Source organism: Hordeum vulgare, chromosome 6H (assembly GCF_904849725.1).
Source record: "Hordeum vulgare subsp. vulgare chromosome 6H, MorexV3_pseudomolecules_assembly, whole genome shotgun sequence".
NCBI classification, from domain to species: Eukaryota; Viridiplantae; Streptophyta; class Magnoliopsida; order Poales; family Poaceae; genus Hordeum; species Hordeum vulgare.
Genome location: NC_058523.1, coordinates 454,161,477 through 454,233,565, shown reverse-complemented (window position 1 = coordinate 454,233,565; position 72,089 = coordinate 454,161,477). Strand labels below are relative to the sequence as shown.

Here is a 72,089-nt window from a genome sequence, read left to right as displayed (position 1 = left end):
CATATTGTTCCTCAAGGATGCCTTGCTACCCTGGTGGCGAAGCCTAACCTTAAGGATCAAATTATAGCTGGCCAGAAGCGTGACAAGGGTACATCATGGATCAAGGAGAATATTATTAGCGGAAACGCTAAGGAATTTTCCATGAATGATCAAGGTGTCGTGTTCTTCCAGAATCGTCTAGTAGTTCCTAAGAACCTACATCTAAGGCAGTTAATTCTTAAGGAGGCCCATGATTCTCCTCTCACCATTCACCCCGGTAGTACTAAGATGTATCAGGACCTACGCCAGAGGTTTTGGTGGACTAGGATGAAAAGAGAAATTGCTGAGTTCGTTGCTAACTGCGATGTTTGTCGTCGAGTTAAGGAAGAACATCAAAGGCCTGCAGGCACCCTTGAACCTTTAGCTATTCCTGAATGGAAATGGGATAAAGTTAGTATGGATTTCATTACCGGATTTCCCAAGACCAAGAAAGGAAATAATGCTATCTTTGTGGTCATTGACCGACTCTCCAAAGTAGCTCATTTTCTTCCCGTTCGTGAGAGTATAACAGCTAGCCAGCAAGCGGAGTTATATATCTCTCGAATAGTGTCTCTTCATGGTGTTCCCCTGGAGATTAACTCGGACCGTGTGAGTATCTTTACTTCTCGCTTCTGGGAAAGTTTTCAGAATGCCATGGGAATCACCTATCCTTTAGCACTGCTTTCCACCCTCAATCAAGTGGTCAAGTAGAAAGAGTGAATCAAGTCCTAGAAGATATGCTCCGAGCTTGTGTTATATCGTTCGATATGAACTGGGAGAAGTGTCTTCCATTCACCGAATTTGCTTATAACAATAGTTATCAATCAAGCCTGGGCAAAGCTCCTTTTGAAGTTCTCTATGGACGAAGATGTCGAACACCTCTTAATTGGTCAGAAACCGGAGAGAGGCAACTCTTTGGCCCGGATATGATCCAGGATGCAGAAGAGCAGGTTCACATTATTCGTGAAAAGTTGAAAACAGCCCAGTCTCGTCAAAAGAGCCAATATGATCGTCATCATAAGGTTGTGACCTTTGAAGTTGACGAGAAGGCTTACCTTCGGGTTACACCTTTGAAGGGTACCCATCGATTCGGTATCAAGGGCAAGTTGGCTCCTCGTTACATTGGTCCTTTTCGGATTCTTTCCAAACGAGGAGAAGTTGCCTACCAGTTGGAACTTCCTCCGCATCTTTCCAAGGTTCATGATGTCTTCCACGTCTCGCAACTCAGGCGTTGCTTTTCGGATCCTATCCGTGAAGTGGACCACGAAACGCTTGATCTCCAAGATAACCTTTCTTATCGAGAATACCCTGTTTGTATTCTCTACCAAGCTGAGCGTACTACTCGACATCGAAACCTCAAGTTTCTTAAAGTTCAATGGTCAAATCATTCTGAAAAGGAAGCAACTTGGGAAAGAGAGGATCGTCTCCGACTTGAGTATCCTGCGTTATTCCCGACGACTTCTAAATCTCGGGACGAGATTCTTTTGAGTGGGGGTGAGTTGTCACATCCCTGAAACATTAATCAAGTTAGCATTGAGCTCATATCTTCTTTGCATTGCATCTAGGAAATTTACAACAAGAACAAAGTAAGTGGTGAAGGAAAACTCAAAAACCCTAGCCACTTCTCAAATTCAAAGGAATTACAAACTTATTCAAATCAATGAACCCAAAATGGCCTCACGAAAAGTTTAACTTTTCTCATAATTCTTGAAAACAAATAAGCAATGAAGAAAACCATTTTCTTTATACTTTTGGCATTTTAAATAAATGCAAAAGACTACTGGTTTCAAGTTTTAAATTTGAATTCAAAAATATATAGTTTCCAAAAATGCTGAAAACTTTATGCGTGACTGGAAATATTCCAACTAACACCCCAACATTTTTCAAACTATTTATAGTTTGATGGTAAAGCCAAAATAAATGGAAAGCAATGTCAATAAATAAAACAGAAACAAAATAGAAAGAAAAGGGGAAAAACCTACCTCTCGCGTGAGGAGGCCCGGCCCACCAAGGGCAGGGTCGTCTTCTTCCTCTGCCTTCTGGCACATGGAAGATCGACCACGGCGGGCCCCTCCACCTCCTGCTTCGCCGTGGCGACCTGTGCTGCCCTCAGGACAGCGCGACAGCAAGGTTATCCTCCCAGAGCCTGTCTCTATCCGTTCCCGTGCTCCAGTTCCCCCCTCCTCTCGGGATCTCTCCTCCCTCCTCCTGCCGCCATTGCCAAGAGCTCGAGCTCGAGCCGCCGTGCCCCTAGCCACCGGACCTTCCTCCCGAGTAGTCCAGTAGCTCCGCCTCGACGAGCTGGTTCTCCCTGCAAAGGCGGAAGCCTCCCCGAGCCCTACAACGCCCCCAACGCCATCGTCTTCAACCTTCGGCCGCCTGCAAATTGACGGTGAAACGCCGGCTACAACCCCTCCCCGAGCAGTCTGAGCCTAGCTTCACCTCCACCGTGATCCTGCGATCATTTCCCCTCTTCCTCTCAGATTCGTGCCCCCTACCCACTGGACCATCGAACCCGAACTCCGGCAGCCGCCTCGGCTCATTGCCGGCTTGCTCCGGCCACCCATAGCCCTCCCTAAGGCCAGCACTGGATGAGGTCGAGCCTGGGGGTCATCCCAGTGCTCTCGGCAACCGTTTCCGAGCACCACATCACGAGATAGCGCGTCTCCGGCGAAGTTCCGCCGCGGATCTGGTCGCCGCTGGTCAGACTCCGGCAGGGAACGACGTGGCCGGCCTAACCCCAGTAGTTTAGCACTAATCACTCGCTGACAGTGGGCCCCAGGCCAAGTCAAACTCACTTAGGGGCTGGTCAGTGCGGGATTAGCTCCTGAGACGCTGACTAGTGGGTCCCCCCTGTCAGGTTTGACCTCATCAGGTCAGTTGACCTGCTGACGCCATGATGATGTAGTTATGACACAATAAGTGAATTTCTGTTTTAAAAGAATTCCAGAAAAATGCCAAAACTTATAAAAATCATAGAAATTAATCTGTAACTCCAATGAAAATAATTTATATATGGCAAAGTATCAGAAAAATTCAAGGAATCTGAATATGTCATTTTCAAACATGTTTGAAAATGTTACTGAACCCAAACATATAGATTAATGAATAAGTTAACTCTTATAAATACTTTGGGGATGGAATTTGGAAATTATTTAAATTTCACTTCAAATGATATGATCAAACACTGTCCAAATCACAAACCAGCAACCTAACATGTCATTTCCATGCATGTTAAAAGCAAGTTGATCTGAGCATCAGGTCGAATCAATTAAAATTGTATCCGAGAATACCTCGTTTGAAGTGATATTTGAATTTGATTCAAATCAACTTCAAACCTAATAAATGTTAGCTATAATAGTATACCACCTTGCATCCTCATGCCATGCTCATGCATCATATTGTTGCACATGATTGTTATTGATTGTTGTCATTCCTTTCGGTAGGCTCCGCTCCTCCGGATTCCACCGAATATCCAACTCACGGATATTGTCCCTCCTCCGAGCAACAAGGCAAGCACCCATTTTGGTCATCCCGATAAATCCCATGTTCTCGCTCCTGCACTTACTTATTTCATTAGGATCAAATGCTTCAAATGCTTTTGCCACGTTAGTTGAACCCACTTCCTTTGCATGACTTGTCCTTGTCACAGTAAATAGCTGAACCTTGCAACCTAGCATACCTGGTAGTTGCTTGAGCCATGATGTGCCTTATCCTTCCATGCATGCTATGCTTAGAGTTTGTATGGTCTGTCATCTGGGAGATGAACAGAATTGTGAGAATATGTTCAGTAAGTAAAGGTTGTATGTTGAACTTGATTTGGTAAAGGTACCGGTGAAAGGCTATGTAGGAGTACATGGCGGGTTGTTTCATTGGAACCGTCCTTAGGAACTGAGTTCCGTGTATGTAATCCAAGACGAGATACTACCACATGCTGGGCCGTGAAATATGACCCCGCTCGACTTATTAATCGCTTAGTACTCGGTCCAAGAGTTGCAAGTAGTTTCTGGTGTTTATAGTCATGCTGGAGCCCGTGCATAGTGCTGACCTGAGAGGTGGGTTGTGATGCGGTAAGGAGTGGCACGGTGTACCAAGTGGCACCTGGATGGTGGGCTTGGGAACCCTGCGCACATCGTTTGAGGCCGTGGCGGAAACCTCGGCCGGACTTCCGTGCGGGTTACCCTCAGATAGGCGATAAACCTGGACTAAGTATTAGCGTGGTTAACGGTCGTGGCCGACTCCCTCGCTGGGCTTCCGCTCGAAGGTTGCCGAGGTGCATAGCGTGCACATGGCGATAAGTGGCGAGAGCGTGTGTGATGAAGTACACCCCTGCCGGGTTATGATCTATTCGAATAGCCGCGTCCGCGGATATGGACTACTTGGAGACATATGTTGTTCATAGATAACTTCAACGGATACTCATAAAATTGTGAAGATAAGCGTGAGTGTCGTGGATGGCATTTCCGTATGGAGACGGAATGATTCCACGATAGAGTATTGTTGTGGTGTTAGTGGACTCGTGTGCGAGAAATCAAGTTGTCAAAAATTGTTTTAAAATGCAAGTTTTCTAGCCACGAGTCAAATGTTGGCTTTTCGCATGAAACCCCACAATTCCTTATTGATACATTGCATGAGTAGATAGTTATTCTAAAGTCTTGCTGAGTACCTCCGTACTCATGTCTAGGAGGGTTCTTCCTAGACATCGACGACGACGAGTAGCTGGTGTCCCAGCTACGATCTGGCCCTAGGTTGGGTCTGTAGTATAGTCAGGCCATGTGCCTTCTAGTCTCACCTGTCTGTACTAAGACAGTTTAATCACTTCCGTTGGCTTGTAACTAAATGACTGCTATGATGGGTCATGAGACCCTTACTGTGTAATATTATGTGTGTGGCTCTTCCGAGCCTCTTAAATAAAGCTTGTATGTTTATGGTTATGTTGTGATGCCATCGATGTATCTATACATATCGGTATGCCATGCGTACATGTGTCATACTTGATATGTATGGGGTTCGATTACCTAGCCGTAAACTTTAGTAGCACTCCTTACAGGGAAATGCCCCTTTGTGATCCAACGAGCCATGGTAGCTCGCTACTGCTCCGGACACATTGGTTGACCGACGTGTGTCCTTCTTAGCTGCTATGTCTGTCCCCTTTGGCGAAATGTCACGTGATGTAATGGAGTCCTTGTAGCTTTCTACGAGTCGTCTACATTCGCTGGTGACCCACACCTCCTGTGCTGTGTCATGTATGCATGTCCCTGTACGGAACTGTCACTTTGGTTTATGACTAGACATGTCGATCCGGGTTCTTTGTCATTGGATTGCTAGCGACACAATTGCATACGTGAGTCAAAAGACGCAAACGGTCCCGGCTAAGATAAGGTTGCAGCCGTGGGGTTAACCGTGCGTGAGACCGCAAAAGGATGCGATGTGTTACAGGCTGGATTCCTATGGCTTAGGATCGGGGTCCCGACAGCTTCGTTGGGCTGGCCGGGGCGGTTCTGCACCTGTGTTCCTAACAAGGAGAAACAAAACAGGGGGGTTGAAGGACTAGAGGAGAAAGGAGAGGGAGAGCGCGGGAAGGAGGAGCAGAGTAGGGTGCGGCTCTCGTCGACTTGCTATTGGGTAGAGGTGACAAGGGTCAGCGACTAGAAGTGCTCCCATGGCTGGCTCCATTGTTGCGGCGTCCGGTTCTGAATTCCTGGAAAAAAACGCATGATAGAGAGATGAGACGAGGGAGAGAGCAGGGAACGGGCGAAGGGAAGCAGGGAGCGGGGTCGATCTGGCTCTGCGGGCTGCTCGCCGACTAGCTCCGGTGGTGGTCGCCGGCAGGGAAGAGGAGCTCGCCGGCTCATGCTAAGGAGGGAAACAAAGGAGGTGGCGGGGCACGCAGGGGCTCGATCTCCTTGTGGTCGTCCATGGAACACAGGGAGATGGTTGCCTCGATCCATTAGGGATCGAGCAGGATGCCGGAGGCTGCGGGGGATTGGTCGGGCACGGAAACAAGGAGGTGGGTGGCGGCGCGAGGAGGATCGGATGGGACAGATCGCTAGGTTCTAGGTTGGATGCTATATATATATATATATATATATATATATATATATATATATATATATATAGCAAATGGTTAGCTTTAGGGACATCTCGACCCTCCGTTTAGATCGGACGGTCGGGATAATTAGGTTAGGGGTCCACTTGACAAACCGATGACATTTTGTAGTAAAATGAGGTTGATCCGGATCCAACGGTCATGATCGTCGGGTTCGGGTTCCGGGAGGTTTTCGGACTGGGCTGCGCGTAGGGTCGGTGCACCGTGCAGAGGCGCTAGGCGGAGATGAGAGGGGAAAACGGGCAACCCGGTGATATAGTTTGAAATACTGCAATGTCCGACAATTGACCCGCTATAGTGCCGGTGTATAATAAACGGCGCGGGTAACAAACTAGCTCCGATCGCGATGAAATTTGACAGACGGCCTACCTACACTAAATTAAGACTGCACGCCAAGTTCCAGCTCAATCGGAGAAACTTTTAAACACGTTATAAAAACAAGGTCTTGACGATGCTGCGGGCGAGTGCGTGTGCGGTCGGGCTCAGAACGGACAACGACGAGAACCAGCAACTAACAACGGATGCAAGTTTTGAAAACTGGCGGCAATGGAATGTCGATGCAATGCTGATGATGCGCATGATGCGATGATGATGCGACAAAAGAAAAATAGACACGACGAAAACGGAATAAAGAGGGAATATTCTGGAACGTTGGCATCGGGCTGTCACAACTCTCATACACTATAAGAGGATCTCGCCCCGTGATCCAAGAATGAAAGGGGGAGAGGATGAGAAAGCAAGAGGTAAAACTTATTCGCTTCTTTGACAAACGAGTGAAACCAACGATCTTTGAAGGTTGCAAGGAGATGAGGAATGATATGAGAAAGAATCAAGAATTCACGGAAAATTTCGGCAACACTTCGGTAAGAAAATGGGACAAAAAAATCGACAAGGTGGAAGAATTAGACAATATTCATAACAAACAACTAAATAGAACAAGGGAACACCATGATCTTGGTAGAACAACATAATAGACCCAAAAGAGCAACAACACAATGCCTCCGGAACAATAGAATAGGAACTAGCTCATACGGAAGAAGAGAATGACAACTACTAACTCCAATGAACTTGGCAAGCATCCTTGCAAGAAGAATTGTACGGAGTTGTTGGAAAAGCAACAACGAAAAGAACACGATAGTAGTGGGCTTATGGAAACCTTTCAAACTAATGAAGTGACAACCAGCCACTAACAGAAACAAGGATTGATTGGGAGAAACAAGATATGAGCAATTTCTTACACCAAGAGGATACATTGAGAATTTGGATTAATGACAAGCACCATGATAGCAAAAATCCATAGGAAAAGCTTTAGGTGAAATCCAAACCAAGATAACTCAAAGAAGAAATCATGGGTTGAAAATATCTGATGATCATAGAATTGGTGGGTTTAATTATCTCATACTTGAAAGGAAAAACTCTTCGAAACTCCTACACTAACAAGAATGCTATAATACCACCATAAATGATAAAGGAAGAACAATTGCACATATAAATGCAAGAGAAAGGATACTTGAGGTTCTCCAACAAGAATCTTGAAGAAGACTTGAGAATGAATTGAAACCTTGATGAACCACCATGAAGGACCACTGTATACAAACGAATGATGCAAAGATTGGAAGGTAGAAAGAATAAGATTATGAGCTTGCCAAGATTTAGATGAAGCCTCACACAGAGATACATAAAAGAACTTGGAACTCCGGAAAAGAAAGATAAGCACTTGAGAAAAGAATTGAAACCATGAGCCACTCCGGACGAAGAATTCAGATTACTATGAACAAGAATAAGAATTATGTTATGCTTATCCTTCATCAAATTTAATTGATGACAAGCAACGGATTTAGCATACCACTTAATCTTCTAGAAATGATTTAGGAGAGATAAGCACCACCTGAAGCATAAATGAAGGAAGCACTGGTAAGAATTCCAATTGAATGGAAAAACCAAGAATTAATGGAGATACAAGAGAATGAAGAGATCATTATCCACCTAAGAGGAAAAATTTAAACAAGACACCAGAATAATTGAGAGACGAAGGAAGAGACAACAATTGAGAAGAACTGAGGATGAAAGCTGAAAGCCGAGAACAAAGAATCTTCTGAAATGATGCCCTTCAGAGGATCGAGAATGAAACAACTCAGAAATGCACCGGATAGCAAGAAAGGGATTACTCATGATTGAAAACAATTGAAGATGATAACACAAAGCTAAAATGATGAATATCCAAGAGGATGGACCAAGATTTGAGATAAACACTCCTTTGAATTTGCAAGCTGAGAATGATGACGAGAAACAACACCAAGAATACTGAGACACTCTAGAATAATGAAGAATGAAAGGTTGAGCCAAATATGAGAATTAATTCCAATTGATCTTGGAGAAGGGATATGACTGATGAAATTCATACTTACGTGATAGCTAAAAAGAATTAATGATCTCCGGAAAGATTACAAGAGCTATATAAGATCCTCGGGAAAACCTGTGGGTTATGGGCCCACTCAAAGAAACCACCGTTGAAAAGATTGCTAGAACGAGAGATATTGCACCGGTATAAGAAAACAAGATGAGGTTAGCACCTCGAAATAACTGAAGGATTGAAAACCAGAACTTCTAAAATATTTTCAACACTCCGGATAGAAAAGAGATGAATAAACAAGATAGGCTGATAAAAATCTCCAACATAGGAAAGAATTGCAAGGATGAAAAGGATACGATGACATGGATAATTGAATTTAATTCACTGGAAAAGATGACCAAATTGAATAAAGATGAACACGAAGCTCCTCAAAATCTTCACAATGGATCATCGGATGAGACACGGAAGAAAATATAGCGGAAGCACAATGAAATGAATGCGCTTGGATGAAAATTGAATCACCGAAGAAAAGGGTGGGAGGGCGGGGAAAAACAAAGACAACTTGAGACAGATGAGACAACTCCGGAAAGAATTCAGAGAATGATCTTGCAAAATTGGAGAGAATTGACTCCACTTGGGGAGAAACACACCGGTTGAAAAAGAATTAACATGACGACTCCGGTTGACAAGAATTGACAAGAGAATTGATTAAGCAAAAGGATTAGCACTCTCATATGAATATGAGAACACTACTTTAGAAAAGATCTGAAATCACCACTTGACATCGAAGCAACACGAATTACCATAATCAACAAAACAAAGGATGCGGCTTGCAATTAACAGAACAAACTCATGAGAAAGATTTCGTCTGATATTTTCGTGGACAGGATCGCACGGGCTCGATCCTTACAGTAGCCATCAACTTGCCCGACATACGAAACGTTCCTGAGTCATAGCAAGCTACAAGGACTCTTTAAGACACAACGTGTACCATTGTAAGTCGACCGTGAACAAACGAGTCCACTAGATGTCGAACCCCAACCTAACATCATGCATTTGTTGGAAGAATGTCCTATAAGTAACTACTTGAATTCGCACCTATGAATTCCCGAAATATCTGGTCATGCAATCTGGTACACGGATACAAGGAGTAATAATCACACAACTCCTATACTAACCCGTCACCTGTATCACATCCGTCAACACACAACCAGAATCTCGGACCTTCATCTACAACAGACCCTCGTGATCACAACGATACAAAGTATGGCAGTACTCCCGAACAATCTGCACCAGTACTGGGGACATCGGGGTTATCTCTCCACTACCAGTATTGAAGCAATTACGAACATCCTTCATTCTGAGATACTAAGAAATCTAAATGATAACTATGTGCTCAAGAATCCCCTAGAGCTCAGCTCTCCTGAAACTCAAAGCAGATAGGAGGCACCAAGACAGAACTCCGTCACATCGGCATCATAAAGATTCCAAAAATATCCGCGTGAACCTAAAAAAAATTTGAGTGAGAAGAGGAGTAGAATTAAATTATTACGTGAAGATTCCTCACCAGAGCATAGAAGAGGAGAAAAAAGAATCCTACTCTCCGATATATAACTAGACTCAAATCAGTTTTTCACTAGACTCGACTCGGCCAAGTTCGATCAATCAAGGGGGCTCCTAGTTCGGTACTGCTCTGATACCAACTTGTTACGCCCAAGATGCGACCCTATCCTCAATTTGGCACGAAGGCCTCGTCAGGGATAGAAGCCCATCTCGTCGTGTCGCAAGAATGGATATCGTTAGAAGTACATGTACTGAAAAGTAGAGATATGTATTAGAATTGGCTTACACTCGCCACAAACTACATTAGAGTCACATCAGTACATTACATAATCATCGAGAGTAAGAGAAGGGTCCGACTACGGACGAAAACAAACGAGAAAAATAAGAACGACGTCCATCCTTGCTATCCCAGGCTGCCGGCTTGGAACCCATCCTAGATCGATGAAGAAGAAGAAGAAGAAGCAACTCAAATGAACAATCAAGACGCTCGCGTCAAGTAACCTTTACTTGTACCTGCAACTGGTGTTGTAGTAATCTGTGAGCCACAGGGGACTCAGCAATCTCATTTCCAAAGGTATCAAGACTAGCAAAGCTTAATGGGTGAGGTATCGTTAAGTGGTGGGGTTGCAGCAGCGGCTAAACATATATTTGGTGGCTAACTTACGAGTACAAGAAATAAGAGAGGGAAGATCTATGCATAGCGGACGTGACTACGGATGATCAAACGAATGATCATGAACACCTACCTACCTCACACATAACCCCAACGTGTCCTCGATCGGAGAAGGATCTCACGAAAGAGACAGTCACGGTTACGCACATAGTTGGCATGTTTTAATTAAGTTAACTTCAAGTTATCTAGAACCAGTGTTAAACAAAGTTTCCACGTTGCCACATAACCGCGGGCACGGCTTTCCGAAAGATTTAACCCTGCAGGGGTGCTCCAACTAGTCCATCACAAATTACCACAAGCCACATAGAAATCCTCAATCACGAAGCTCGCGATCTCGTCAGATTCCTTAGTGGAAAACCTCAACTCTGAGATTACCCAAAGCATCACCGGAATCCCGATGCACAAGATATCTCGTCAAAGGTAAAACTAATCCAGCAAGGCCGCCCGACGTGTCGACGAACCCGATAGGAGCCGCGTATCTCGTTCTCAGGACACGACGGATGGAAAAGCCTACAGGTACCATGTTGGGGTAACGTAGCATAAATTCAAAATTTTCCTACACATATTCAGATCTTCCTATGGAGAGACCAGCAAGAAGAGAGGGGTAAGAGCATCTTCATACCTTTGAAGATCGCTAAGCGGAAGCGTTGCTAGAACGCGGTTGATGGAGTCGTACTCGCAGTAATTCCGATCTAGTGCCGAACTACGGCACCTCCGCGTTCAACACACGTGCAGCCCGGTGACGTCTCCCGCACCTTGATCCAGCAAGGAGGAGGGAGAGGTTGGGGAAGAACTCCAGCAGCACGACGGCGTGGTGTCGATGGAGAGATGAGGTCTCCCGGCAGGGCTTCGCCAAGCACCGGCAGAGAGGAGGAGGAAGAAGGGCATGGCTGCGCCGAGGGAGAGGGAGAAGTTTGTCTCCCAAGGGCCAAAACACATCTATATTTATAGGAGGAGGGGGAGGGGGTGCGTCACCCCTAGGGTTCCCCCCTAGGTGGTGCAGCAGCCACCAGATGGGAAAGGGGGGCGGCGGCTACGGTGGGAGGGGGTGGCGCACCACCTGGTGGGCCTAAGGCCCACCTGCGCATAGGGTTGCCCCCTCTCCCCACCACTTGCGCATTGGGCTGGGTGTGGGAGGCGCACCAGCCCACCTAGGGGCTGGTTCCCTCCCGCACTTGGCCCATCTAGCCTTTTGGGGTCGTTGCCCCTCTTCGGTAGACCCCTGGGGCCACCTCCGGTGGTCCCGGTATGTTACCGGTGACGCGCGAAACACTTCCGGTGTCCAAAACCATCCATCCTATATATCAATCTTTACTTCCGGACCATTCCGGAGCTCCTCGTGACGTTCGGGATCTCATCCGGGACTCCGAAAAACTTTTGGTAACCTCGTATAACAATTCCCTATAACCCAAGTGTCATCGAACCTTAAGTGTGTAGACCCTACGGGTTCGGGAGACAGGCAGACATGACCGAGACACCTCTCCGGCCAATAACCATCAGCGGGGTCTGGATACATATGGTGGCTCCCACTTGCTCACGATGATCTCATCGGATGAACCACGATGTCAAGGATTCAATCAATCCCGTATACGATTCCCTTTGTCGGTATAGAACTTGCCCGAGATTCGATCGTTGGTATACCCATACCTTGTTCAATCTCGTTACCGGTAAGTCTCTTTACTCGTTCCGTAGCACGTCATCGTGTGACTAACTCCTTATTCGCATTGAGCTCATGATGATGTTCTACCGAGTGGGCCCAGAGATACCTCTCCATCACATGGAGTGACAAATCCCGATCTCGATTCGTGCCAACCCAACAAACACTTTCAGAGGTACCCGTAGTGCACCTTTATAGTCACCCAGATACGTTGTGACGTTTGATACACCCAAAGCACTCCTACGGTATCCGGGAGTTGCACAATCTCACGGTCGAAGGAAAGGACACTTGACATTTGAAAAGCTTTAGCATACAAATAATACGATCTAGTGCTATGCTTAGGATTGGGTCTTGTCCATCACATCATTCTCCCAATGATGTGATCCCGTCATCAATGACATCTAATGCCCATGATCAGGAAACCATAATCATCTATTGACCAACGAGCTAGCCAACTAGAGGCTTGCTAGGGACACATTGTGATCTATTTATTCACACATGTATTACTGTTTCCTGTTAATACAATTATAGCATGAACAATAGACGATTATCATGAACAAGGAAATATGGTAATAACCATTTTATTATTGCCTCTAGGGCATATTTCCAACAGTCTCCCACTTGCACTAGAGTCAATAATCTAGTTACATTGTGATGTATCGAACACCCATAGCATTATGGTGTTGATCATGTTTTGCTCGTGGAAGAGGTTTAGTCAACGGGTCTGCAATATTCAGATCCGTGTGTACTTTACAAATATCTATTACTCCACTCTGGACATGGTCCTGGATGGAGTTGTAGCGGCGTTTGATCTGCTTCGTTTTCCGGTGAAACCTGGGCTCCTTGGCTATGGCAATGGCCCCAGTGTTATCACAGAAGAGTGTCATTGGACCCGACGCGCTTGGAACCACTCCAAGGTCGGTGATGAGCTCCTTCATCCAAATTCCTTCATGAGCCGATTCTGAAGCAGCTATGTACTCCGCTTCACATGTAGATGCTGCCATGACTTCTTGCTTGCTGCTGCACCAGCTCACTGCCCCACCATTCAAAACATATACATATCCGGTCTGTGACTTAGAGTCATCCGGATCTGTGTCGAAGCTAGCGTCGGCGTAACCCTTTACGACGAGCTCTTCGTCACCTCCATAAACGAGAAACATTTCCTTAGTCCTTTTCAGGTACTTGAGGATATTCTTGACCGCTGTCTAGTGTTCCACACCGGGATCACTTTGGTACCTCCCTACCAAACTTATGGCAAGGTTTATATCAGGTCTGGTACACAGCATGGCATACATTAGAGAGCCTACGGCTGAAGCGTAGGGGACAGAACTCATCTTCTCTCTATCTGCTGTCGTGGTCGGCGACTGAGTCTTCCTCAATCTCATACCTTGTAAGACTGGCAAGAACCCTTTCTTTGAGTTTTCCACATTTAACTTCTTCAATATCTTGTCAAGGTATGTACTTTGCGAAAGACCTATGAGGCGTCTTGATCTATCTCTATAGATCTTGATGCCTAATATGTATGCAGCTTCTCCAAGGTCCTTCATCGGAAAACTCTTGTTCAAATAGGCCTTTATGCTCTCCAACATCTATATATTATTCCCCATCAATAATATGTCATCCACATACAGTATGAGGAAAGCTACAGAGCTCCCACTCACTTTCTTGTACAGATAGGCTTCTCCGTAAACCTGTATGAACCCAAACGCTTTAATCACCTCATTAAAGCGAATGTTCCAACTCCGAGATGCTTGCACCAGCCCATAGATGGAGTGCTCGAGCTTGCACACTTTGTTAGCACCCTTGTCGACAAAACCTTCTGTTTGCATCATATACAACTCTTCCTTAAGGTTCCCGTTTAGGAACGCTGTTTTGACATCCATTTGCCAAATTTCATAATCATAAAAGGCGACAATCGCTAACATGATTCGGACTGATTTCAGCTTCGCTACGGGAGAGAAAGTCTCTTCGTAGTCAACTCCTTGAATTTGTCGAAACGGTTACATTACCGTTTGCATTCATCTTCTTCTTGAAGATCCATTTATTTTCTATGGCCTGTCGGTCATCGGGCAAGTCCACCAAAGTCCATACTTTGTTCTCATACATGGATCCTATCTCGGATTTCATAGCTTCAAGCCATTTGTTGGAATCCGGGCCCGCCATCGCTTCTTCATAGTTCGAAGGTTCACCGTTGTCTAGCAACATGATTTCCATCACAGGGTTGCCGTGCCACTCTGGTGCGGAGCGTGCCCTTGTGGACCTTCGTGGTTCAGTAGTAACTTGATCCGAAGCTTCATGATCATCATCATTAACTTCCTCTTCAGTTGGTGTAGGCGCCACAGGAACAACTTCCCACGCTGCGCTACTATCCTGTTCGAGAGGGGGTGTAATTACCTCATCAAGTTCTACCTTCCTCCCACTTACTTCTTTCGAGAGAAACTCTTTCTCTAGAAAGGATCCGTTCTTGGCAACAAAGGTTTTATCTTCGGATCTAAGATAGAAGGTATACCCAATAGTTTCCTTAGGGTATCCTATGAATACGCATTTCTCCGCTTTGGGTTCGAGCTTTTCTGGTTGAAGTTTCTTCACGTAAGCATCGCAGCCCCAAACTTTAAGAAACGACAACTTAGGTTTCTTGCCAAACCATAGTTCATATGGTGTCGTCTCAACGGATTTAGACGGTGCCCTATTTAAAGTGAATGCTGCAGTTTCTAATGCGTATCCCCAAAATGATAGCGGTAGGTCGGTAAGAGACATCATAGATCGTACCATATCTAATAAAGTGCGATTACGACGTTCGGACACTCCGTTGCGTTGCGGTGTGCCAGGCGGCGTCAGTTGTGAAACGATTCCAGACTTCCTTAGGTGTGTGCCAAACTCGTGACTCAAATATTCTCCTCCATGATCAGATCGTAGACACTTAATTTTTCTATCACGTTGATTCTCGTCCTCACTCTGAAATTCCTTGAACTTTTCAAATGTCTCAGATTTGTGCTTCATCAAGTAGATATACCCATACCTACTCAAATCATCGGTGAGAGTGAGAACATAATGATAGCCAGCGCGAGCTTCAACGTTCATTGGACAACACACATTAGTATGTATTATTTCCAATAAGTCGGTTGCTCTCTCCATTATTCCTGAGAATGGAGTCTTCGTCGTCTTGCCCATGAGGCACGGTTCACATGTGTCAAATGATTCAAAGTCAAGAGACTCTAATAGTCCATCAGTATGGAGCTTCTTCATGCGCTTAACACCGATATGACCAAGGCGGCAGTGCCACAAGTATGTGAGACTATCATTATCAACTTTACATCTTTTGGTACTCACACTATGAATATGTGTAACATCATGATCGAGATTCATCAAGAATAAACCATTCACCAGCGGAGCATGACCATAAAACATATCACTCATATAAATAGAACAACCATTATTCTCTGACTTAAATGAGTAGCCGTCTCGCATTAAGCAAGACCCTGATACAATGTTCATGCTTAAAGCTGGTACTAAATAACAATTTTTAAGGTTTAAGACTAATCCCGATGGTAGATGTAGAGGTTGCGTGCCGACGGCGATCACATCGACCTCTGGACCATTCCCGACGCGCATCCTCACCTCGTCCTTGGCCAGTCTCTGTTTATTCCGCAGTTCCTGCTTTGAGTTGCAAATGTGAGCAACAACACCGGTATCAAATACCCAGGAGCTACTACGAGCGCTAGTAAGGTACACATCAATAACATGTATATCACATATACCTTTAACGTTGCCGGCCTTCTTGTCCGCTAAGTATTTGGGGCAGTTCCGCTTCCAGTGACCCTTTTCCTTGCAATAGAAGCACTCAGTCTCAGGCTTGGGTCCACTCTTTTTCTTCTTCCCGACATCTGGCTTACCGGGTGCGGCAACAGCTTTGCCATCTTTCTTGAAGTTCTTCTTACCCTTGCCCTTCTTGAAACTAGTGGTCTTGTTGACCATCAACACTTGATGCTCTTTCTTGATTTCTACTTCTGCAGACTTGAGCATCGAGTACAACTCGGGAATGGTCTTCTCCATCCCTTACATGTTGTAGTTAAGCACAAAGCCTTTGTAGCTTGGTGGGAGAGACTGGAGGATTCTGTCAATTATAGCATCATCCGGAAGTTCGACTCCAAGTGAAGTCAGACGACCGTGTAACCCAGACATTTTGAGTATGTGCTCACTGACAGAACTATTCTCCTCCATCTTACAGCTGAAGAACTTGTCGGAGACTTGATATCTCTCGACACGGGCATGAGCTTGAAAAACTAGCTTCAGCTCTTGGAACATCTCATATGCTCCGTGTTGCTCAAAACGCCTTTGGAGCCCCGTTTCTAAACTGTATAACATGCCATACCTAACGAGAGAGTAGTCATCACTCCGCGTTTGCCAGACGTTCAGAATGTCCTAGGCTGCTGCGGGAGCGGGAGGGTCACCTAGCAGCGCATCAAGGACATAAGCCTTTTTAGCTGCTTCAAGGATGAGCTTCAAGTTGCGAACCCAGTCCGCATAGTTGCTACCATCATCTTCCAGCTTGTTTTTCTCTAGGAATGCGTTGAAATTGAGGTTGACGTTGGCCATCTACAATATTTATAAAGACAAACCTTTTAGACTAAGTTCATGACAATTAAGTTCATTTAATCATATTAAGTATGAACTCCCACTTAAATAGACATCCCTCTAGTCATCTAAGTGATACATGATCCATGTTGACTAACCCGTGTCCGATCATCACGTGAGACGGACTAGTCACCATGGTGAGCAACTTCATGCTAATCGTATTCAACCATACGACTCATGTTCTACCTTTCGGTCTTTTGTATTCGAGGTCATGTCTGTACATGCTAAGTTTGTCGAGTCAACCTAGGTGTTTCGCGTGTGTAAATCTGGCTTATACCCGTTCTATGCGAACGTTAGAATCTATCACACCCGATCATCACGTGGTGCTTCGAGACAACGATCCTTCGCAACGGTGCACACTTAGGGGAATACGTTCTCGAAATTTTAAGAGGGATCATCTTATTATGCTACCGTCGTTCTAAGCAATAAGATGAAAACATGATAAACATCACAATGCAATCATATAGTGACATGATATGGCCATTATCATCTTTGCCCTTTCGATCTCCATCTTCAGGCATCGCATGATCATCATTGTCACCGGCGTGACACCATGATCTCCATCATCATGATCTCCATCATCGTGTCTCCGTGAAGTCGTCACGCAACTACTACTATCACTACTACTATAGCTAACCGTTAGCAATGAAGTAAAAGTAGTAAGCACATGGCGTTGCATCTCATACAATAAATTAAGACAACTCCTATGGCTCCTGCGGGTTGTCATACTCATCGACATGCAAGTCGTGAAACCTATTACAATAACATGATCATCTCATACATCATACATGCAACATCACAACATTGGACATATCACATCACATGTCAAACCCTGCAAAAACAAGTTAGACGTCCTCTAATTGTTGTTGCAAGTTTTACGTGGCTGATTTGGGTTTCTAGCAAGAACGCCTTCTTACCTACGTGACAGCCACAACGATGATATGCCAAAACTATTTACCCTTCGTAAGGACCCTTTTCATCAAATCCAATCCGACTGGAGTAGGAGAGACAGACACCCACTAGCCACCTTTATGCACGGTGTGCATGTCTGTCGGTGGAACCAGTCTCACGCAAGCGTACGTGTAATGTCGGTCCGGGCCGCTTCATCCGACAATACCGCCGGAAAAGAATAAGACTAGTAGCGGCAAGCAAATTGACAAATCATCGCCCACAACTTTTGTGTTCTACTCGTGCATAGAATCTACGCATAGAAAACCTGGCTCGGAAACCACTGTTGGGGTAACGTAGCATAAATTCAAAATTTTCCTACGCATATTCAGATCTTCCTATGGAGAGACCAGCAACGAGAGAGGGGTAAGAGCATATTCATACCTTTGAAGATGGCTAAGCGTAAGCGTTGCTAGAACGCGGTTGATGGAGTCGTACTCGCAGCGATTCCGATCTAGTGCCGAACTACGGCACCTCCGCGTTCAACACACGTGCAGCCCGGTGACGTCTGCCGCACCTTGATCCAGCAAGGAGGAGGGAGAGGTTGGGGAAGAACTTTAGCAGCACGACGGCGTGGTGTCGATGGAGAGACGAGGTCTCCCGGCAGGGCTTCGCCAAGCACCGGAAGAGAGGAGGAGGAAGAAGGGCAGGGTTGCGCCGAGGGAGAGGGAGAAGTCAGTCTCCCAAGGGCCAAAACCCCTCTCTATTTATAGGAGGAGGGGGAGGGGGTGCGCCACCCCTAGGATTCCCCCCTAGGTGGTGCGACAGTGACCAGCTGGGAAAGGGGGGCGACGGCTAGGGTGGGAGGGGGTGGCGTACCACCTGGTGGGCCTAAGGCCCACCTCCGCCTAGGGTTGCCCCCTCTCCCCACCACTTGCGCATTGGGCTGGGTGTGGGAGGCACACCAGCCAACCTAGGGGCTGGTTCCCTCCCGCACTTGGCCCATCTAGCATTTTGGGGTCGTTGCCCCCCTTCGGTGGACCCCCGGGGCCACCTCCGGTGGTCCCGGTACTTTACCGGTGACGCCCGAAACACTTCCAGTGTCCAAAAACATCCATCCTATATATCAATCTTTACCTCCGGAGCTCCTCGTGACGTCCGAGATCTCATCCAGGACTCCGAACAACTTTCGGTAACCTCGTATAACAATTCCCTATAACCCTAGCGTCATCGAACCTTAAGTGTGTAGACCCTACGGGTTCGGGAGACAGGCAACCATGACCGAGACACCTCTCCGGCCAATAACCATCAGTGGGGTCTGGATACCAATGGCGGCTCCCACTTGCTCCACGATGATCTCATCGGATGAACCACGATGTCAAGGATTCAATGAATCCCGTATACGATTCCCTTTGTCTGTCGGTATAGAACTTGCCCGAGATTCGATCGTCGGTATACCCATACCTTGTTCAATCTCGTTACCGGTAAGTCTCTTTACTCGTTCCGTAGCACGTCATCGTGTGACTAACTCCTTAGTCACATTGAGCTCATGATGATGTTCTACCGAGTGGGCCCAGAGATACCTCTCCGTCACACGGAGTGACAAATCCCGATCTCGATTCGTGCCAACCCAACAGACACTTTTAGAGGTACCCGTAGTGCACCTTTATAGTCACCCAGTTACGTTGTGACATTTGATACACCCAAAGCACTCCTACGGTATCCGGAAATTGCACAATCTCACGGTCGAAGGAAATGACACTTGACATTAGAAAAGATTTAGCATACGAACAATACGATCTAGTGCTATGCTTAGGATTGGGTCTTGTCCATCACATCATTCTCCCAATGATGTGATCCCGTCATCAATGACATCTAATGCCCATGATCAGTAAACCATGATCATCTATTGACCAACGAGCTACCAACTAGAGGCTTGCTAGGGACACATTGCGATCTATTTATTCACACATGTATTATTGTTTTTTGTTAATACAATTATAGCATGAACAATAGACGATTATCATGAACAAGGAAATATGATAATAACCATTTTATTATTGCCTTTAGGGCATATTTCCAACAGACCAAACCTCGAGTTGCCCCGTGGTGGCCCCGCAGTCTGTCCTTTTGGAACCAACACCATCAGCACTGCCCCCCTGTATTATGTAGAATTACTCCTCGGGTAGCGCTAACTCCCTATGCATTTCAGATTAACAGAATTATTATGTTGGGCAAATGTAGAACCAATGTTGGGCCTTGCCAGACCAGCTTTAATCTAAAATGAATTATCAAGGGGGTCCCCATAACAACCCCGATCGTGTTAGGAGCGCTCAATTATGGAACATAACACGGGTAACAGAAACTAAGGGGGCAAAGGTGGAACAAAACACCAGGCTAGAAAGGCCGAGCCTTCCACCTTTTACCAAGTATATAGGTGCATTAAATTAAATAGCATTAATATGGTGATAAGACAAGGACCCATGTTTTCACATGGAAGCAATGCACGTGCAACTAGCAACGCTAACACAGGGTTAAGAAAGCGGTAACATAGCCAATCAGTGGTTTGCTAGGTCGAACAGATTGAAGGTTTTCATGGCATTGTTGAGAGGCTGATATATAACTTGTGGTACGCAACGAGACATAATCGATAGAAACGGTAAAACTAGCATGGCAATGGTAGTAATGGTATCTGGGGAAATGGTCATCTTGCCTGAGATCCCGCTTGGAAGAAGAATGACTCCGTGAAGCAGACGAACCGATGTAGTCGAACGGGTCCTCACATCCGACACGCTTGCGGAACTCTATCGAGACGGAGGAAACCGGAAACACAAATCAACACACGGAATTCACCACACGATGCACAACACATATGATGCATGAGCAGCTGAATACATGCAAGACACGACATGACAATTCACATAATCAAACACTACACATTAAGTGAAGTTCAATATGCAACGAGTTGCATATTGACGAAACTCCACATTTGATTGTTTAGTTCACTCCCGATTAGATACACGACAATATTAAATGTGGTTAAACATGACAAGAGGTGAAGCGGTGATTCTACATGTCATCCTAGTCAGTTAACACGTGGAACAAAGAACGGAGCTACATTCAAGAGACATGCACAACAGGAAGCACTAAATAAATGATGCATGGATGCTCAATCCCTAACTATGCTCTTACTCCAACCTACAAGGTAACCAAGTGCCACCTCATCACAAAGTGACACTTCTGCGGAACTATTCAGAATTGGAAAACTAGTGTCTCCATTGGATCCCTTGGGTTCTCCTACCCCAAATCCATATATAACACTGCTATAAATGCGTGCGGGAAAACACCAGAAACAGCAAAGGAAAAACTACACAGGATCAAACTTCGCTAATAACACGCTGTTCTTGATATGCCAGATTTGGCATATTCCTCTTCTGGAATATCCCAGATTTGGAAATACATCACAAAACTTAACAAAACAAAAAAAACATATAAACATCAGGGGGTCCCACTGGTCATACTCACCAGGGCCCCTAATTGGTGTATGCAAGTAGGCCATACCCTCACAATACACACACACCCCAACTACTGCACCACACACGTAAAAGGAAAAATTAAAATGGAGTGCAGGGGGATTTGAACCCTGAACCTAGGGTACCCTATGCACAACTCCAAACCACTAAGCTACTGCAGCACAGCTAACCACATATGAGGACTTAACATAGATAAACTAACTCTACTTCTACTGCAACAGGGGAAAAAACGAGATAAACAAAAGGGGGCGCCGACGGGAGTTGATCCCTCGACCTCAGGGTTGCTACCGAGCGCCCTGACCACTAGGATACAAGCGAATCAGTGATGCAAAAAGGGGTTTTCGCAAGATGAACCATATCCTGAGCCGAACCTGACGAAACTGAAATGTGAAACAGAGATATCTGTGTTGCCAGGTCGGGAACGCAGCTCCTGTCCGTGGAGGGCAAGGCCTCCTGCAAGAGAGAGAAGTTAGGGGGAGAGGAGGCCGATAAGAGAGGAGGGAGAAGTGCACGAGGGGGCGGGGCACCTGCCTGGGCATGCGAGCACCACGCTCGCTCGAAGCAGCGGCGTCCTGGCTCTGCTCGTTTTCTGACGAACAAGGGCATAGGAGAGCACCACGGAGGACGACGGCGCGCCGTGGATGGGGCAGGGAGGCGAGCTCGATGCATATCCGACGGGGTCTTGGCATCGCGGATCCATTCCCGGTGGCAGCGGCGCCTCGTCGAGGTTGGCCACAACAACGATCGCAGTTAGCTTCGTTGGGCTGGCCATGGCGGTTCTGCACTTGTGTTCCTAACAAGGAGAAACGAAACAGGGGGGTTGAAGGATTAGAGGAGGAAGGAGAGGGAGAGCGCGGGAAGGAGGAGCAGAGTAGGGCGCGGCTCTGGTCGACCTGCTATTGGGCAGAGGTGACAAGGGTCAGCGACTAGAAGTGCTCCCATGGCTGGCTCCATTGCTGCGGCGTCCGGTTCTGAATTCCTGGAAAAAACGCATGAGAGAGAGATGAGACGAGGGAGGGAGCAGGGAACGGGCGAAGGGAAGCAGGGAGCGGGGTCGATCTGGCTCTCCGGGCTGCTCGCCGACTAGCTCCGGTGGTGGTCGCCGGCAGGGAAGAGGAGCTCGCCGGCTCGTGCTAAGGAGGGAAACAAAGGAGGTGGCGGGGCACGCAGGGGCTCGATCTCCTTGTGGTCGTCCATGGAACACAGGGAGATGGTTGCCTTGATCCATTAGGCCTTGTTTGGTTCCTTTAAATTTGAAGAGGTTTGGAGGGGATTGAGAGGGATTAAATCCCCTACAAGTCAAATTCCACCTAAATCCCCTCCAATCCCCTTCTGGAAGGGATTAACTGAACAAGGCCTTAGGGATCGAGCAGGAGGCCGGAGGCTGCGGGGGATTGGTCGTGCACGGAAACAAGGAGGTGGGTGGTGGCGCGAGCAGGATCAGATGGGACAGATCACTAGGTTCTAGGTTGGATGCTATATATATATATATATATATATAGCAAATGGTTAGCTTTAGGGACATCTCGACCCTCCGTTTAGATCGGACGGTCGAGATAATTAGGTTAGGGGTCCAGTTGACAAACCGATGACGTTTTGCAGTAAAACGGGGTTGATCCGGATCGAGCGGTCATGATCGTCGGGTTCGGATTCCGGGAGGTTTTCGCACTGGGCTGCGCGTAGGGTCGGTGCACTGTGCAGAGGCGCTAGGCGGAGATGAGAGGGGAAACGGGCAACCCGGTGACAGAGTTTGAAATACCGCAACGTCCGACAATTGACCGGCTATAGTGCCGCTATATAATAAACGGCACGGGTAACAAACTAGCTCCGATTGCGATGAAATTTGACAGACGGTCTACCTACACTAAATTAAGATTGCACGCCAAGTTCCAGCTCAATCGGAGAAAGTTTTAAACACGTTATAAAAACAAGGTCATGACGATGCCGCGGGCGCGTGCGTGTGCGGTCGGGCTCAGAACGGACAACAACGAGAACCAGCAACTAACAACGGATGCAAGTTTTGAAAACTGGCGGCAACAGAATGCCGATGCAATGCTGATGATGCGCATGATGCGATGATGATGCGACAAAGAAAAATAGACACACGAAGAAAACGGAATAAAGGGGGAATCTTCTGGAACGTCGGCATTGGGCTGTCAGACTCGTGCACCACCCTTGGCTATTAGGTTCACTCCCGGGTGGGTGGGCTCCTCCCGGTAAAAACCCGGAACCCATTTGTCACTCCCGGTACACTATCCGTAATGCCCGAACTCTTTCCGGAGGCCAAATGAAACAATCCTATATATCAATCTTCATTTCCGAACCATTCCGGAAACCCTCGTGACATCCTTGATCTCATCCGGGAATCCGAGCAACCTTTGGTCACCAACATCTATAACTCAACTATACCGAAACGTCACCGAACCTTAACTGTGCAGACCATGCGCGTTTGAGAACTATGCAGACATGACCTAAGACACTCCCAGTCAATATCCAATAGCGGGACCTGGATGTCCGTATTGGATCCTACATATTCTACGAAGATCTTATCGGTTGAACCTCTTTGCCAAGGATTCACATAATCTCGTATACCATTCCCTTTGTCCTTCGGTATGTTACTTGCCCGAGATTTGATCGTCGGTATCCCTATACCTATTTCAATCTCGTTACCGGCAAGTCTCTTTACTCGTTTTGTAATACAAGATATCGTGACTAACACATTAGCTATATTGCTTGCAAGGCTTATTTGTGATGTTGTATTACCGAATGGACCCCGAGATACCTCTCCATCACACGGAGTGACAAATCCCAGTCTTGATCCATGCTAACTCAACGTACACCTTCGGAGATACCTGTAGAGCACCTTTACAGTCACCCACTAACGTTGCGACGTTTGATACACACAAGGTATTCCTCCGGTGTCAGTGAGTTACATGACCTCATGGTCATAGGAATGAATAATTGACACGTAGAAAACAATAGCAATAAAATGACACGATCACATGCTATGTTTATAGTTTTGGTCTTGTCCATCACATCATTCTCCTAATGATGCGATCAAGTCATCAAGTGACAACACTTGCATATGGTCAGAAAACCTTAACCATCCTTGATCAACTGGCTAGTCAACTAACGGCTTACTAGGGACATTGTTTTGTGTATATATCCATACATGCATTTATGTTTTCATTCAATACAATTATAGCATGGATAATAAACGATTATCTTGAAATAGGAAATATAATAATAACTATTTTATCATTGCCTCTAGGGCATATTTCCAACACATATTACATCACATGCATGGATCACAACCATATATGGCAGCTCATATTGATGGAGTTGATTCTCATGAATCTTGGATATGGGGTCCCGAGCGGATAACCTAGACAAGATGGTAACAATAGACACAAGGTTTTACCCAGATTCAGCCTCTCTCAAAGAGATAATACCATTTATATTTCTTTTGTTTGTATTAAGTTGATTGTGGAATGATTGTTATTCCCACGCAAACAACAATTCGTGTTTCCCCTCAAAACCACCTCTCGACGCCCCCAAATTGAAACTAAATTCCCAAATCCCCAACTCCCCACTCCTGAATTGCGTCGTTGCCCCCTCCTCATTGCAGTCGTGCACGCCGCCAAGACCCCCCCCCCCCCACTGTGCCCCCTCGTTGATACATCGATAACTTTTGTTTGTTACATGCTATTATATTGTCAATCTTGGATACTTTGTATGCAATAATATGTTCTTATACCATTTTTGGGAATTAACTTATTAATCCAGTTTCCACTACCAGTTCCTGTTTTTTACATGCTTTTGACTTCTGCAGAACATCAATAGCAAACACCGTACAAATACGATTAAACTTTTTGATGATTTTCTCTAGAAGATTTTGGACCGACGAAGCTTCGAGAGGAGGCCAGCCGCTACATGAGGTGGCGAAAAGACCGAAGGGTGCGCCCAGACGGCTTGTGGGACCCTCGTAGGTCCCCTATAAATTTTCAAATATTTTGAAAACATTAGAGAGCCATCCGACACACTTTTCCCGTCGTAAGTCTCTGTTCTGTCATGATCCCGTTTGGAGACCTTTTTCTGTGCTCTGTCGGTGGGGGAATCGAGCATGGAGACCGTCAACATCAACGTTGGTGCCTCCATGATGATGTGTGACATGAGGGTCCATAGCTAGTACCTAGATGGCTTATTCTCTCTCTATGATCTTCAATACAATGTTTTCCATAATTCTTGCGGTGATATATCCAATGTAATCCTATTTTGCGGTGTGTTTGTTGCGAGGCGATGGATTGTGGGTTTATGATCAAATTACTCTTGTAACTAATTGAATCTCCTGTGAATTCTATCATGCGTGAATATTATAGCTTCGTATTTCTCTTCGATCTATCTGTTGGTTTGGCCAACTATATAGATTTATCTTCAGTGGGAGTGGTATGTTTAGTGGGTTCAATCTTGTAGTGCCCTATATCCCACTGACAGAAGGGGACAAGACACGAATTTGTATTGTTGCCACTAAGGATAAAAAGAGGGGGCCTAAACATATTTCATGTCTTATTTTGTCAACATCATGTCATATTGCTCTAAGCATTACTCTATTGTCATGAACTTAATACCTAGAGATGCAAGCATAGAAGCGCTCTCGAAGTGCAGTAATAATAGTAGATGCAAGATCTATCTCGTCTACTTGTTTATGGACGTGAGTCCTATATACACATAATCATTGCCGTGAATAACATGTCGTAACTATGCACTATTTTTCAACTGCCCAACAGTAATTTGTTTATCCACCGTCTGCTATGTTCAAGAGAGAAGCATGTAGTGAAAACTATGGCCCCCGGGTCTACTTAATCATTTTGGCAAAAAAACAAAAATGGCTTGTTGCAGTTTTAGTTTTATTTATTTAATTATTTTATTTGTATTATTTATCTATCATAATTAATCATTGCAGGTAACGAGTTCAAGGGGCTTGACAACCCTATTGCTCGTGTTGGGTGCAAGTGTTTGGTTTTGTGTGTGTAGGTGCTGACAACGAGAGTTTGCCTGATTCTCCTACTGGTTCGATAACCTTGGTTCTCGGAGATAGAAATACTTATCTCTACTATACTCCTTCACCCCTCCTCTTCGGGGGAAAACCCAACATGGTTTACAAGTAGCAAGAAGAATTTCTAGCGCTGTTGCCGGGGAGACATCATCGAATTCCCATCAAGTTCCTTCATACAAATTGTCATTCACTTCTTCTAATTTTTATTTGCTTTTATATTTGCTTCCTTAAAAATATCAAAAACACAAAAATATTTATATTTGCTTGTTTACTTGTTTTGCTTGTTAGTTTACTTGCTTTGTCGTTATGCGTCATTAATATACCAAAGTGTGTGACTTCTCAGATACTAATAATAATAATTTTATTTGTACCTGAATACCACCCGCCACTAGTGCAGAGTCTTATGATATAAATGTTGCATTGCTAAATCTGATTATGAAAGAACAATTTGTTGGAAGTCCTAATGAGGATGTTGCTTCACATCTTAATGCCTTCGTTGAATTATGTGATATGTAAAAGAAAAAACATGTGGATAATTATGTGGTTAAGTAGAAATTATTTCCCTTCTCACCAAGAGATAAAGCTAAAAGTTGGTTTTTATCCTTGCCTCGTAATAGTATTGGAACTTAGGATAAGTGTAAGGATGCTTTTTTTGCTAAGTATTTTCCTCATGTTATGATTGTTTCTCTTAGAAATTAAATTTTGAATTTTAAACAACATGAGCAAGAACATGTTTCGCAAGTATGGGAAAGAATGGAATTGATGATTAGAAATTGTCCCACTCACGGCTTAAGTTTATGGATGATAATACAAAATTTCTATGCATCACTAAACATCGTGTCGAGAAATCTCCTAGATTTTGTTGCAGATGGTACATTCATGGAAATTACATTGGGAGAAGCTATAAAACTTCACGATAATATTATGACAAATTACTCTCCATGGCATTTTGAGCGAGCTCCAACTGGTAAGAAGGTAAACTATGTCGAAGAAATCGCTGCCTTTAGTGATAAAAGGGATGCTATTATGAATATGTTTGCTAATAAGAATGCTCATGTTGATCCCAATGATGTGCCATTATCTACTATAATTGAGAAAAATAATCATTCTATTGGTGTGAATTTTATCTCTAGATAATTTCAACAACAATGCTTACAGAGGAAATTTCAATCCTAGACCGTATCCCGGTAATTCCTCTAATAATAATAATAACATAGTATATGCTATCATCGTGAAAATGCAATTAAATAATTTATTAGTTCTCAAAATATTTTCAACACTATGGTAGAAGAAAAACTACATAAAGTTGATGGTGGTCTATCTATACTTCAGTATGTCGATGATACAATTCTCTTCATGGATCATGACCTCGAGAAAGCGAGGAATCTGAAATTAATTTTATCAGCATTCGAGCATCTCTCAGGTCCAAAGATCAATTTTCATAAGTGAATTGTGTTGCTTCGGCCAGGCTCAAGACGAGGCTCAATTGTATGTCGAACTGCTCGGATGCGGGTTGGGCCAGTTTTTTATCACATATTTGGTGATACCGATACATTATTGGAGGCTCACAAATGTTGAATGGAAACATTTCGAGGAGAGACTACAAAAAAGACTTAGCAGTTGGAAAGTTAAACTGCTATCTCTCGACGAAAGATTGGTCCTCATAAATTCAGTACTAGGTTATATTATATGGTAGTATACATGATTTCCTTCTTCCACTTGTCGAAAGGAGTTTTACATAGATTGGGTTATTTCTGATCAGGGTTATTTTGGCAAGGAGATAGCACGAGAAAGAAGTATGACTCACTAAATGGAGTGTGGTTTGTCGTCCCAAAGACCAAGACGGGTTGGGCATTCATGACCTTGAGGTTAAGAATAGGGCCTCCTCGGTAAATGGTTGTTTAAATTACTGACGGGAGACTGTGTATGGCAAACCCTCCTCGGGAGGAAATATGTGGATTCTAAGATAGTATCCCAAGTATAGTAGAAGCCTGGGGATTCTCGCTTTTGGGCGGGACTAATGGTTACGAAGAAATATTCCTTCTGCTATGGGTCCTTCTCCATTAAGGATGGCTCGGAAATTAGATTCCGGGAGGATAAGTGGCCAGGAATTGCCACACTCAGGGAAGAATATCCGGCTCTATACAACATTGTGCATCGCAAGAGCGATACTATCGCAACGGTATTGGAATCATTTCCGCCAAATGAGACGTTCAGAAGGGATCTAATTGGATCCAGACTACAGTCATGGAACATCCTGCTCCAGCGGTCGCCCACGGTACAATTGTCACATGAGTCTGATGTATTCCGGTGGAACCTACATGGGAATGGACAATTCTGAGTAGATTCTATGTATAGAGTGTTAATCCAGCTTGATGTGCCGCTGGATAAGAACAAGAAGATAATATGTGCATGGTATCTACGTCACGGAGTCATTCTTACAAAAGATAACATTATTAAGAGGAATTGGCATGGAAGTCCGCAATGTTCTTTTGTCACCATGATGAGACAATAAAATATTTATTCTTCCAATGCAAACTGGCTCGTTCTATGTGGTCAGCAATCCAAATAGCTTATATCTTGTATCCTCCTTGTAGTGTTGCTAATATATTTGGCAACTCGTTACATGGGATTGATCACAAGTTTAGAATTCTTCTTAGGGTGGGAGCGCTTGTCGTTATTTGATCGCTTTGGCTATGTCGAAATGATAAGGTTTTTAAGGATAAAAGTACTTCTCTTATGCAGGTTATCTACAGATGTACCGGGACCTTTTGTTTATGGTCCTCTCTACAACATATGGAGAATCGAGACCTGCTTACGGAAGTGTGTACACAATTGGAGGCTACGCGAGGGATACTTTTACCTAACATGGGTGGCAGCATGATCTTAGGATTGCCTCCCTACACTTTAGGCATTATACACATTCTACGTGTTTCTTTGTATCTCGCCTTTTTTGTTTTTGTGTGAGAATACTATTTGGTTGTGTGCATCTTAGTTAGGCAGATGCTCGGTGTAATGTTTAAATCTTTTAAGTAATAAAGTGTCCCTTTTCAAAAAACATTTTCTCCTTATTTTTCCCACTGGGTTTGAAAGAGTTTTGGCAACATATCATACACCTCTCTCCTCACATTTTTCCCACAGGATTTTTTTTCAGAGGAGACTTAATAAGATGAACTCTCATGTGATCAAGCGGTGATTAGGGGGGTGTTAAAAATAAATTACCCTTACGGTTATTACAAGATAATCTCCGCTCCTTCTAAGATGTGCGGGCGCACACTTCCAGCAACCATCACGGCGGTTCCTGGAACAACATCTCTCTGAACCATCACATCCCGCGGAGGCGACTGTTCCCATTGAATATAAGTGTTGATTCATCATCAATAACAGAGAGTCAGATCATTAGTTCCTTTTCGATCTCAACACTCGGGATGTCGGCATACGCGAAGCCAAAGACGTCGCCCTCCAGCTTGGCCATCTTGACGCTGCCCATGGCCTTGGTGGTCGTGCCGACTGTGGACTGGTGGAAGGTGTCGGTGAGCATGTCGACGCCCGTGGGAAGGGTCTTGAGATTCTTGACGTTACAGTAGTCAAGCAACAATTGGAGGCGGAGCGCATTTTACGGTGGCCACGATGAACTAGTCGTACGGCAACGTATCAAACTAGTCCTAATAAGTGTGTGTTATGTGTAGTTGTTAAGTCTTAATCATATCCCGTGCACGCAACCAAACAACATGCATTAGAGCAAGTACAATAGGATGACGTAGGCGGACTATAAGGCTTAAAATAATATATTTGTTATGAGTTGAAAGAGAGAGAAGAGGAGAGAGAAGAGAAGCGGGCTATAAACTAACAGCCGGCTGTAACACGTGGTCCTAGGCACTTTGTGAGAGAGGATGGTGGGCCTTGTATCAATAAAATAGTACTTATTTACATCTACCTATTGTACCTCCCGCCTATAAGCCTGGCTATAGACGACGTGTCAACATCATATAGCCAGCAGCTGGCTGTATTATTAACCATGCTCTTAGTATGAGCATTGCTACGAGCCTACGATGCAGTAAGAAAGGATGTAGTCAACCAAGCAATATAAAGATGTTAGTTTTTAGCATGCATATACTCACACAGATTTAATTGAATCAATTATGCAAATTGTTTCTAATTGAACGGACCAATAAAGCTAGTGCAGAAGACCAAAAATGCCCGGCTTGTCACCGTGATGTCCGTGATCGTCCACGCACCAGCCACACAGAACTCGAAATCCCATGATTTTGCTCGACATGCTTTCAAATGTCGGGCACCTTCCATAGGTTATAGGGGCGACATGATTTGATTAAAGCCCTATAGGCTATAGGGTCTTGCGAAGTTGTGATCTTGTCGAGTTCTGGAAGACTCTGGTAACATGTAATGCCCCAAGTGTAAAACCTACCCTTTTTGAACCTACTTCATGTGGGACCACCTTGTCAGAGATCATGATGTTAAGTTGGTCCCATGATTGCATGTGTGTTCCTTGCTATTTCCTTCTCATGCATGCATGCATAGCATATCATATCATTTCATGTGTTAGGTGTTGGTGCATGTGGTCATGTGATTTCATGTGGTGCTTTTAATCTTGTGGTCATGTATATTGTGATTTCATGTGTTGATGCATAGGTGTTGTTGTGGTGTGAAGCAATGAGGGTGTGGTGCTTGGCATCAAATTCAAACTCCCCTTGTGTAGTTCCAAACCTTTTTAGCTATTCTTTTTCCCAAGTTCAAATCCTTGTGCTCCTATGTTGTTATAAAATTGTTGCACCTTTAGAGCATTTTAGTTGGTATGTGGGGATGAAACAGAGGGGGTTTTAGCCTTATTTGGTTTGGAGTTTTTCCTTTGTTTTCAGATTATTTTAATCTGTTTGACAATTATTTTTAGTGTTAAAATATTATTTTGGTATTTTAGAAATTTGGGCATAAATACATTGTGCCCAGGGGTATTTGTTTTTATTTTTTTCTAAGCCCTTAGTTTTTCTTGGTGTATTATTTGCTGTGGTGGCATTTATATATATGAGAGGGCCAGATTCCTTTTATTTTCGCCCTGACGTTTGAGGCCCAATTCCTCCCGGGCCCAAGTCCCTCGCGCCCGCAGCCCGCTCGTCACACGTCGTCTTCCTCCCTCGACGTCACGCTGTACGAACAGCGCTGCACCACCGATCTCCCTTCCCGTTGATCTGGTGGTTCCAAGCTCGCCTCCCGAGACGATATAAGTAGCCCCCGGTCCTCCTCTTCCTCCCTAGGGTTCCCTCTCCTTCTCCCCAGCGCCGCCACCTCCCTCCTTTCCTCTTCCCTCTCCGTGGTAAGCCTCTGTAGGAGTTAGCAGAGATAGAGAGAGCAGTCACGCCACCGTCTACCCTGCCGTTTCCGTCGAGCAGCACCGGTGGTCATGTCCAGTGGCACGGGGATGGTGCACGCGCCCCATTTTTGTCCTCGGTGAGGCCGAGGAGCGCCCTCACCTTCGACTAGGAGCCCGTCTTCGCCGCGGACCCGGAGCCCCTTTGTTCTGCTTCGGTTCTGCATCCAGGAGCGTCATCTTCGCCGACCTTCTTCCTCTCCGGTCTTCCTCCTCCTCCGATCTGTTCCTCCTTCCGTTCCAAGGTGAGCAGATCACCTCCCCTACCTTCTTCCTCCTCGGTTCCGTCTTGGATCCGCCGTGGTGGTGCGTCGTGCTTCTCTGGCAGGTAGCCGGCAGCAGGTGCACGTGGTGTTCATAGCGGTAGATCAGCAGCAGGTCGAGTAGGGTTTGTGGTGATTTCGGTGTCGCAGGTAGCATGGCTCCCTCCCCGCGTAGCTGTCGGCTAGTAGCAGCGTGCAACCACAGCAGGTTCAGGTCCGGCCGGCGAGCTGTGTTGCCGGGCGTCCCTGTCCCGAGTAGTACAGTGGGGTTTGACGTGTGTTGTGCCTTGTCGTGCTCGTGATGTAGCTAGGTGGAGAGAGCTAGCGCTGAGCAGCAGCAGGAAGTAGCGTAGAGGAGGTGTACGAGTTGCCTCAGTGACGCACCAGAGAGCCCCGGCGTCTTCTCTGTCGCCGGCGAGCAGCAGTTTTCGCGCAGGGCATAGCAAGTCAGTTGGGAGTGTAGCTTACATGTTCCAGTTTCTCCCCTCTGTCAGACGTCGTAGCTTAGCGCAGTGGCAAGTGCGTGGGATTGTCCTCGTGAGATCCAGGGTTCGAGTCCCAGCGGCGCAAGCCCCCTTTTTCTAAAAAAATTTCCCTTTGTTTGCACCGCATCACAGTAACTGCAGTTAGCAGCCATACCAGGCAATTCCCTCTGTTCTGTCTAAAAGTTCGCAAGCAGCAGGGTGGATTCGGCCTTGGGGTTTATCCAGGGGATCCTGGGTTCGAACCCCCCTTCCCCATTATTTTTTTTACATTCCTTTTGATTGCGCCTATTTTATTTCCTGTTTTAAGTGGGCTTGCTCTATAGCAAGTGAGGTGGGTATTTTGGCTTAGCAGTAGTGTTCTTGACCTTAATGCTTTAACTTGTATAGGAAAGCATGCATGTATTTTGAGAGCACTTATGTTGAGTGTGTGTAAGAAGCAAGGGGATGTGTGTCTAGATAAGAGTGTGTAGATATTTGCAAGGCATGTATGTAGGGTGGTGTGATGGTAGTAGTGGTGTGGATCTAGGTGCATGTGAGTTTGAGCTTGAGGTTGAGTGTGTGTGCAAGTGTGTGTGTAGCCCTACACACATGCTTGTGCAATTGCACAAGCCTTGAAGTTTAAGCTTTGGTGGAAGTAGATTGTGATGTGTGTGTATTAGCTTGTGGTTGCACTAGTATAGATATGATGTGAGTGTGTTCCCTTATGCTTGGAGTTGGGTTCTTGCTCCAAGTGATGCTAGTGTGTTTGGTGTGTGTGAGAGCCTCACCCATGGCAAGGCATGAAGTGCATTGATGTGCACATGAGTAAATAGTGTGTGATGGTGTTGGATTCATGATGGGAGTGTAGCTATTGTATGTTCTAACTAGATTGAGTAGGACTAGCTTTATGTTATGCTAGATATGTGTGTGTGTGTGGACCTTCCCACCTTTGCAAGTGGTGCCCTCCTCATGTCTAATATTAGAGAGAGCATGTTGTGTGTGTGTGGGGTTGGCTTGTGATAAGCATTGGTGTGTTGATGTGCATGACACAAACATGGGGTTCAAACACCCATGTCACTTTGTCATTGTGCACATGAACTCTACCTTGATAGTAGTTGTCTTAGTAGGGTGTTTTATGGATTCGCATATTCAGTTTTCTTGCAAGTTTGAGCCTTGATTCCATGGAATAGGTGGAGCCCAAGGGCATGAGATTTTGTGTGATAGTAGTAGGGGTTTTGCTCTACACCATAGTGGTGTCAATGACCTCTTGGTGTTGTGTGTGTGCAAACTATGCCTAGACAAAGTGGGCATGTGGCTGAAAAATTCCAGATTAGTGATCTCTGAAATTTCACTAAGTGTGGGATTCTGCAAACATTTTCTTCCCCTATAGATGAGGATGTGCTGGTCATTCTGTTCAAAACTAGCCTTAGTTCAGTGCTAGGATTTTGAACCTGGTGTGTTTGTGAAGCTCCCTGTCAATTTTCAAGTCATTTGGAGTCCAGTAGGTTGTGTTTTGGTTGCTGCCAAAAAGGTTCAGAACAGAGACAGAAACTCAGGTGCAGGAATTTTCACTAAGTCCCTGAGATCTCATGGTTTTGGGAAAGTTTGTGGCCTTGTATCTTCTAGAGTTTAATTCCTTTTGCTGTGATTCTTGCTGGTGCTTGTATTGTTCGTGGTTGGCAACATCCACATATATTATTTGTCATGTTTGAAGACCTGTAGCTATGTAGCATGTAGCTCCCAAATAGCTAAGATGCAGATTATGGCAGATTATGTAGTTTTGTCTTTTTGAGCAAAGTGTGTGCTTAATTGGTGTTGTGGTGTTATATCTTGCTCCAATTCATTCATGTTGGGTTGTTACATGTCTTGGCAACCTGGGAATACCAGATTTGTGCCATTTGACTGTGTGGTGTTGATTCTTTCACGTAGAGCTTCATATCTTGTTTCGTTGATTCCCGTTGATCCGTAGCTCCGTTTGCAATGTTCTTTATATGGTTTTGCACCGTTTTCACGAGCCGCATATGTTCATGCATTAGCATGCATGTCAAAATAGCTTAGTGTTCAATTCTGTCCAGAAACTTGCAGTAGTTTATTTTGCTTGTGCTAGTGATAGAATAGTGGTGCATGTTCAAATTTCATCTCATGCATCATGTGATTGTTGCATATCGTGGTGCTGCTGTTCATTGGCTGTTATTCTTATGTTGGGTAGCACCGGGATCGGAGAACGAATACGTGGAGTCAGGAGAGTACCTGCAGGACGATCCAGAACCATTCCAAGCTGAGGATATCACAGGCAAGATGATATGACCTTGATTCCATCTCTAGACTTGTTGTGTTAGTTTCGTTTCCATGTCATATTGCTCGCTGCCTACCACTGAAATTAAATTGCCTCTTCATATGCCATGAGCCCAAACACCGTACTCCTTCCTAGCAAACTTGTATGGCTAAGTAGGCTTGCTCAGCTTCTAATGTTAGCTTTGATAGTTGCAGGTGTTTGACTCATGTGATAACATGAGCTTGATATCATTATTTTAAATTCTGGTAGTTATTTAATGCACCTATATACTTGGTAAATGATGGGAGGCCTAGCCTTTTGTCGGGTGCTTTGTTCCGTTATTGCTGCCTTAGTTACCGGTTACCGGTGTTTGATTCCATAATGATCGCTCCTAACACGTTCGGGGTTGTTATGGGGACCCCCTTGATATATCGCGTAGTGCTAAGGCTTGTCCGGCAGGACCCAACATTGGTGTTAATTCTCTAATAACTTAATAATAATCTGCATAGGGAGTAGCTACCCCGAGGATATTTAATCAACAACCCGGGCCAGTGCTCCTCATGAGTGTTGGCCCCACCTGAGCGATGTCTGGGGCCCCACTGGTCACACAGAGGTTTAGCCATCCCGACGTCTAGCTCATCTGTCGTGTCCTGAGGCTGAGATACGCGGCTCTTATCAGGGTCGTCGACACGACGGGAGGTCCTGCTAGCCTTGTCTTACCTTAGCGGTATATCTTGCGTATAGGAATCCCAGTGAAGCTTTGGTTTCCCCCAGAATTGAGGTTTTCCTCTAAGGAATCCGACGAGATCACGAGTTTCGTGATAGAGGATGCCTTTGCGGCCTGTGTTCGTTTGTGATGGACTAGTTGGAGCACCCCTGTAGGGTTTAATCTTTCGGAAAGCCGTGCCCGTGGTTATGTGGCAACTTGGAATATTTTGTTAACATCCGGCATTAGAGAACTTAAACATAAATAAATAAAACTACCAACTGTGTGCGTAACCGTGACTGTCCCTTCGAAGATCCCTCTTCGACCGGGAACACGGTGGGGTTATGAATGTCGTAGGTAGGTGTTCAGGATCACTTACTGATCAAGTAAATCCGACCGCTAGTGTAGACCACCTTTACTTCCACTTTGCGTAAGTTAGCCACTCTATCAAGCATAGGTTGCTGCAGCCTGATACACTTCACCCCTACCTTACCCAATAACATGACTAGTTCTGGCACCAAGGTCTTAGATTGCTGAGTCCCCGTGGCTCACGGATTCCTCCGAAACTCCCAGCAGGTACAGGTACCCCAGAGACAGATGATCCCGACGTCACCCAGCTGGCGTGGCAGTACGACGAGGAGACAGACCGGCTCTACGTGAACTATCCAGAGGACTGAGGCGTGGTCGTGATCGTGGGCCTGCAGCAGGGTAGCATAGCATTTTCCATGTTTTGTAGTCTGTAGCGGAACTACCTTGATTGTATCTGTGTTGTACTTTGAGTTATTAATAAGAAGACAGTTGAATCCCGAATTGTCTACTTGTATTATTACTTTGTGCTATGTTACTTACTTGCGAAACGCTTAGATGCGCTTCTTTCCTATTCGGGGGCCTCGACCCCCAGATCGGAAAGGACCGCATCTTGGTCGTTACAAGTTGGTAATCAGAGCCTTACGACCATAGGAGCCTTTGTGTGATCGTATTTGGCCGAGTCGAGTCTAGAAAATGTTTTGAGTCTTAGTTATATCGGAGAGTAGGTTTCTTTTTTCTTCTCTTCTTTGCTCTGGTGAGGTTCCCGTATTAGGAAATCTTTAACTCTACTCCTTTTCTCGCTCAAAATTTTTTTAGGATCACGCGGGTATTTGTGAAATCTATATGATTTCGATGTGACAGAATCATGTCCTGGTGCCTCCTATCTGCTCTAAGTATCAGGGGAGTTGAGTTCCAGGGATTATCGCGCACATCGCCATCATTCAGATTTCTGATTATCTAAGAACGGAGGGTGTTCGTTATTGCTTCAATACGGGTAGTGGTGAGATAACCCCGATGTCCCCAGTACTGGTGTAGATTGTTCGGGGGTATTACCACACTTTGTATCGTTGTGATCACGAGGATCTGTTGTAGATGAAGGTCCGAGATGCTGGTTGTGTGTTGAAGGATGTGATACAGGTGAAGGGTTAGTTTAGGAGTTGTGTGAAATACTCCTTGCATCCGTGTGCCTGATTTCATGACCAGTTATTTCGGGAATTCATAGGTGGGATACCTAGTAGTATCTTATAGGACTATCTTCCTACAGACGCTTGATTGAGGTTGGGGAAATTGTTGGGGAACGTCGCATGGGAAACAAAAATTTTCCTACGCACACGAAGACCTATCATGGTGATGTCCATCTACGAGAGGGGATGAGTGATCTACGTACCCTTGTAGACCGTACAGCAGAAGCGTTAGAGAACGCGGTTGATGTAGTGGAACGTCCTCACGTCCCTCGATCCGCCCCGCGAACAATACCGCGATCAGTCCCACGATCTAGTACCGAACGGACGGCACCTCCGCGTTCAGCACACGCACAGCTCGACGATGATCTCGGCCTTCTTGATCCAGCAAGAGAGACGGAGAAGTAGAAGAGTTCTCCGGCAGCGTGACGGCGCTCCGGAGGTTGGTGATGACCTTGTCTCAGTAGGGCTCCGCCCGAGCTCTGCAGAAACGCGATCTAGAGGAAAAATCGTGGAGGTATGTGGTCGGGCTGCCGTGGAAAAGTCGTCTCAAATCAGCCCTCAAACCTCCGTATATATAGGTGGGAGGGAGGGGAGGAGGCAGCCTCAAAACCTAAAGGTTTGGCCGAAATTGGAGGTGGAGGAGTCCTACTCCAATCCTACTTGGAGTAGGATTCCACCTTCCCACTTGGAAACTCTTTCCACCTTGTGTTTTTTCCTTCTCAAACCTTATGGGCCTTAGTGGGAACTTATTCCATCCCACTAGGGGCTGGTTTATCTCTTCCCATAGCCCATGAGACCCCTTGGGGCGTGACACCCGTCCCGATGGTCCCCGGCACCCCTCCCGGCACTCCCGGTACACTACCGATGAGCCCGAAACTTTTCCGGTAATGCACGAAAACCTTCCGGTAACCAAATGAGGTCATCCTATATATCAATCTTCGTTTCCGGACCATTCTGGAAACCCTCGTGATGTCCGTGATCTCATCCGGGACTCCGAACAACATTCGGTAACCAACCATATAACTCAAATACGCATAAAACAACGTCGAACCTTAAGTGTGCAGACCCTGCGGGTTCGAGAACTATGTAGACATGACCCGAGAGACTCCTCGGTCAATATCCAATAGCGGGACTTGGATGCCCATATTGGATCCTACATATTCTACGAAGATCTTATCGTTTGAACCTCAGTGCCAAGGATTCATATAATCCCGTATGTCATTCCCTTTGTCCTTCGGTATGTTACTTGTCCGAGATTCGATCGTTAGTATCCGCATACCTATTTCAATCTCGTTTACCGGCAAGTCTCTTTACTCGTTCCATAATACAAGATCCCGCAACTTACATTAAGTTACATTGCTTGCAAGGCTTGTGTGTGATGTTGTATTACCGAGTGGGCCCCGAGATACCTCTCCGTCACACGGAGTGACAAATCCCAGTCTCGATCTATACTAACTCAACGAACACCTTCGGAGATACATGTAGAGCATCTTTATAGTCACCCAGTTACGTTGCGACGTTTGATACACACAAAGCATTCCTCCGGTGTCCGTGAGTTATATGATCTCATGGTCATAGGAACAAATACTTGACACGCAGAAAACAGTAGCAACAAAATGACACGATCAACATGCTACGTCTATTAGTTTGGGTCTAGTCCATCACATGATTCTCCTAATGATGTGATCCCGTTATCAAGTGACAACACTTGCCTATGGCCAGGAAACCTTGACCATCTTTGATCAACGAGCTAGTCAACTAGAGGCTTACTAGGGACAGTGTTTTGTCTATGTATCCACACAAGTATTGTGTTTCCAATCAATACAATTATAGCATGGATAATAAACGATTATCATGAACTAAGAAATATAATAATAACTAATTTATTGTTGCCTCTAGGGCATATTTTCAACAGTCTCCCACTTGCACTAGAGTCAATAATCTAGTTCACATCACCATGTGATTCCAACGAATCCAACACCCATATAGTTATGGGGTCTGATCACGTCTTGCTCGTGAGAGAGGTTTTAGTCAACGGTTCTGAAACTTTCAGATTCGTGCGTTCTTTACAAATCTTTATGTCATCTTATAGATGCTGCTTCTACGTGCTATTCGGAAATGCTCCAAATATCTACTCTACTATACGAATCCGTTTCACTACTCATAGTTATCCGGATTAGTGTCAAAGCTTGCATTGACGTAACCCTTTACGACAAACTCTTTAACCACCTCCATAATCGAGAAAATTCCTTAGTACATTAGTTACTAAGGATAAATTTCGACCGCTGCTAGTGATTCAATCATGGATCACTCTCTGTACCTCTCAACATACTTTGAGTCAAGGCACACTTCAGGTGCGGTACACAGCATGGCATACTTTAGATTCTACGGCTAAGGCATAGAAGACGACCTTCGTCTATTCCCTTTATTCTGTCGTGGTCGGGTTTTGAGTCTTACTCAAATTCACACCTCACAACGCAACCAAGAACTCCTTCTTTGCTGGTCTATTTTGAACTCTTTCAAAAACTTGTCAAGGCATGCATCTTGTTGAAACTTCTATTAAGCGCTTCCGATCTATCTCCATAGATCTTTGATGCTCAACGTTCAAGTAGCGTAATCCAGGTACTCCTTTGAAAACTTCTTTCAAACAACCTTGTATGCTTTACAGAAATTCTACATTACTTCGGATCCACAATATGTCAACCACATATACCTATCAGAAATTCTATAGTGCTCCCACTCACTTCTTTGGAAATACAAGTTTCTCATAAACCTTGTACAAACCCAAAATCTTTGATCATCTCATCAAAGTGTATATTCCAACTCCGAGATGCTTGCACCAGTCCATTGAAGGATCACTGGAGCTTGCATACTTGCTAGTATCTTTAGGATCGACAAAACCTTCTGGTTGTATCACATACAATGTTTGCTCAAGGAAACCGTCGAGAAAACAATGTTTTGACATCCTACGTGCAATATTTCATAAATAATGCATCAACAACTAACATAATTCTAACAGACTTTTAGCATCGCTACGAGTGAGAAAGTCTCATCATAGTCAACTGTTTGATCTTATCGAAAACATCTTTGCGACAAGTCGAGCTTTTCTTAATAGTGACTTATCACCATCATCGTCTGTCTTCTTTTAAAGATCCATTTTTACTCAATAGTCCTATGACCATCAAGTAGTTCTACCAAAGTCTACACTTTGTTTTCACACATGGATCCTCTCTCGGATTTCATGGCTTCCAGCCATTTGTCGGAATCTGGGCCCACCATCGCTTTCTCCATAACTCGTAGGTTCACTGTTGCTCAACAACATGACCTCCAAGACAGGGTTACCGTACCACTCTGTAGTAGTACGCGACCTTGTCAACCTACGAGACTTGTAGTAACTTGATCCGATGCTCGATGATCACCATCATCAGCTTCCACTTCAATTGGTGTAGGCGCCACAGGAACAACTTCCTGCACCCTGCTACACACTGGTTGAAGTGATGGTTCAATAACCTCATCAAGTTCTACTACCCTCCCACTCAATTATTTCGAGAGAAACTTTTCCTCGAGAAAGGATCCGTTTCTAGAAACAAACACTTTGCTTTCGGATCTGAGATAGGAGATGTACCCAACTGTTTTGGATATCCTATGAAGATGCATTTATCCGCTTTGGGTTCGAGCTTATCAGACTGAAACTTTTTCACATAAGTGTCGAAGACCCAAACTTTCAAGAAATGACAGTTTAGATTTCTCTAAACCTCAGTCTATACTGTGTCATCTCAACGGAAATACGTGGTGCCCTATTTAAAGTGAATGCGGTTGTCTCTAATGCATAACCCATAAACGATAGTGGTAATTCGATAAGAGACATCTTAGTGTGCACCGTACCAAATAGTGCGTGGCTATGATGTTCAGACACATCATCACACTATGATGTTCCAGGTGGCATGAACTGCGTAACAATTTCCACATTGTCTTAACTGCGTACCAAAACTCGTAACTCAGATATTCATTTCTATGATCATATCGTAGACAGTTTATCCTCTTGTTACGACGAACTTCAATCTGAAACAGAATTGAACTTTTCAATATTTCAGACTTGTGATTCATTAAGTAAATACTCTAGTATCTACTCAAATCATCATTGAAGTAAGAACATAATGATATCCACTGCGTGCCTCAGCACTCATTGGACTGCATACATCAAAATGTATCACTTCCAACAAGTTACTATCTTGTTTCATCTCAATGAAAACAAGGCCTTGCTCATGTGGTATGATTTGCATGTCACTAGTGATTCGAAATCAGGTGAGTACAAAGATCCATCAGCATGGAGCCTCTTCATGCAATTTATACTAACATGACTCAAGCGGCAGTGCCACAAGTAAGTGGTACTATCATCATTAACTCGTATCTTTTGGCACCAATATCATGAACATGTGTAACACTACGATCGAGATTCAATAAACCATTGAAGGTGATTATTCAAGCAAATAGAGTAACCATTATTCTCTTTAAATGAATAATCGTATTGCAATAAACACGATCCAATCATGTTCATGCTTAACGCAAGCACCAAACAACGATTATTTAGGTTTAACGCCAATCCCGATGGTAGAGGGAGCGTGCGACGTTTGATCACATCAACCTTGGAAACACTTCCAACACGTATCGTCACCTCGCCTTTAGCTAGTCTCCGTTTATGCCGTAGCTTTCATTTCGCGTTACTAATCACTTAGCAACCGAACCGGTATCCAATACCCTCATGCTACTAGGAGTACTAGTAAAGTACACATCAACATCATGTATATCAAATATACTTCTTTCGACTTTTGCCAGCCTTCTTATCTACCAAGTATCTAGAGTTGCTCCGCCTCAGTGACTGTTCCCCTCATTACAGAAGCACTTAGTCTCGGGTTTGGGTTTAATCTTGGGTCTCTTCATTAGTGCAACAACTGTTTTGCCGTTTCACGAAGTATCCCTTCTAGCCCTTGCCTTTCTTGAAACTTAGTGGTTTTACAAACCATCAACTATTGATGCTCCTTCTTGATTTCTACTTTCGCAGTGTCAAACATCGCGAATTGCTCAAGGATCATTGTATCTATCCTTGATATGTTATAGTTCATCACGAAGCTCTCACAGCTTGGTGGCAGTGACTTTGGAGAACCATCACTATCTCATCTGGAAGATTAACTCCCACTTGATTCAAGTGATTGTCATACTCAGACAATCTGAGCACACGCTCAACGATTGAGCTTTTCTCCTTTACTTTGTGGACAAAGAATCTTGTCGAAGGTCTCGTACCTCTCAGCAAGGGCATGAGCATGAAATCACAATTTCATCTCTTTAGAACATCACTTATGTTCCGCGACGTTTCAAAACGTTTTCGGTGCCTTGCTTCTAAGCCATTAAGTATTTTGCACTGAACTATCGTGTAGTCATCAGAAACGTATATGTCGGATGTTCACAGCATCCACAGATGACGCTCGAGGTGCAGCACACCGAGTGGTGCATTAAGGACATAAGCCTTCTGCGCAGCAACGAGGACAATCCTCGGTTTTACAGACTTAGTCTGCAAAGTTTGCTACTATCAATTTTCAACTAAATTTTCTCTAGGAACATATAAAAAACAGTAGAGCTATAGCGCAAGCCACATCGTAATTCGCAAAGACCATTAGACTATGTTCATGATAATTAGTTCAATTAATCATATTACTTAAGAACTCCCACTCAAAAAGTACATCTCTCTAGTCATTTGAGTGGTACATGATCCAAATCCACTATCTCAAGTCCGATCATCACGTGAGTCGAGAATAGTTTCAGTGGTAAGCATCTCTATGCTAATCATATCAACTATATGATTCATGCTCGACCTTTCGGTCTCATGTGTTCCGAGGCCATGTCTGCACATGCTAGGCTCGTCAAGCTTAACCCGAGTGTTCCACGTGCGCAACTGTTTTGCACCCGTTGTATGTGAACGTTGAGTCTATCACACCCGATCATCACGTGGTGTCTCGAAACGACGAACTGTAGCAACGGTGCACAGTCGGGGAGAACACAATTTCGTCTTGAAATTTTAGTGAGAGATCACCTCATAATGCTACCGTCGTTCTAAGCAAAATAAGGTGCATAAAAGGATTAACATCACATGCAATTCATAAGTGACATGATATGGCCATCATCACGTGCTTCTTGATCTCCATCACCAAAGCACCGGCACGATCTTCTTGTCACCGGCGCCACACCATGATCATCCATCAACGTGTTGCCATCGGGGTTGTCGTGCTACTCATGCTATTACTACCAAAGCTACATCCTAGCAAAATAGTAAACGCATCTACAAGCACAAACGTTAGTATAAAGACAACCCCATGGCTCCTGCCGGTTGCCGTACCATCGACGTGCAAGTCGATATTTCTATTACAACATGATCATCTCATACATCCAATATATCACATCACATCGTTGGCCATATCACATCACAATCATACCCTGCAAAAACAAGTTAGACGTCCTCTAATTTTGTTGTTGCATTTTTTACGTGGTGACCATGGGTATCTAGTAGGATCGCATCTTACTTACGCAAACACCACAACGGAGATATATGAGTTGCTATTTAACCTCATCCAAGGACCTCCTCGGTCAAATCCGATTCAACTAAAGTTGGAGAAACCAACACTTGCCAGTCATCTTTGAGCAACGGGGTTACTTGTAGCGATGAACCAGTCTCTCGTAAGCGTACGAGTAATGTCGGTCCAAGCCGCTTCAATCCAACAATACCGCGGAATCAAGAAAAGACTAAGGAGGGCAGCAAAACGCACATCACCGCCCACAAAAACTTTTGTGTTCTACTCGAGAAGACATCTACGCATGAACCTAGCTCATGATGCCACTGTTGGGGAACGTCGCATGGGAAACAAAAATTTTCCTACGCACACGAAGACCTATCATGGTGATGTCCATCTACGAGAGGGGATGAGTGATCTACGTACCCTTGTAGACCGTACAGCAGAAGCGTTAGAGAACGCGGTTGATGTAGTGGAACGTCCTCACGTCCCTCGATCCCCCCCGCGAACAATCCTGCGATCAGTCCCACGATCTAGTACCGAACGGACGGCACCTCCGCGTTCAGCACACGTACAGCTCGACGATGATCTCGGCCTTCTTGATCCAGCAAGAGAGACGGAGAGGTAGAAGAGTTCTCCGGCAGCGTGACGGCGCTCCGGAGGTTGGTGATGACCTTGTCTCAGCAGGGCTCCGCTCGAGCTCTGCAGAAACGCGATCTAGAGGAAAAACCGTGGAGGTATGTGGTCGGGCTGCCGTGGAAAAGTCGTCTCAAATCAGCCCTAAAACCTCCGTATATATAGGTGGGAGGGAGGGGAGGAGGCAGCCTCAAAACCTGAAGGTTTGGCCGAAATTGGAGGTGGAGGAGTCCTACTCCAATCCTACTTGGAGTAGGATTCCACCTTCCCACTTGGAAACTCTTTCCACCTTGTGTTTTTTCCTTCTCAAACCTTATGGGCCTTAGTGGGAACTTATTCCAGCCCACTAGGGGCTGTTTTATCTCTTCCCATAGCCCATGAGACCCCTTGGGGCGTGACACCCCTCCCGATGGTCCCCGGCACCCCTCCCGGCACTCCCGGTACACTACCGATGAGCCCGAAACTTTTCCGGTAATGCACGAAAACCTTCCGGTAACCAAACGAGGTCATCCTAAATATCAATCTTCGTTTCCGGACCATTCCAGAAACCCTCGTGATGTCAGTGATCTCATCCGGGACTCCGAACAACATTCGGTAACCAACCATATAACTCAAATACGCATAAAACAACGTTGAACCTTAAGTGTGCAGACCCTGCGGGTTCGAGAACTATGTAGACATGACCCGAGAGACTCCTCGGTCAATATCCAATAGCGGGACCTGGATGCCCATATTGGATCCTACATATTCTACGAAGATCTTATCGTTTGAACCTCAGTGCCAAGGATTCATATAATCCCGCATGTCATTCCCTTTGTCCTTCGGTATGTTACTTGCCCGAGATTCGATCGTTAGTATCCGCATACCTATTTCAATCTCGTTTACCGGCAAGTCTCTTTACTCGTTCCGTAATACGAGATCCCGCAACTTACATTAAGTTACATTGCTTGCAAGGCTTGTGTGTGGTGTTGTATTACCGAGTGGGCCCCGAGATACCTCTCCGTCACACGGAGTGACAAATCCCAGTCTCGATCTATACTAACTCAACGAACACCTTCGGAGATACCTGTAGAGCATCTTTATAGTCACCCAGTTACATTGCGACGTTTGATACACACAAAGCATTCCTCCGGTGTCCGTGAGTTATATGATCTCATGGTCATAGGAACAAATACTTGACACGCAGAAAACAGTAGCAACAAAATGACACGATCAACATGCTACGTCTATTAGTTTGGGTCTAGTCCATCACATGATTCTCCTAATGATGTGATCCCGTTATCAAGTGACAACACTTGCCTATGGCCAGGAAACCTTGACCATCTTTGATCAATGAGCTAGTCAACTAGAGGCTTACTAGGGACAGTGTTTTGTCTATGTATCCACACAAGTATTGTGTTTCCAATCAATACAATTATAGCATGGATAATAAACGATTATCATGAACTAAGAAATATAATAATAACTAATTTATTATTGCCTCTAGGGCATATTTCCAACAGAAATCTCGGTCATATGTTTGTCCCGAGCAATTCTAGCTCACACTTGTTGCAGTGGTCCTTATCGGAATTGTGTCATCTGTTACTTTGAGGATGCACTCTTGCTATGTTGGTCGAGCACAATGCTAAATTCTATTCAGATATTCTGTCTTTTGATTCAGCAATATCTTCAATTATTCTGTGGACTAATATGATGTCCGCCTTCAGGATGGCTCCACCGACTCGTTAGACCCCAGCGCGTGAGGATATGCCGCCTCCACCTCCTCCTCCGCCGCCGCCGCCTCCTCCTGCAGAGGCCTGGCAAGCGATGATGGCAGCTACTAATGCAAACACGCAGATGTTGTTGCAGTTGATCCAGGAGAGAGCCAATCATCAGCAGGGCAATTTCCAGCAGGGTGGCAATCACTTCGCCAGTCTGAGTCAGTTCCTGTCAAACCAACCTAAGACGTTCACTTCTTGCGACCAGCCGTTTGATGCAGAAGATTGGATCCGTGATATGAACAAGCATTTGGAGTGTAGCAATGTGCGTCCGGAGGACTATGTCAAGTTTGCTACGTTTCAGTTGAAGGGGCGGGCTTCTATTTGGTGGCAGCAGCTTAAGGACTCCAGAGGTGGCAGGGTGATGACTTGGGACGAGTTTTGTCGTGACTTCAGGTCCCACTACATCCCTTCCAGCTTTGTTGAGGAGATGCGTGAGAAGTTCAGGCGTTTGAAGCAGGGCAGCAATTCTGTGTACAAGTACAATGTTGAGTTCCACGAGCTGGCCCGTTACACGCTGCAGGATGTTCCAGATCAGAAGAGCAAGATCTATCAGTTCAGGGGTGGCTTAAAGGAGGATTTGCAGTTAGCACTTACTTTGCACGATCCTGAGGAGTTTGACAAATTCTACAACTTAGCTCTCAGAGCAGAGGCAGCCTTGCTCAGGGTGGAGAACTCCAAGAAGCGTTTCAGAGATTCCAGCTCTTCCTCGACTCAGGTGGTTCAGAAGCAACAGAGGTTTTGGGTTTCTCCTCCTCCTCCTCGGCACTCGCAGCAGCCGAAGCACTCAGGTGGACGTGGTTCTTCCCACCCACCCAACCCTGGCTACCAGCAGAGATACCAGCATCAGAAGCAAGGGCCTCCTCAGATTCAGTTCCGGCAGCCAGCAGATGTCACTTGTCACAAATGTGGGCAGAAGGGTCACTATGCCAACAAATGCACTTCTCAGCCCCGTCTGCCGCCTCCTCCTCCAGGCAAAGCTCCTAGCAACGCTCTTGTGAAGTTCAGCCCCAGATCAGCTCGAGTCAACATGGTGAATGCAGCTGAGGCTGAAAATTCATCGGATGTGATCATGAGTAATCTCCTAGTCAATGATTTTCCTGCTAAAGTCTTGTTTGATTCTGGTGCTTCGCATTCGTTCCTCTCCATTCCATTTGCATCCAAGCATAATGTTCCTGTTGAAGAGCTTCCTAGTCCATTGTCAGTAGTTTCACCAGGCAAGTTCATGCATGCTAGCACCCGTGCTCCCGATGTTTCTATCAAGATGGACAATTATGCTTTTCTGGCCTCTCCGTATGTCTTGGGCAAGTCCGACATTGATTTGATCCTTGGTATGGACTGGTTGGCCATGAACAAGGCATCAATTGATTGTGAAGCTAAAGAAGTGAAACTGACCCACTCTTCGGAGGATGTGATTATATTCGCGGCGCGCGATTACACAATCCGCTTTTTCTCCTTGAATGAAAAGGGTGAGATCACTCCCATTGAGCAAGTTCCAGTAGTCTGTGAATATCAAGACGTGTTTCCTGAAGAGCTGCCAGGCATGCCTCCGCACCGCGAAGTGGAGTTCGTCATTGAGCTTGAGCCAGGCACAGAGCCAGTGTGCAAACGGCCGTACAAGCTGGGTCCAGAAGAGTTGAAGGAACTCAAGAGGCAACTCGACGAGCAGGAGCGTCTGGGTCTGATTAGACCAAGCTCGTCTCCATGGGGATGTGGTGTTCTGTTTGTCAAGAAGAAGGATGGTTCGGACCGGCTGTGTGTCAATTACCGTCCATTGAACAAGAAGACAATCAAGAACAAATATCCACTTCCGAACATAAATGAGTTGTTCGAACAACTGAAAGGTGCTAAAGTATTCTCCAAGCTTGATCTCAGAATGGGCTATCATCAGATTCGCATTCGCGAGGAAGACATTCCAAAGACGGCATTCAGGACCAGTTTTGGCTCGTATGAGTATACGGTCATGTCTTTTGGTCTGACTAATGCTCCTCCGACTTTTCCCGATTGATGAACTATATTTTCTCGCCATTCAAGAATGAGTTTGTCTTGCTCTATCTCGATGACATTCTGGTCTTCTCTGAGGATGAGGAAGAACATGAGAAACATCTCAGGTTGGTGTTTGATAAACTGAGAGAATACAAGTTGTATGCCAAGTTTTCCAAGTGCGAGTTCTGGCTGAAAGAAGTGGTTTATCTTGGGCATATTATCTCTGCCGAGGGCATTAAGGTTGACCCGTCCAAGGTTCAAGCCATTGTTGAATGGGAACCTCCGCAGAATGTGAAGCAGCTTCGAAGCTTTCTCGGTCTTGCCGGATATTGCAGAAGATTCGTTGAGAACTTCTCCAAAATCGCCAAGCCGCTCTCTAGTCTTCTTCAAAAGGGTGTCAAGTATGTGTGGTCTCCAGAGTGTCAACTGGCTTTCAATACACTCAAAGAGAAGCTTACCTCCACTCCGGTATTGGCTCCTCGGGATGATTCCAAGCCGTACCAGGTCTTTCGCGATGCTTCTCTCAAGGGTTTCGGTGCAGTCTTGATGCAAGATAGGAAGGTGGTTGCTTATACCTCCAGGCAGCTGAAGCCTGCGGAAAAAACTATCCTGTGCACGATCTCGAGCTAGCAGCTGTTGTGCACGCCTTGATGACTTGGAGACATCTCTTGTTGGAACGTAAGATTGAAGTTTTCACCGATCACAAGAGCCTCAAGTATATCTTCACTCATCCTAACTTGAATCTTCGGCAAACACGTTGGGTGGAAATGCTCCAGGATTTTAATCCGAGTGTTGAGTACACGCCATGCAAGGCAAATGGTGTGGCAGATGCATTGAGCAGGAAGGCATATTGCAACAGTCTGATTCTGCAACCTCTCCAGCCGGGTCTTTCTGAGTCTTTCAGGAAGCTCAATCTTCAGCTGGTTCCTCAGGGTTTTCTTGCGAACCTTCAGATCTCTCCTACCTTGGAAGATCAGGTCAGAGCAGCTCAGCTACTTGATGCTATGGTGAAGAAGGTAAAGATTGGCGTGGGAAAGAGTCTTCCCAAGTATAAGTGTTTCACTGTGGATGCCAGGGACACTTTGTTTTTCGAGGACCGCCTTGTCGTCCCGAAAGGTGATCTCAGGAAGGTGATCATGGATGAAGCTCATAACTCTCTGCTTTCTATTCATCCTGGAAGTTCCAAAATGTACCATGACTTGAAGCAGACTTTTTGGTGGACCCATATGAAGCGTGAAATTGCACAATTCGTTAACGAGTGTGATGTATGTCGAAGGGTGAAAGCAGAACATCAAAGACCAGCGGGCCTCTTGCAGCCTTTGCCGATTCCCGAGTGGAAGTTCGATCACATTGAGATGGACTTCGTCACCGGGTTTCCGAAGTCCAAGAAGGGCAATGATGCTCTCTTCGTCGTCATCGACAAGTTGAGTAAAGTGGCACATTTCCTCCCAGTCAAGGAGTCCATTTCAGCAGCTCAGCTGGCAGACTTGTACACCTCGAGGACTGTCTCGTTGCACGGTGTACCTATGATGATCTCGTCAGATCGCGGAAGTATCTTCACTTCCAAGTTCTGGGACTCCTTTCAGTATGCTATGGGCACGAAGATCCGCTTCAGCACAACGTTCCATCCTCAGACCAGTGGTCAAGTGGAGAGAGTGAATCAAGTTCTTGAGGATATGCTGAGAGCCTGTGTTATCTCTTTCGGCATGAAGTGGGAAGAATGTCTGCCTTTCGCGGAGTTCTCGTATAACAACAGTTATCAAGCTAGTTCTGGCATGGCTCCGTTTGAAATTCTCTATGGCAGGAAGTGTCGTACTCCGCTCAACTGGTCCCAGACAGGCGAGCGTCAGATCCTTGGCAATGATATGATAGAAGAAGCTTAGGAGATGTGTCGGATCATTCGCGACAACCTCAGAGCAGCTCAGTCCCGTCAGAAGAGCTATTACGATAGCAAGCAGCGTGACATGTCGTATGAGCTTGATGATTTTGTCTATCTCAAGGTGTCGCCTATGAAGGGTATGCAGCGTTTTGGCATCAAAGGCAAGCTTGCGCCTCGTTCCGTTGGCCCGTTTAGAGTGGTTGGCAAGAGGGGCGACCTCGCGTACCAGCTCGATCTTCCGTCAACCTTTGCAAACGTCCATGATGTGTTCCATGTTTCTCAGCTTCGGAGGTGTTTCAAGACCCCCGAGCGCACTGTGCATCTTCAAGATATCGATCTTCAGCCTGACCTTTCTTATCGTGAGCATCCAGTTGCGGTTCTCGAGGCGACTGAGCGCAAGACCCGTAACAAGTCTATCAAGTTTCTCAAAGTGCAGTGGTCACACCATTCCGATAAAGAGGCTACGTGGGAACGTGAGGATCACCTCCGTTCCGAATTTCCCGATTTCTTTCAGTCTTAGATCTCGAGGTCGAGATCTTCTTTGTAGTGTGCGAGAGTTTGTAATGCCCCAAGTGTAAAACCTACCCTTTTTGGACCTACTTCATGTGGGACCACCTTGTCAGAGATCATGATGTTAAGTTGGTCCCATGATTGCATGTGTGTTCCTTTCTATTTCCTTCTCATGCATGCATGCATAGCATATCATATCATTTCATGTGTTAGGTGTTGGTGCATGTGGTCATGTGATTTCATGTGGTGCTTTTAATCTTGTGGTCATGTATATTGTGATTTCATGTGTTGATGCATAGGTGTTGTTGTGGTGTGGAGCAATGAGGGTGTGGTGCTTGGCATCAAATTCAAACTCCCCTTGTGTAGTTCCAAATCTTTTTAGCTATTCTTTTTCCCAAGTTCAAATCCTTTTGCTCCTATGTTGTTATAAAATTGTTGCACCTTTAGAGCATTTTAGTTGGTATGTGGGGATGAAACAGAGGGGTTTTTAGACTTATTTGGTTTGGAGTTTTTCCTTTGTTTTCAAATTATTTTAATCTGTTTGACAATTATTTTTAGTGTTGAAATATTATTTTGGTATTTTAGAAATTTGGGCATAAATCCCTTGTGCCCAGGGGTATTTGCTTTTATTTTTTTCTAAGGCCTTAGTTTTTCTTGGTGTATTATTTGTTGTGGTGGCATTTATATATATGAGAGGGCCAGATTCCTTTTATTTTCGCCCTGGCGTTTGAGGCCCAATTCCTCCCGGGCCCAAGTCCCTCGCGCCAGCAGCCCGCTCGTCACACGTCGTCTTCCTCCCTCGACGTCACGCTGTACGAACAGCGCTCCACCACCGATCTCCCTTCCCGTTGATCTGGTGGTTCCAAGCTCGCCTCCCGAGACGATATAAGGAGCCCCCGGTCCTCCTCTTCCTCCCTAGGGTTCCCTCTCCTTCTCCCCAGCGCCGCCACCTCCCTCCTTTCCTCTTCCCTCTCCCTGGTAAGCCTCTGTAGGAGTTAGCAGAGAGAGAGAGAGAGCAGTCACGCCACCGTCTACCCCGCCGTTTCCGTCGACCAGCGCCGGTGGTCATGTCCAGCGGCACGGGGATGGTGCACGCGCCCCATTTTTGTCCTCGGTGAGGCCGAGGAGCGCCCTCACCTTCGACTAGGAGCCCGTCTTCGCCGCGGACCCGGAGCCCCTTTGTTCTGCTTCGGTTCTGCATCCAGGAGCGTCATCTTCGCCGACCTTCTTCCTCTCCGGTCTTCCTCCTCCTCCGATCGGTTCCTCCTTCCGTTCCAAGGTGAGCAGATCACCTCCCCTACCTTCTTCCTCCTTGGTTCCGTCTTGGATCCGTCGTGGTGGTGCGCCGTGCTTCTCTGGCAGGTAGCCGGCAGCAGGTGCATGTGGTGTTCGTAGCGGTAGATCAGCAGCAGGTCGAGTAGGGTTTGTGGTGATTTCGGTGTCGCAGGTAGCATGGCTCCCTCCCCGCGTAGCTGTCGGCTAGTAGCAGCGTGCAACCACAGCAGGTTCAGGTCCGGCCGGCGAGCTGTGTTGCCGGGCGTCCCTGTCCCGAGCAGTACAGTGGGGTTTGACGTGTGTTGTGCCTTGTCGTGCTCGTGATGTAGCTAGGTGGAGAGAGCTAGCGCAGAGCAGCAGCAGGCAGTAGCGTAGAGGAGGTGTACGAGTTGCCTCAGTGACGCAGCAGAGAGCCCCGGCGTCTTCTCTGTCGCCGGCGAGCAGCAGTTTTCGCGCAGGGCATAGCAAGTCAGTTGGGAGTGTAGCTTACCTGTTCCAGTTTCTCCCCTCTGTCAGACATCGTAGCTTAGCGCAGTGGCAAGTGCGTGGGATTGTCCTCGTGAGATCCAGGGTTCGAGTCCCAACGGCGCAAGCCCCCTTTTCTAAAAAAATTCCCTTTGTTTGCACCGCATCACAGTAACTGCAGTTAGCAGCCATACCAGGCAATTCCCTCTGTTCTGTCTAAAAGTTGGCAAGCAGCAGGGTGGATTCGGCCTTGGCGTTTATCCAGGGGATCCTGGGTTCGACCCCCCTTCCCCATTATTATTTTTACATTCCTTTTGATTGCTCCTATTTTATTTCCTATTTTAAGTGGGCTTGCTCTATAGCAAGTGAGGTGGGTGTTTTGGCTTAGCAGTAGTGTTCTTGACCTTAATGCTTTAACTTGTATAGGAAAGCATGCATGTATTTTGAGAGCACTTATGTTGAGTGTGTGTAAGAAGCAAGGGGATGTGTGTCTAGATGAGAGTGTGTAGATATTTGCAAGGCATGTATGTAGGGTGGTGTGATGGTAGTAGTGGTGTGGATCTAGGTGCATGTGAGTTTGAGCTTGAGGCTGAGTGTGTGTGCAAGTGTGTGTGTAGCCCTACACACATGCTTGTGCAATTGCAGAAGCCTTGAAGTTTAAGCTTTGGTGGAAGTAGATTGTGATGTGTGTGTATTAGCTTGTGGTTGCACTAGTATAGATATGATGTGAGTGTGTTCCCTTATGCTTGGAGTTGGGTTCTTGCTCCAAGTGATGCTAGTGTGTTTGGTGTGTGTGAGAGCCTCACCCATAGCAAGGCATGAAGTGCATTGATGTGCACATGAGTAAATAGTGTGTGATGGTGTTGGATTCATGATGGGAGTGTAGCTATTGTATGTTCTAACTAGATTGAGTAGGACTAGCTTTATGTTATGCTAGATATGTGTGTGTGTGGACCTTCCCACCTTTGCAAGTGGTGCACCTCCTCATGTCTAATATGAGAGAGAGCATGTTGTGTGTGTGGGGTTGGCTTGTGATAAGCATTGGTGTGTTGATGTGCATGACACAAACATGGGGTTCAAACCCCCATGTCACTTTGTCATTGTGCACATGAACTCTACCTTGATAGTAGTTGTCTTAGTAGGGTGTTTTATGGAGTTGCATATTCAGTTTTGTTGCAAGTTTGAGCCTTGATTCCATGGAATAGGTGGAGCCCAAGGGCATGAGATTTTGTGTGATAGTAGTAGGGGTTTTGCTCTACACCATAGTGGTGTCAATGACCTCTTGGTGTTGTGTGTGTGCAAACTATGCCTAGACAAAGTGGGCATGTGGCTGAAAAATTCCAGATTAGTGATCTCTGAAATTTCACTAAGTGTGGGATTCTGCAAACATTTTCTTCCCCTATAGATGAGGATGTGCTGGTCATTATGTTGAAAACTAGCCTTAGTTCAGTGCTAGGATTTTGAACCTGGTGTGTTTGTGAAGCTCCCTGTCAATTTTCAAGTCATTTGGAGTCTAGTAGGTTGTGTTTTGGTTGCTGTCAAAAATATTCAGAACAGAGACAGAAACTCAAGTGCAGGAATTTTCACTAAGTCCCTGAGATCTGATGTTTTTGGGAAAGTTTGTGGCCTTGTATCTTCTAGAGTTTAATTCCTTTTGCTGTGATTCTTGCTGGTGCTTGTAGTGTTCGTGGTTGGCAACAGCCACATATATTATTTGTCATGTTTGAAGACCTGTAGCTATGTAGCATGTAGCTTCCAAATAGCTAAGATGCAGATTATGGCAGATTATGTAGTTTTGTCTTTTTGAGCAAAGTGTGTGCTTAATTGGTGTTGATTCTTTCACGTAGAGCTTCATATCTTGTTTCGTTGATTCCCGTTGATCCGTAGCTCCGTTTGCAATGTTCTTTATATGGTTTTGCACCGTTTTCACGAGCCGCATATGTTCATGTCATTATCATGCATGTCAAAATAGCTTAGTGTTCAATTCTGTCCAGAAACTTGCAGTAGTTTATTTTGCTTGTGCTAGTGATAGAATAGTGGTGCATGTTCAAATTTCATCTCATGCATCATGTGATTGTTGCATATCGTGGTGCTGCTGTTCATTGGCTGTTATTCTTATGTTGGGTAGCACCGGGATCGGAGAACGAATACGTGGAGTCAGGAGAGTACCTGCAGGACGATCCAGAACCATTCCAAGCTGAGGATATCACAGGCAAGATGATATGACCTTGATTCCATCTCTAGACTTTTTGTGTTAGTTTCGTTTCCATGTCATATTGCTCGCTGCCTACCACTGAAATTAAATTGCCTCTTCATATGCCATGAGCCCAAACACCGTACTCCTTCCTAGCAAACTTGTATGGCTAAGTAGGCTTGCTCAGCTTCTAATGTTAGCTTTGATAGTTGCAGGTGTTTGACTCATGTGATAACATGAGCTTGATATCATTATTTTAAATTCTGGTAGTTATTTAATGCACCTATATACTTGGTAAATGATGGGAGGCCTAGCCTTTTGCCGGGTGCTTTGTTCCGTTATTGCCGCCTTAGTTACCGGTTACCGGTGTTTGATTCCATAATGATCGCTCCTAACACGTTCGGGGTTGTTATGGGGACCCCCTTGATAAATCGCGTAGTGCTAAGGCTTGTCCGGCAGGACCCAACATTGGTGTTAATTCGCTAATAACTTAATAATAATCTGCATAGGGAGTAGCTACCCCGAGGATATTTAATCAACAACCCGGGCCAGTGCTCCTCATGAGTGTTGGCCCCACCTGAGCGATGTCCGGGGCCCCATTGGTCACCCATAGGTTTAGCCATCCCGACGTCTAGCTCATCTGTCGTGTCCTGAGACTGAGATACGCGGCTCTTATCAGGGTCGTCGACACGACGGGAGGTCCTGCTAGCCTTGTCTTACCTTAGCGGTATATCTTGCGTATAGGAATCCCAGTGAAGCTTTGGTTTCCCCCAGAGTTGAGGTTTTCCTCTAAGGAATCCGACGAGATCACGAGTTTCGTGATAGAGGATGCCTTTGCGGCCTGTGTTCGTTTGTGATGGACTAGTTGGAGCACCCTTGTAGGGTTTAATCTTTCGGAAAGCCGTGCCCGCGGTTATGTGGCAACTTGGAATATTTTGTTAACATCCGGTATTAGAGAACTTAAACATAAATAAATAAAACTGCCAACTGTGTGCGTAACTGTGACTGTCCCTTCGAAGATCCCTCTTCGAACGGGAACACGGTGGGGTTATGAATGTCGTAGGTAGGTGTTCAGGATCACTTACTGATCAAGTAAATCCGACCGCTAGTGTAGACCACCTTTACTTCCACTTTGCGTAAGTTAGCCACTCTATCAAGCATAGGTTGCTGCAGCCTGATACACTTCACCCCTACCTTATCCAATAACATGACTAGTTCTGGCACCAAGGTCTTAGATTGCTAAGTCTCCGTGGCTCACGGATTCCTCCGAAACTCCCAGCAGGTACAGGTACCCCAGAGACAGATGATCCCGACGTCACCCAGCTGGCGTGGCAGTACGACGAGGAGACAGACCGCCTCTACGTGAACTATCCAGAGGACTGAGGCGTGGTCATGATCGTGGGCCTGCAGCAGGGTAGCATAGCATTTTCCATGTTTTGTAGTCCGTAGCGGAACTACCTTGATTGTATCTGTGTTGTACTCTGAGTTATTAATAAGAAGACAGTTGAATCCCGAATTGTCTACTTGTATTATTACTTTGTGTTATGTTACTTGCTTGCGAAACGCTTAGATGCGCTTCTTTCCTATTCGGGGGCTTCGACCCCCAGATCGGAAAGGACCGTATCTTGGTCGTTACATAACATTATCTGAGAGAACGCATACGAGATTATGTTGGTCGCAACCACGACGGCGTTGATGAGCCTGTGTTGGGTTTAACCCTAGGTACAATAGCGTCTTCATTGTTCCCGCCACAATGCGTGTAGCGGTATCCTCCTGCGGCGGTCGCTGCTTCGTTCCTTGCGTTCACCGCGTGCCTCTGGCCCTTTCTCTTCGCGGGCGTCAGCTCCTTCTTCTTGGACGCGGTGGCGATCTTACGGGGAGCGCGAGGCTTACCTTTACAGGAGGGGGATGTCGTGATGTCGGACAAGGCAAGGGAGGCAAGGTCAACGGCTGTATCGAGGTCGTTATCCATGACGAACGGCCAGAAAACACGCGGGCGCGAGGGTTTTGGAAAAATGAAGAAAGATGGAGGCTTTGTCATCGAAAATAGGTGAGCAGCGAACGAAAAACGGACACGTGTTTAATTAAGTCGATGCGTTGGGACGATTTTTTGTTAGGCATGTACTGATCATCGCGTTGGAGTTGCTCGAATTAAACGGACGAATAAAGCTAGCGCAAAAGACAAAAAATGACCGTGTTGTCACCGTGTTGTCCGTGATCGTCCAAGGTTTCGACATGCTTTCAAATGTCGGGAAACTTCCATAGGTTACAGGGCGAGATGACTTGATTAAGCTGTAGGCTATAGGGTCTTGTGAAGTTGTGATCTTGTCGGGTACTGGAAGAACAAGAAAACCGAAAGTAGCCACAGTAATAATAATCTGATCATATTATTAGCTGCCATCCAACGAATCAAAGAATAGTAATAATACTCCTACTAATAAAACAACGAACTAATCCCTACGGCCAACCTATACAGAAACGCCGAGATCATATAACGCCACCAAAAAATTAACCAAATCCATAGGAACCCCTAGTGCTGCACTCCCGTTGTTGCCATTAGTGTCCTACACTATCAAGCAAGAGCTCAGCTGCTCGCCGCGCCGGCGCGGCCCCTCGCTCCGGCGCCGGCCCTGCTGCCCCGGCCGCGGCGGCCGCGGCCGCGCGTCTTCATGACGACGGTCTTGGACTCGCCCCACGCCCAGAACGTGCCCCTCTCCTCGTCCGAGTTGTCGCACTCCGGGAAGGGGCCGGCCGCGTACCGCGCCGCGTCGTAGCACACCGTGTAGGTCATCCGGCGCGCCCGGAACGCGCGCATGGCGGCGCGCTTCTGCGGGGTCATGACCGCGTAGTCGGCCGTCATGAGCCCCAGGAGGTCGCACCCGTCGCCGCCGGCGAGGCGCAGCGCCGGCGACGCCGGGTCGGCGACGCGGCAGCCGCGGAGGGACAGGTCGGAGAAGTCGGAGGCGAAGGGCGCGTACTTGTAGTTCACCTTGTACTTGCCGCCCTCCGTGGCCCAGGCGGAGCCGTCCCAGATGGTGGCGTACGCCGCCATGGGCTTCGCCGGGAAGTCGCCGCCCATGCCGGGGTGCCGCACCACCTCCCGGATCGCCGTGTCGTCCACGTAGAATCTGCACGTACGTCGTCACGTCAGTCAGTCACCATGCTATTCTACGGCTACGTGCACTGGCAGTGGGAGTGGGAGTGGGAGTGATGATGCCTGCGTACATGATGTGGGTGGGGGCCCAGAGGATGGAGTAGCGGTGGGCGGCGAGGGTGGGGTCGAAGGGGAGGAGGTAGCGCTCCTCCCGGCCGCGGCTGGTGCTGCCGTTGCCGTAGACGTTGGTCTGCACCCGCCACTGCCCGCCCCACCGGCTGCCCAGGAACTCGAAGTCCAGCTCGTCGTGCGTCTTCTCGTACACGTCCCCGTTCGACAGCTGCAACACGAACATTACACACATTTTTTTAGTTTATTTATTACACACGCACATCAGAAAAATACTAATACACACGTACAATCTTTAGAACTGTCACGGTGTCACGTATTACTAATAACTTTGTTTTGATTTTGTTTTTGTTTTAGTGAGGCTGATGAATGCGGGCGGGTGAGAGCGGGTGAGAGGGATGGATGGCAACATTTATTCCGGAGGAGCAGGCGGCGCAGCCTTTTTGTGGCCGTGAAGGACCAAAAACGAACGAGCCCATGTGGCACGCCCTGTTGCCTGCCTACTCTGCGCCACAGTAGCCAGAGTATGGGTGTGCAACTTGCCATGGTTTTTCCTCTTTAAGAGGATGAGCAGTGGCATGGCAGGTAGTAAATCTCAGCTGACACGCCATGCCCATGTGACGTTTGACGAAGCAAGGACCAACGGTTGGAAACAAGGCCATGGATTAACGGACGATAATAATAACCTAAGCTAAAACCGCTGCTTAATTAACTTTTGGACAGAAACGCTCACGAGATAATCGGGGGCAGTGTTGAAGCACTCACGTAGAAGGCGACGACGACGCCGGCCGTGTAGTCCCGGGGCAGCTTGATGGACGCGCTGAAGAAGCCGTGCAGGTAGTAATCCGAGGAGATGAACCCCGAACCTGTATTTTTTTTGTAATAACACACAAAGGAGGGCCATAAGAACAACAGGAACAGAGCAATACGTAAGAAAAACAAAGAAAGTCTCGATGGATTACCGGAGCGGCGATCGAGCAAGAGGCGGGCGGCCCTATCATCCCGCGCGCGCACGAGGTTGCCGTCCCCGAACAGCGGCGAGAACCCTTCCTCGAAGGCCACGGTCGGCACGTCGAAGGCGGAGGCCGCCGCCGCCAGCCACACGCACGCCGCCGCCGCGGCCAAGAACCTCGCCGTCATCTCCATCGATGCACCGGCTGGTGCTCTCAAGGCGTCCCTTTCTTTCACTTTCGCCTCTCAAGATTCAAGAAGAAGCAGGGCAAAACCTTACGCGCTCCCCGGGTTCTGCCTCCTGATGACCTTTCGCCGGCCTGTGTTATATACGCGGTACCCACTCTCACAAGGAACCGGGCGGGGGAGGGGGAGGGGGAGAGGGAGAGACAGGGACGCCGCGCGCTGTGCGGTTTGTGCGGCCGCTTTCGCTTGGGCTGCCTGCACGGCGCGCGCTGAGCTGGGCTCGTTCCGTGACGCGTAGGGCCGTCGTCTCGTGCCGAGAATACGGACCCACTGCCGTGGCCCTATATGCTTAGGCGAAAAGAGCGGGCGAGAGAGAGGATGGGTTTAAGAGCTCAACAGGAAAAGGGATGGTGGTGGTGGGTAAACACCAGCTAAGCTTCTGCTGGTGATGGATGGAATGGATGGGGGCTTGGCTTGGCTTGGCCTGGCCCTAATTGCCTCGCCTCATCAGACTGTGGCGGGCTGCGCGATCACACAATTATGCACGCACATTGCTGCTGCTGCTCGAGCAATGGACCGGAGCAGCAGTTGCAACTATGGTGATTATTCGAAAGCGTGCTAGCATTTGGAGTCGGGAGATTATGGATGGTCTCTCATGTGTATATGTGTATGACGTGTTTGCATGGCTCGGGATCGGAAGAAATCGGTGCCCGCTCCACGAAGGATATGGCGTTTTACTGTGCGGATTAATGGCGGATCGCCGCTGTTACTGATGGGATTTTCTCGTGGGAGTTGCTATGTGGTAGTACTACGACTGCGTGCAGTGGAGGTGGCGTGAAGGAGGGGTTGAGCCAACGACTGCGTCGTCTGGATTTGACCGATGATGCCTCTGCTTCGACTAGGACCGGTCGGCGTGCTGTCATCCACCTGCCCCGCTGCATGTCCAACGAGGCACCAGCTGTGCAAGTGCAACAACCACGACGTTCTCTCTCTATCTTTTCTGACCGGTTTGTTCGGTCGCTTCCGGTAGCACGCCGCTGCTCCGTCGCCATGACGGCCAAAGCTTTTCAACTGTGCGCATTAAGTGACCGAAATCACAGTGCGACCGTTGCGAAATGTATGTGTGCGTCTGTGTATATCCGGGGCCGGTCTGATCTGCACACAGCTGCCAACAACCGTACGCATGCATGATGCATGTGGTCAGTAGGATAGGCTTGGACGACAGACATGGGGCATTAAATTACGGAGCATTGAAAAATGCAGAGTATCCAACGCCGCCGGAGACCCAACAGGAAAATGGCCGCAGAGGAGAGCAGCACACGGCACGACATGACCAGTGAGTGACCTGTCCCCGGCAGACAGATGTCCTCGTTTTCATGTGCACCGTCTCCGAACGAAGGCGCATACGCACGCACGCACGCACACTGGACGATTCATCGGATGCGCGCGCATCGATCGCGCAGCCGCGCGCGGCTCCCCGCTTCCTTTTGCCCGTGAAAACGGGTGAAATCGTCGAGGTCGTGTCCTGCTCTCGTGATGGTTCCGTTCACGGGCGTGGCATGGATTACGGAGAGGTTTGCCTATATGTATGGGTGCGGTTTCTCGTTTTATCCTGCAGCCTCTCGTGCGCACCACCGGTGATGGGTGTCTGGCCCAAGACGCTGCCACAAATGGCAGGGCTCTGTAACGATGGACGCGCGCACCAGGCATGGTTTGATACTTTGATTCCATATTGGTCGACGGAATTTATTGGCAGAGAACACAGGTTACTACTCCATCCTTTCTGGTTTATATGCCTCGTCTCAAAAAAATTAAATTTTCATTATATTAGGCTCATTTTAAGTCTAATAGAGTTAAAGTGCTTTGAATCCCACGCCATATTTAATTCATAAAGTTTAGAAAAATGAGATGAGTGGCTATGCATGCATCATTTTCTACATTCATCATGCAAGTCCAATGAAAAGGAGGATGCTACATTTATTGCCTTGAAAATTGAATATGTGAGAAATATTTCATTAACTAGTTAAAACTAATGTCATCCAATCACATTTCACCTTGGTTGATGAGATTTTAGATTTGATTCCTATAAACCGAAAAGGAGGGAGTAGTAGAGGAAATGGGAGTTGCAAGTTGCAACTATCACCAAATTGTTTAGGAGTACTAATTGTTTTCTTACTCAAATCAGCTATTGAGCGGTTCTTGAATTTGGGTATTCTTGATTTTTTTTCTTTCGAAATGGCATTTATCTGCATTCATTAAAAAGAAAAGAGTTGTTCATATTATTAGGAAAACCGGACGAAAATCAGACTGTCCGGTTGATTATGAAAAACTGAACGAAAACCTTTGCAGCGGTTGAGCGACACATAAAAAAGCCCACACACACCACTCCAAAAAAGAGGCTCGACGAGACATCACACATGCATCATCATCATCACTCCTTTTCTAAAGGCATCATTGTCATCCCTAAACTCTGAGCAAACAACTCCGACTCCACCGTAGACGACCGTCGGCTCAACCAACACTATAGATGGCACGTGAAATTGCATGAAGTTCTATGACAAAATGTCAACCACCCGCGGCCAGATGACACAACTCCGGTATGTTGAATTCGCGGAAGAAGGAAACAACCGAGGCCACCGATGGTGTCGCCGGGGATAGCTTAGTGACGTGAGGAAACATTGGTTAGAGATCGGCCAAAAACGAGTTCGAAAGTTAACGGTTTAGGGGGAGGGGTGGAGGGTTGTTTTCGGGTGATAACATCCCTTAAAAATTCATTATTCTACTCCAAACAACATATTTAAATGTTCCAAAAAAATACTAAATATTTTATGGATGTTCACAAGGCATGTGTCTATGGCCTCTAAAAATCAGATGCAAATTCGAAATACACATTAATAAACAAAAAAACTAACAGAAAGAGTGCCATGAATGACCAAAAAATCACAATTCTAGTCCCTGATGATTGCTATGCTAATACGGAAGGAGGTCCCCAAGTCCGAGAGGCGCAACTTCGACGCCATTATCATTCTCATACATTGGAGGATCTTGAGAGAAAGGAATGTCAGAATTTTTGAGCATGTGGCGTGCAACGTTGAAAGGGTTCTTGATTTAATCACGGAAGACATGAGGGCCTGGAGGGTAGCTGGCTGTATCGGTGACCTTTTTTGATTTCTTCTCTGCTCCTTGTTTTGTTGTTGGCCCTGTTGGTCCAGCCGTTGCTCTGTATTTTCAGAGTTGATACTCTCTTGGCAACCAGCTCTAGACCGCCTAGAATGTTCGGCTTTGTGTACTCCACTTCCTTTTCTATCTAATGAAAGAACGGCCTATGACCCTTCGACAAAAAAAAATCACAATTCACAAATAGATTTACCTTTTATATTACTTACACAATAGAAAACTAGCATTTTCCAATATTAATTCTTGGCAGATTTTAGCAATTATAGCAAGCCTACAAGGAGAACGGACGTTTGGAGGGCCGAGCTCTATGGAGCTCGAAATTTTTAAAATTTCAAATTACAAACTTTTGGGTTCCAAAAAAATCTGAAAAAATATGCAAGTAAAGAAGGATGTTATGTTTATGTGTGTAAATTTTTAGGATGAAATACCTTAAAATACGATCTGTAGGAAAAAGACAAATTCATGGCCTCGCACAAGAATAGTCTCATGTGTCAAAAAGACCGAGATTTGTCTTTTTTACACGCCTCATTTCAACGTATTTTTGTCTGAAAATTTACACACATGTGTGTTATGCCCTCACTTATCTCTGCAATTTATTTAGAGTTTTTTGAAATGTGAAAATATGGATTTCCATGAATTTTGGATTTTAAATTTAAAGGCCACCATGGGGTCGAGCTCCAAAAGCAATTTCCGGTCTACAAGCACCTTACACATGCAAGTCTAATAGAGTAGTAATGAAGAGTAAAGACTTTCTACACGAAAGCAGAGGAAGGGTTTGGAGATATTCAAACTTAATAGTGACAAAAATAATCTATGGTTCCGCTATGTAGTGTTATCGTAAGATGGAGACGGCAATCCATGAAGCATAACTACTGCGTGAGTCCATGAAGGGTTTACGAAAAAGCAACATTGTTTATGCTATCATGGCTTATGCTCACAAAGGACTAGTCTCGCTAGAGGTAGATCTTCACGAAGTAGTCGATCTTCTTGCCCTTACAAACTCTTGGTTCACTCCACACGATCGTGAGAGTCCCAAGTGACACTAACCAATCTACGAGACACCACTCTCCAAAAGTAATAGTTGTTGTTGACGATGATGAATTTCTTGTTTTTATGCTTTAAAGAATAGTCCCTCGATACTCAAACACTCTCTCACAGATTTTTGCTATGTGTTAGGAGAGGGGTTTAAATGGAAATCAACTATATGGGGCTAGAGATCAAAGTTCTATGGTTGGAGTGGAAGGAATTTCATATTAGCACAAGAATAGGTGGTTCCCTCTCATAAAATGGACATGAGAAGTGTAAGCTTCGAAGTGGTTTCTCACTTAGAGTTGGTGAGTAGGTGGGGTATATAAAGGCAGCAGAAAAAATCCAACCATTACACGCCTTTATGCACACTTGAGTGGGACTGGGTGAAACCACTTGGTGAGACCGCCCGGTACAAAAAGTTTGAACTTTAGGATTTTTGGTGAGACCGAATGAAACCCTTGGTGGGACCGACTCAAGTTGGCCTAAGCACTTTCCACACTTTGGTATCATCGATTGAAATCGATTGGAAATTACAAATCAATTTCAATTGGTAACAGAAGGTTGATGAGTGCTCTTCGGTGGAACCGAATGGCCAACTCAGTTAGACCGAGATGCTAGGGCTTAGGCAACAGCTACACCAAGTGTATCTCGAGGACTCCTGTTAGATGTATATTGGTGGGACCAAGATGGACTTTAGTGTTTTGGACATAGTGGAATATGAGGGTATGGTTGAGGGTTTTGGATCAATAGCTCTAAGCATTTGAGCAGTTAGAACATCATCAAAACATCATCCTCTTTTAATGGTACTCACTTTTTTATGAATTCAATGTGATTTTTGATCACTTAAACAAAAACTAGAATGTTGAAGCTTTTGCCAACAAATTACACGTGTGCAATTGACAAAATTATGATCGCACCGCAATGCTAATTATGCTACTTCGTAGTTAGAGGTTCAATAGTAATGCGCAGTACGCCAAGACAAGTAGACTGTTTATTCATCAACATCTACTTACTAACCATCCACCTTGATATATCTATCCATAACATTTCTCCGGTATTAAGTTGCGAGCCCCACCCAAAGTGTAAACTCAAAGCAACGGACAACTGCATTAACGAACTATGTGTAAGGTAAACAATCCTTGCAACCGTGATCACAAGCATCATTATTTTCTCCCTCGTGGCAACAAGCACATCCCCTAGTCTCATGTTTCTGTCACTCAAGCTAGACATCGAGGGGGCATGAACCCACAATCATGCATAACGCTCCCTCTTGGAGTTACAATCTACTACTTGGCCAAAGCAATAAATAGCAACGGAGAACATGCATGAATCACTAAGGAACATAATATAGAAGGATAATCAAATATATAACTCACAATCTGAACATAATCTGATAATCCATCGGATCCCAACAAACCGAGCATAGCAATAGCAAGAGAATTACATATATGCATTGATCATGTAGGGCAGCTCACAAGGACTAACCATTGAAGCACAAGATTGCAGAGAAGACAACACATAGCTACTGGTCATGGACTCAGGGTCTAAGGAGGACTACTCACGACATGTCCGGGAAGCGTCCATGGCGGTGGAGAAGCTCCCGGAGGTCAATCCTCCCTCCGGCAGGGTGCCGGGAAGAGGTCTCCTGACGCTCCCGATCTTGGAAGCGCTGTGACAGTGGAACGACGGAGAAATTCACGATTCCAGAAAGTCTGCGAGGGTTTCCTCTCGAGACTCTAAATATAGGCCAAAGGAGGGCACCGGGAGGAGGTGGGACCCACCCAGGCGACATCCTGGCGCGGCCTAGGGCCTGGCCGCGCCAGCAGGCCGCCTGGGAGGCCCCTGGCCCCCTCTGGCCCTCCTTCGATGATCACGAAGCTTCTATTTTGCTGATTTTTTTATATTTTTTCTAGATTTTTATGGACGTCGGAAAATTGGGTAAAGACCCCTGCAAAATAGACATCAGTAGACAGAAACTGGCACTGGGTGCACTGAGTTAGTAATTAGTCCAAATATGTGTAAAATGATATAAAAGTATAGCAAAACATATAAGAATGTCACCCAAAATATCATGGAACAAGCAGAAATTATAGATACATTTGAGATGTATCAACATCCCCAAGCTTAATTTCTGCTCGTTCTCGAGTAGATAAATGATAACACAATAATTTCTGTGGTGACATGCTAACACACATATAAGAACTTCAAAGTAAATCAAGTGAGATATGCAATTCAAGTCAAGACAATAACAAACAAGAGTCTATATCTAGTATTGAGTTTAGCAAAGTAAGAACATAAAGGTGCAAGAGCTCTCGCTGTCCGTGACTCGAATGTCTCCAAACGGTGTTTACGTGCAAGAAGTGGGAGATTGGTTGAGAACATAAAATATATATTTTTAGTTGAGAACCCAATCTACTAAACCTCACATTTAGTCTCCTTCGGAATCTTATCTTGACTCATCCCCACACCACCAGTCAAGCACAAGTCAAAATGATCCTCTCCCTTTCGACTTTGAGCACTCATGCAATGGATGAGCGTAAGCAAGATATGTTGGCACTTAGGATGGCAAATATAATAATGATGGGGAAGGAAGACAACAAGGTATGAAAGACTCACATCAATGAGGACAACCATAGGCGAGAGAAAGCCAAATGAAATATATGATGTGAGGAGTAGGGATTGCCATGTAACGGATGCGCATAGGAGCTAAGGTAAGCTCTCCGATGGAACTAGTGGGGGTGCATCCAATTTGTTTGCTCATGAAGACCTAGAGCTCATTTGAGGAGGCTCATCATTGGAATATGCAAACCAAGTTCTATAGTGTAAGGGTCCCCACATAGTTATGCATGAATGATAATCTCTATGTAGTACCAATATAACAATGGAGTACGAGTGTGGATCTCTCAAAAGGAACAGTAGTGTTGCCCCCTTCTCTCTTTTTATTTCTTTTTGTTTTTCTCTTTTTTTAATTTTTTTGTGGCCTCTTTGGTTCTTTCTTTTTATCTCTCATGTGTCCTCTTTGGGATCTTTTGTTTTGTCCTCTTTGGGATCTTTTCCTCACTTAAGGGCAACACTCTATGTTTTACATGAATAAAAATAAAAATCATCACACTTTATAAGGAGTACTCAACATAAAGACAAGTGAAAACTATCATGATGTATGCAAATGTATGCCTCTGCCAGTGTAGCAGGATATGCAATGATACTAGCGCGTCATGTAGATGTAATAAGGGCAAGGCCCAACTAGCATGTGGCTCCTCAATCAACCAAAAGTTTGTATGACATGTAGATCAAGTCATGAGATAGTGGAAGTTGCATGGCAATGTATCTCGGAAAGGCTATGAAAATGCCTTAATAGGTAGGTATGGTGACTGTTTTGAGCAAAAATATAATGAGGCTTATGTATGACAGAGTGTATCATGTCATGGGTTTGGATGCACCGGCGGAGTTTGTACCAACTCTCAGTGTGAGAAATGGCAATGCACGATACCGAATAGGCTAGCAAAATATGGATGGTGGAAGTGCCAACGATCGAATACTTACATTAGTCCGAAGAACTAATACACTTATTATCGGTAACTCTCTATCTAGTTAGGAAATTCACAAAGAGACAACTACCCTTAGGAGGAGTGTTTGGGGATTTGGTTATCCTTGCGCATCCTCGACTCATGGTAACGTGAGGGTACTCTATATATTCCAACCCCTCTAGAGGTTAGAGATCAATTTAGTAGCTAGAGTTCTCAACTAATTTTTAGTTTTTAAAAAACACATGGATTTCCCAAAATACGACACCTATCACTAATAGGCTCAAGCTCTTGGCACCAATAGTCCAAACATTACTCAAATCAATACCTCAAAACTATTCCAAGTTACTACTATACTTAAATAGCAATCTCAATTACCTACTCATGCAAGACACACAACTCAGTGCAACGAGCCAACTCTCTAAACAAGATAAGCATGATAACTCAAGAGAGTTCCAGAAGCAACCTAAATAAAAGCTCTTAAAAAGATAAGCATGAAAACTAAAAGCTAAGCATGACAGTAGCTACGAAAAGATGAAGAACACACAAAAAAGATAAGCATGAAAACTTATGTTGTGTTCTAGAGTGGAATGGAGCGTGTGTCTCTCCCAAACAAGGTAGACTAGCTTCCGACTTGTTATGAACATCAAGAAAAACTAAAACAAACTAAAAAGTAAAGAGCGGTACGCTCCAAGCATAGCACATATCATATGAAGTGATAAAAATATATCATGGAGATGGACGAATTCATGATTGTTGATAGAGAAGGGGATGCACAGGGGCATCCCCAAGCTTAGACGCTTGAGTCTCCTTTGAATATTTCTTGGGGTGCATGGGGGAATCCACAAGATTGAGAGTTTCACACTCATGTATCTTCTTTCATCATCTCTCCCATCGCATACTTGAAAACTCCCTTCATACGAAACTCATCATAAGCTGATTAGAGTGGTTAGTACCCTTAATAAAATAATTCATTGCCTGCTGGAAATAAAGATTTCCATGAAAAGCTACTGCTTCTTATGAATGCCAAAAGGTTTTTGCAAATAAAAAGTAAGCTTAGATTTGCAAAATAATGAAAACGCAAAACATGACAGAATCTGTGAAAAACAGAACAACAGGTAGTAAATAATTTATTCGGGGCACTTCTGCAACTCAAATAAAAAAATCAGAACAGATGCCACAAAGGCAATAATATAGATCATGTTGTAAAAAAAATCAGATGCAAAATATGATCTGGTGGTTTTTGGCGAATTGTTCTGTCAAGCACACAGAATCTGTTTCTGGACAGCATGTCACAATTTTTGAACTTTCTTGCAATCGGATGCTATAACTTGGCACAAAGCTTAAAAATAAAGATACAATGATGTTGCTACGGTAGTAACACACAACAACACCGCTAAAACAGAAAGTAAAAACAAATTAGGTTGCCTCCCAACAAGCGCTTTCTTTTATGCCTTTGAGCTAGGCATAATGCAAGATGATCAAGTGTTATCAACTCCAAAAGAATAACTTGCCCAAGTGACAGAATCATAAGGTAACTTAATCTTCTTTCTAGGGAAATGTTCCGTTCCCTTTTTAAGAGGAAATTTTAATTTAATAATTCCCTCTTTCATGTCAATGATAGCACCAACAGTGTGGAGAAAAGGACGTCCCAAAATAATTGGACATGAAGGATCAGATTCAATGTCCATAATAAGAAAATCAACGGGCACATAATTATCATTGACAATAATAAGCACATCATCAATTCTCCCTAAAGGTTTCTTTATGAAAGAATCAACAATATGAACACCAAAAGAACATGGATCATAAGGTTTCCAATCAAGCATATCATACATTCTTCTGGGCATAACGGAAGCACTAGCTCCAACATCACACAAAGCAAAGCAAGATATATTATTCAATTTAATTTTGACCATAGGATCCCAACCATCTTCTAGTTTTCTAGGGATAGAAGTCTCTAGCTTGAGCTTATCCTCCCTAGCTTTGATAATAGCATTGGTAATATGCTCGGTGAATGCAATATTGAGTGTACTAGTGTGGCGGCTTTAGCCATTCTTTGCAAAAAGGTGATAACTTCGGAGAGACTACAATTGTCAAAATCAAGGTTACTACCATTAATTAAAGTGGTAGTAATGTCATCTAAGCTCATTCTTTTGGTAGTCTCTAAATTCAAAGGACCTTCTTGTCCTATAGTTGAGGTATTAGCATCACCATTAATAGGCCCGTTGGGACTAGGAGTGTGATGGGTGCTAAATTTTTTGAGATCCTCAACAACTTGTATAGTAGCAATGGTAGTGTGTGTAGGAAGGCTCTTAGTTCTCTCTTCCTCTTCCTTTTCTCTAGCCCATCTATCTTTAAGTTTGGCTATCATTCTTATGTTCTCATTAATTTGGACTTGGATAGCATTCATGGGTGTGGTGTTCCTTTCCTCAAGTGGGGAAGTTCTAATTTTAATCATCTCTACATCATGAGCTATGGTGTCCACCTTCAAAGAGAGACTATCTAATTTTTCTAGTTTCTCTTCTACACTCTTGTTGAAGGATTTTTGAGAAGTGATAAAATCCTTAAGCATGCTATCCAATTCAGATGTGGAGTTTTTGGTGCTAGGATAATTGTTGTTGTTCCCATAGTTGTTGGATGGGAACGGTCTAGGATTGCTACCAAAATTACTCCTATAAGCATTGTTATTAAAGTTGTTACTAGAGATAAAATTCACATCCACTTGCTCTCTTTCTTGAGCAACCAAAGAGTTTAAAGGTGTTGGGTCTGTTGGGGAACGTCGCATGGGAAACAAAAATTTTCCTACGCGCACGAAGACCTATCATGGTGATGTCCATCTACGAGAGGGGATGAGTGATCTACGTACCCTTGTAGATTGTACAGCAGAAGCGTTAGAGAACGCGGTTGATGTAGTGGAACGTCCTCACGTCCCTCGATCCGCCCCGCGAAGAATCCCGCGATCAGTCCCACGATCTAGTACCGAACGGACGGCACCTCCGCGTTCAGCACACGTACAGCTCGACGATGATCTCGGCCTTCTTGATCCAGCAAGAGAGACGGAGAGGTAGAAGAGTTCTCCGGCAGCGTGACGGCGCTCCGGAGGTTGGTGATGATCTTGTCTCAGCAGGGCTCCGCCCGAGCTCCGCAGAAACGCGATCTAGAAGAAAAACTATGGAGGTATGTGGTCGAGCAGCCGTGAGAAAGTCGTCTCAAATCAGCCCTAATTGCTCCATATATATAGGAGGAGGGAGGGGGACCTTGCCTTTGGGTCCAAGGGACCCCCAAGGAGTCGGCCGAGCCAAGGGGGGGAGGACTCCCCCCCCAAACCGAGTTGGACTTGGTTTGGTGGGAGGAGTCCCCCTCCCTTCCCACTTCCTCCCTCTTTTTTTTCTTTTCCTTTGATTTCTTTTTCTTGGCGCATAGGCCCCCTTGGGGCTGTCCCACCAGCCCACTAAGGGCTGGTGTGTCTCCCCAAAGCCTATGGGCTTCCCCGAGGTGGGTTCCCCCCCCCCCCGGTGAACTCCCGGAACCCATTCGTCATTCCCGGTACATTCCCGGTAACTCCGAAAACCTTCCGGTAATCAAATGAGGTCATCCTATATATCAATCTTCGTTTCCGGACCATTCCGGAAACCCTCGTGACGTCCTTGATCTCATCCGGGACTCCGAACAACATTCGGTAACCAACCATATAACTCAAATACGCATAAAACAACGTCGAACCTTAAGTGTGCGGACCCTGCGGGTTCGAGAACTATGTAGACATGACCCGAGAGACTCCTCGGTCAATATCCAATAGCGGGACCTGGATGCCCATATTGGATCCTACATATTCTATGAAGATCTTATCGTTTGAACCTCAGTGCCAAGGATTCGTATAATCCCGTATGTCATTCCCTTTGTCCTTCGGTATGTTACTTGCCCGAGATTCGATCGTCAGTATCCGCATACCTATTTCAATCTTGTTTACCGGCAAGTCTCTTTACTCGTTCCGTAATACAAGATCCCGCAACTTACACTAAGTTACATTGCTTGCAAGGCTTGTGTGTGATGTTGTATTACCGAGTGGGCCCCGAGATACCTCTCCGTCACACGGAGTGACAAATCCCAGTCTTGATCCATACTAACTCAACTAACACCTTCGGAGATACCTGTAGAGCATCTTTATAGTCACCCAGTTACGTTGCGACGTTTGATACACACAAAGCATTCCTCCGATGTCAGTGAGTTATATGATCTCATGGTCATAGGAATAAATACTTGACACGCAGAAAACAGTAGCAACAAAATGACACGATCAACATGCTACGTCTATTAGTTTGGGTCTAGTCCATCACGTGATTCTCCCAATGACGTGATCCAGTTATCAAGCAACAACACCTTGTTCATAATCAGAAGACACTGACTATCATCGATCAACTGGCTAGCCAACTAGAGGCATGCTAGGGACGGTGTTTTGTCTATGTATCCACACATGTAAATGAGTCTTGATTCAATACAATTATAGCATGGATAATAAACTATTATCTTGATACAGGAATTATAATAATAACTATACATTTATTATTGCCTCTAGGGCATAATTCCAACAAAAGGAACATCATGAGAATCAATAGGAGCTTGCTTAGTAAGTAGAGTCATGATCATGTCAACCTTATCATTAAGGGAGGAGATCTCCTCAACAGAGTTTACCTTCCTACCTGTTCGAGCTCTCTCGGTGTCCCACTGAGAATAATTTGTCATCATCTCATCCAATAGATTTATGGCAGTGATACGTCTCTGTCGTATCTAGTTTTCCAAACTCTTTTGCCCTTGTTTTGGACTCTAATTTGCATGATTTGAATGGAAATAACCTGGACTAATGCTGTTTTCAGCAGAATTGCCATGGTGTTGTTTTTGCGCAGAAATAAAAGTTCTCGGAATGACCTGGAAATCTATGAGGATTTTTTGTGGAATATATAAAAAATACTGGCGCAAGAATCAACCGGAGGGGTGGAGCGAGGAGCCCACAAGCCCACCAGGCACGGGCCCCCTGGCCGCGCCTAGCAGGCTTGTCGGGCCCTCACAGCTCCACTGCCTCCAATTCCAACTCTATTTAGTCCCTTTCGTCCGGAAAAAAATCAAGGAGAAGAGTTCATCGCATTTTACGATACGGAGGTGCCGCCACCTCCTGTTCTTCCTCTGGAGGGCAGATCTGGAGTCCGTTCTGGGCTCCGGAGAGGGGAGATCATCGCCATCGTCATCACCAACCTTCCTTCATCGCCAATTCCATGATGCTCTTCACCGTTCGTGAGTAATCTCATCGTAGGATTGCTGGACGGTGATGGGTTGGATGAGATCTATCGTGTAATCGAGTTAGTTTTGACGGGGATTGATCCCTAGTATCCACTATGTTCTGAGATTGATGTTGCTACTACTTTGCCATGGTTAATGCTTGTCACTAGGGCCCGAGTGCCATGATTTCAGATCTGAACCTATTATGTTCTCGCCAATATATGTGTGTTCTTGATCCTATCTTGCAAGTTGTAGTCACCTACTATGTGTTATGACCCTGCAACCCCGGAGTGACAATAGCCGAAACCACTCCCGGAGATGACCATAGTATGAGGAGTTCATGTATTCACGAAGTGCTAATGCTTTGTTTCGGTTCTCTATTAAAAGG

The 72,089-nt window shown here is 45.5% G+C and overlaps 1 protein-coding gene across 1 annotated transcript; it reads right to left on the bottom strand.

The window, feature by feature from the left end:
* Positions 1-56,702: 56,702 nt before the first annotated feature.
* On the bottom strand, positions 56,703-58,957 carry LOC123403830 (probable xyloglucan endotransglucosylase/hydrolase protein 30). Its single transcript, XM_045097746.1, has 4 exons — positions 58,520-58,957; positions 58,323-58,423; positions 57,560-57,768; positions 56,703-57,462 (listed from the first exon to the last, which is right to left on the bottom strand). The coding sequence occupies exons 1-4, from the start codon at positions 58,701-58,703 to the stop codon at positions 56,919-56,921; spliced, it is 1,038 nt and encodes a 345-aa protein (XP_044953681.1). The 5' UTR covers positions 58,704-58,957; the 3' UTR covers positions 56,703-56,918.
* Between the last annotated feature and the right edge of the window lie 13,132 nt (positions 58,958-72,089).

Bases quoted from the DNA above. Each gene is read 5' to 3' on its own strand.
- LOC123403830 (XM_045097746.1), bottom strand. From the start codon at position 58,703: ATGGAGATGACGGCGAGGTTCTTGGCCGCGGCGGCGGCGTGCGTGTGG. The intron at 58,424-58,519 runs GTAATCCATCGA...AAAAAAATACAG, and splicing joins CTTGCTCGATCGCCGCTCCG to GTTCGGGGTTCATCTCCTCG. The intron at 57,463-57,559 runs GTACGCAGGCAT...ACGTACGTGCAG, and splicing joins TGGGCCCCCACCCACATCAT to ATTCTACGTGGACGACACGG.